Raw genomic sequence first — 71,866 nt, forward strand, 5'->3', positions numbered from 1 at the left:
TTCTACGAACTTGTGCTTTTAACACTTTTTAAAGAGAGTTAAACATGAACAGTGCTAAATTTGAAGCTGGCACGTACAGTACTATACACATTTGTGCGCTGTCCTGTATGTAGAAATATAGGTTGTGTTTGAAGAGCATTTTTGAATTTACTAGCACAAAGTGAAATCTCAATTACAGTGGGAATGATTTAATAGCCCCACAGCAGAGAGGGTTGTCTTTATTCTTCTTTCCCCACCTCACCCAAATGTTACTCAGTTGCCCAATTTACAAAGTAATACCAGGTGAAAGGCTGTTTTCCAAAGACACGTACTATTACGCCTCAATAAAAACAAATCTGCAGCCCCCACAGGGAGAACTGTAGATTGACTGTAGATTAAATGAGATGTGTTTGCACACTCTTGTGACGTTAATTCTCAATGCTTTATTTTCTTATGAACATTTTTTTCTTCTTGTTCGACAGAAAGCAGACAGGGAAATAGATTTGATTATCTGCTGCAACAGACCGAGCGTTTTGCCCACTTTATCCAACCTGCTGCACAGAAAAGTCCAACGTCTCCCTTAAAGATGAAACCCGGGTGCCCTGGATTAAAGAAAGATGAGAAACAGACGCTTCTGTCGGTGGGAGAGTAAGATATATTCCAGGCAATGTGTTTTTGGATTCATGATGCAAATTCTGAGAGATTTCAACTTGGAAAGTGTTCCTCGCGTTCGAAGGCCAAAGAGGCGTTAATGTTGGGATCAAAGTAGAATGGTGGAAGGAAAGCTTTCGTTCCTCCTTGAAGTTTTGGGGCCTTGGCTTTCAGTGATTTGGATATAACTCTTTACTGCTTCATCCATATTTGCAGACTAGGTTAGGAGCAACCACAAATTGGGATCATATGATGGAGTTGCAAAGAGGGCATAGCCCAGTGAGTGGGCAAAGCTGTGGCAAATGTAGTTCAGTGTGGAGAAGTGTGAGGCCACCCACTTTGGAACTGAGAAAGGCAAATCTGAGTGTTTTCGACAAGAGAGATTAGTTGTGCAGGAGCAAAAGAGATTTGAGTTTCCATATATACAAATAACATGATATTACTGCGCTGTTACAAAAGATAATGGAATATGCTAAGAGAAGATGGCATTTATCTTAAAATAGATTGGGATGGAAAAATGAGGAAGTTGTACAGAGCCTTGGTCAAACCTCAGCTGGAGAACTGCCTTTGGTTCTGGGCAACGAACCTCAGGAAAATAATATTGGTCTGGCACCGGAATGCTGTCTGGTCTTAGTGTTAGGTTATGAGAACATAACATGTTCCATAAATTTGGCTTTCATTCCGTTGAGTTTAGAGTATTAAAGAGTGACCAAATTGAGGTGTTTAAAATGATTAGGTGATTTGAGAGGGTAGATACAGAGACTAATTTCTTTTGAGGGAAATCTGGTTCAAGGGGGCACATCTTAAAATTAGAACAAGGTTAGTTAGGATTGAAAGTGAGGGCTATTTCGTTCCACTTGGTGGAAAGGTCTGCCCCAAATGGCAATAGGTGTTACATTTTCTGAATGGATTTTTTTCTTTGTTGGGTGCACTATCAAGTGATATGAAGCAACATCAGGCATGATTTAATGGAATAAACAGATGTCTGAGGTTGCATGGCCGACACCTTTTCTCTGCCTTTTTAAAGTTCAAACAGCATCTTAGTCACCAAGTGTTAAAATATCCTGCATCCGTATAACAGGCGTGGAATTCCTGTCAACCTTGCATTAAAAACACTGATGTTCTTAAATTTGTCACGTGTATGATTGAAGAGTCTGTTGACAACTCTTGGCACAAAAGATTATACATGTGTAATTACCTAATTAAATTAAAAAATACTCATATGCTGTGTAATCTACCAGGGTCTTGGGAGAGTATTTACATAACAGTAGATTTCAAAGTTTATGTTTGGAATCAACTTTAAATTAAAATAATGGCCATCTGCATGAATTGCAATTTTGAATCTTAGTTCAATAACATGCTGTACGTAGGGCATGGTGGCACAGTACTTAGGGCGGCAGTGTGGCAGTGGTTAGCACTGCTGACCCACAGCGCCAGGGACCCAGGTTTGATTCCCGGCTTGGGTCACTGTCTGTATAGAGTTTGCACATTCTCCCCGTGTCTGCATGGGTTTCCTCCGGGTCGTCCGGTTTCATCCCGCAGTCCAAAGATGTGCGGGTTAGGTGAATCGGCCATGCTAAAATGCCCCTTAGTGTCAGGGGAACTAGCGAGGGTAAATGCATGGCATTATGGGGATAGGGTCTGGGTGGGATTGAGGCCGGTGCAGACTCCATGGGCCAAATGGCCTCTTTCTGCACTTTAGGATTCTATGTACTAATCTTCACCACAAAAGTAATGCACACTCTCCAAAATAATTTGCACGGTGCTGTTTATTCTGAAGTGATTGTGGATTTGAAATTGACTGTAGTAACAGCTCTTTTAAAATGGTTTGGAAAGTAATAGTAACCCCTCGCACAAAACAATTCACTTTTAATTCTTAGCTATCGGCATCTTCGTACGGAACAGGAAGAGGATGAAGAGCTACTGTCAGAAAACAGCAAGGCAACCAATGTCTGCACAAGCTTTGAAGAATCCCTATCATGTGTGTAAAGCCATTTTATTCATTATTTCATACATGAGTTAATGTAGCTCAGTTTTCACTCCCTTTTCCCAATTGCTTTCACATTTTCAGTCACTGTTCATCGATGTGCGGTATTCAATTTTGTCAAAATTAGACTTGTGGGACATTTGAGACTGTTGTAATTAAATCTCCAAAAACAGCATCTCCCGTTCTCCTGGTTTAATTGGCTGTATTTATTTGCATAAGGGGTCTTTTTAATGGAACAATCTACTCATGCTGACAGACACCACGGGCCCACTCCAGCCTAACCTGTAATCTGACATCATATTTTCTGACTGGATATTGTGGATATTGAGTATTTTGAGGTCAAATTCAGCATGAATAAAATGCAGGGTAAAGCTGAAAGATCTCCCTCATGCCAATATGACATGTGTTCCATATATCAGCCTTTCACCTTGCTCTTTGTTTTGTTCAGCTTTGCCCTCTCAACCAGTGCTCCCAAGGAACTGAGTTGAAACTGCTCCAACTTATTTTTCATGGGGTCCTAGCAGCCATTTTAACATGTTAGTGTGCGCCACATGGAAAGGAACCATCTGTTTTCATGAGGAATAATTGGATTATCATACAGATTGCGTACATGTAACATGCTCTCCTTTTGGTGTTGAGAATCATGTATAATCAGTTCCTTACCCTATGAAATGGTGAGCTGAATGATCTGTTCTCCCAAATGGCATTTCCCCAATCAAAGAACAAAGAAAAGTACAGCACAAGACAGGCCCTTCCGCCCTCCCAGCCTGTGCCAATCATGATGCCCTTACTAAAATAAAGAAAGAACCTTCTGTCCTTATTTGGGTCTGTATCCCTCTATTCCCTCCCTATTCATTTACCCGTTGAGATGCCTCTTAAATGTTGCCAATGTGCCTGCTTCCGCCACCTCCCCTGGGAGTGCATTCCAGGCACCCACCACTCTGTGAAAAACTTCCCCCACACATCTCCCTTAAATTTTATCCCTCTCACCTTGAACCTACGCCCCCTTGTAATTAACACTTCCACCCTTGGAAAAAAGCTTCTGACTATCCACCCTGCCTATGCCTCTGATAATTTTGAACACCTCTATCAGGTCTGTCCTCAGCCTCTGTCTTTCCAATGAAAACAATCCTAGTTTATTCAACCTCTCCTCATAGCCAACACCCTTGAGACCAGGCAACATCCTGGTGAACCTTCTTTGCACTCTCTCCAAAGCTTCCACGTCCTTCTGGTAGTGTGATGACCAGAACTGCACGCAATGCTCCAAATACTCATAACATATTAAAAATCCCAGTAATGTCCATGCAATGATTTCTTACAAAGCAGTCAAAGCCCAGTAACCTGGTTCCTCACCATCATTCCTTCTCTCTGCCCTCCCAATCTTGCTCATACTTGCCTTAGTGAAGTTTAGGTGCTCTGTTTCACAGTTTATGTTTCTGTATATACTTTGACCTTGTTTTATTGGTCAATTTAGCTGCTATAGAATGGTAGTAGTCGTGGTGAAAATCACCACCTTTGTTTTGGAGCCTGCGTCTGAACGCTGACATTCTTTATGCAAACATTGAGACCCTAATACCAAATAGATTGTGCTGCTTGCTTTTTGTTGTCTCAAGCTATCATGGTGCTTTCGGTTCAATGGTTCCTGAAACATTGATACTTTTCCTTTTGGTCATGGCACTGATTTCATTTCCCCTGAAGCTGTATTCTGTGCAGACTCTTGCAACGGTTGAAGGCTCTAAATGTTTGGGGTCTCTTCCACAGATGTAAAAGGAGGGAAACTCCGCGACTATCAGATCCGTGGACTGAATTGACTGATTTCTTTATATGAGAATGGCATTAATGGTATCCTGACAGATGAAATGGTATGAATACACATTGATTGTAGACATAACAATTGTTTGGTGTAGGCATGTGAGATGGTTAGTTTAAAGGATTTAATAAGATAAATATCTCTGTCGTGTACTGGTTATCACATTCGCCCAACGTGAAAGGTCCCCGGTTCAAAACGGGGCGAGGCATTTATCATATGTATTCAAGAGGCGGCTCGGTAAAGCACTCGGGGTGAATGGGATCAAAGGTTATGCGGGGGGGGGGGGGAAGCAGGATGTGGCTATTGAGTTGGATGATCCGCCATGATCGTAATGAATGGGGGAGCAGGCTCGAAGGGTCAAATGACCTCCTCCTGCTCCTATCTTTGATATTTCGAAATAGGGAACAAGTATCTTCTCCTGGATGTTCGAGGGTGTACCATTCAAAGATTAGCGGAAACCTGGAACGTTTGTTTTCTCCTCCTTCCTGCCAAAATCTAGCTTTTTTATTTTATAACAAACTTGAGGCATGGTTAGTCTGGACATATCAAAACTGAGACTAAGTTTTTTGTGAGATTAGTGTTAAGGGAAATGGAACCAAGGCAGATAAATGGAGTTACGATGTAGATAAGCTCTGATCTAATTAAATTGCAGAACAAAGTTGATGGGCCGAATGGTTTCTTCCAGTACATTTCAGAAATGCTTCAGGACAACACTGATGAAAAAATAGTCTTTGATTCTAAGAGAATTAATTGTTTTACTTTGTTTAACAGGGTCTCGGGAAGACTTTGCAAACTATTGCTCTTCTTGGGTACATGAAACATTATAGAAACATTCCGGGACCTCACATGGTTCTCGTCCCCAAGTCTACACTGCACAACTGGATGCTTGAGTTCAAAAGATGGATACCGAAACTTCGAAGTTTTTGTTTAATAGGTGACGAGGATCAAAGGGTAAGAACTGCGTTTTATGTTCCCAAAAATACTGTAGGAAAATACAGCTGATGCACGGAGTTTAATTTGAAAATGCATTGCACGTTGTGGAAGTAATCCGTGCAGTGCTTGTTGGATCTCCTGCCACATGTTGGCCGACCCCAGTGGGAAAGTACAACTACCCTTGCTGCCCCAGCATCGGAACAAGAAAAAACAGCCAGGATTCTTAAAGCTGGTTGCTATCTCCACATCTGTCATTTACCAAATAGGAATTAAGTAATCCGCAAGCACTTGCTGTCAAAACTTGTGTGTGAAAAAGCTGCAAGGGTGAGGTACCAAAGGACAGACAGCATCTGTTGGGCAAGTCACGAGAGAGTCAGTTCATTCACGGGGGAGCAAGATTCTTTTTACAACTAAACACTGACCCATGAACCATAACGGCAAATTTTGGAATACCTCCCAAAGGGAGGGGAGTCCAACTAGAGGGCATAGGTTTAAGCTGAGAGGGAAGAGATAGGAAAGGGTCCAGAGGGGCAACTTTTTCACTGAGGGTGGTGAGAGTCTGGAACAAGCTGCCAGAGGTAGTAATAGAGGCGGGTACAATTTTGTTTTTTAAAAAGCATTTAGACAGTTAGATGGGTACGGAGGGATATGGGCCAAACGTGGGCAATTGGGATGAGTTCAGGGGTTTTGAAAAAAGAGCAGCATGGACAAGTTGGGCTGAAGGGGCTTTTTCCATGCTGTAAACCTCTATGACCTTGTTTAAGTTGCTGAATAAATAACCACTAGCATTGCAGTTGTGTGAACAAGCACTTTGTGTAATAAAAGTACAATAAATGAAGGACTCATAAAACCTGGGATACAATTTTAATAAATGTAGACTTAACAAATTGAAATTTAGTATTTGGCCATTGTTCAATCTTTAATATGAATCCTGCCTTTCACTGGATTGAATTTACTTTCGTCGACTCTCTCAAAAACATGTTTTCAACATGCATGCGGAGAATGGATCTGTCGCCACTGTTAACGTTAGCCCTCAAGGTTCCTTGAGACTGGCTTTGGAAATCAGCTTTCCTTTGCTCTGTGTAACTAAAATCCGAGATTTGCCACGCAGACAAAGTTTGAGTGTAAATTTGCAAATATGTTCAATTATATTGTAATTTATTGCTCTCTCCTTGCTTTGTAACACTCTGGGCGGGATTTTCCAGCCCCATCAGTGGCAGGGAAAATCGTGTGCTGGGCTGGAACATCTTGAAGTGGTGGCACAGTGGTTAGCACTGCTGCCTCACAGTAAGAGTTTTAACAACACCAGGTTAAAGTCCAACAGGTTTATTTGGTAGCAAATGCCTTTTGCTTTCGGAGCGCTGCTCCTTCGTCAGAAGTCTCACAGTCCAAAGAAGTGCAGGTTCGGTTGATCGGCCATGCTAAATTAACCCTAGTGTCAGGGGGGGTTAACAGGATAAATATGTGGAGTTACGGGAATAGGGCCTGGGTGGGATTGTGGTCAGTGCAGACTCGATGGGCCGAATGGCCTCCTTCTGCACTGTAGGGATTCTATTCTATTCTATTCTATTCTAACTAATACCGTCCCATAGATCCTGTAGTTAAAATCCTGCATCTACAAGCCACAAGATTCCGATGGACTGAGTCCGCTCCAGTAATAGGAGAATTCATCTTCTGGACTACAGAGAGGGAGAGCTGGAGAAAGATCGAGGAGGCCATGAAATAGAAAGAAAGGGAGAGAGGGGGTGAGAGACAGACAGAGCGAGCTCCAGACAGAGAGGGATTCTGTGGTTTGGAGAATAGGGCCTGGGTGGGATTGTGGTCGGTGCAGACTCAATGGGCCGAATGGCCTCTTCCTGCACTGTAGGGATTCTATGGTTTGGAGAGTTGCCAAGAGCCAATTGACCTTTGGCCGCTCTCCACCTTTGCCCGTCCTGCCCTTGACGCTGCTCACTGCTGGCGGGGCTGGAAAATCCCAACGTCAGTGTTTTATTCAGCTAAATTTGTCTGATTAATGCCTGTGATCAGATCTGTTTCTGCTGCATCCCAATTGTATTCTAGAAAAATAAATTTCTGGTGTTTGGAAAACTGAAATGTAACCCACTTCTTACTTTATCAGGCAGCTTTCATCAGAGATCTCCTCCTTCCTGGAGAGTGGGATGTCTGTGTGACGTCGTATGAAATGCTCATCAGGGAGAAATCTGATTTCAAAAAGTTTAATTGGCGATATCTGGTTCGAGATGAAGCCGACAGGATCAAAAATGAGAAATCCAAGGTAAGTTCGTTTCCCCTTCATTTTCTCTGCTCTCTTCCCCATCCCGTCCATTCCCACCAGAGTTAATGGCTACCATTGTCGTCAATGCCAAATTTTCTGCCTCATCTTCAGGTGAATTGGGGAGAAACGCAGGCTTGACTTGTAGCATGGGGGCATGAGCAGGGGGCGACATAGTAGCTCGGTGGTTAGCACTGCTGCCTCACAGCGCCAGCGACCCAGGTTCGATTCCCAGCTTGGGTCATCGTCTGTGTGGAGTTTCCACGTTCTCCCCGTGTTTGCGTGGGTTTCCTCCGGGTGCTCCGGTTTCCCACCACAGTCCAAAACAATTGCTGGTTAGGTGCTTTGGCCGTGCTAAATTCTCAGTGTACCGAAGTGTGGCGACGAGGGGATTTTCAGAGTAACTTCATTGCAGTGTTAATGTAAGCCTACTTGTGCCACTAATAAATAAACTTTAAAACTTTGTAAACCACGTGTCACATTCTCGGTTATATATCATGGAGTGAGGTTATTTTTGAGCAAGGTGCAGTTATGTGTGGGACCAGACAGAAAATGAGGCACAGAAGTTTGCTGCACACTGTTCCCCTGGAGAGGGGAATGCAAAGACGGGGTAAGACGGAGTGGCAAAGAACAGTAAAAAAGAATTCAGTGTGGATGGAAGTGACTGTTCTATGGTGAATGAGATAACGAAGGACAGGAAGATTGGAACAAAAGGTTGGAGGGAAATCCAGGAATAGAGATTTTGAAATGAAGGAAAATGATACATTTTGAGTACTAATGGTTAATATAATTGTTATTTGCTGCTTTCACTGTTCCTTCGCACTTCCATCAAAGCTTTAAGAGCTAAATTAAAAGGGTTATTTATTGTCACAGATGGAATGTGAATCTTGAGGAAAAGAGCGCTTTAATCTCGCAATCCAATGCAGACAAATAATTTTTTAAGTTAAAGTTTATCAGTGTCACAAGTCGGCTGACATTAACACTGTAATGAAGCTACTGTGAAAATCCCCTGGTCGCCACACTCTGGCACCTGTTCGGGTACACTGAGGGAGAATTTAGCACAGCCAATGCACCCCAACCAGCATGTCTTTTGGAATGTGGGAGGAAACCGGAGCACCCGGAGGAAACCCACGCAGACACGGGGAGAACATGTTGACTCCTCACAGTTACCCAAGCCGGGAATCGAACACTGGTCCCTGTTGCTGTGAGGCAGCAGTGCGAACCGCTGTGCCATATTCAACCAAATAACTCCAGAAGTTCAGAAACTTCTGGAAAAGTTCCTGCACCATCAATTATTGAGGCTCGATAGTTAATCTCTGGGTTTTAACACGAGTGGAAGAGTGGAGTGGAAATATTTGAATTGAAAATCAAAGATCAGATCTGCTTATTCAGACCGTAGTGTGCTCTTGTTTTAAAAGCTTTTGAACCAGCTGCCCCTTCCACAACCATTGCTTCGATTTGAAAGAAATACCATTCAATTGTGGACGGCTCTGGAAGTTTCCATATTCCCGTCTTGCAAGTGATAGAGAACCGTTTGTAATCTTGATGAGCTATTATTACACTTGCTTTTTGCTTCCTAATGCAAAGCATTTGGCGCCACTATATCTGAATTCATTGGAGAAATGACAGACACGAATAAACACCTAAAAGATCAGCGAACTTTTAAATGCAGTCTGAATCTACAGTTGTGCCAGTAGTATGATTCGAACTTGTACCCAGTTTGTACAGTCATGTTTTTAAATCTGCTAAACTTACAGCTCCCTGAAATAGTGAGAGAATTCAAAACAACAAATGGATTATTGCTCACGGGTTCACCACTTCAGAACAACCTGCACGAACTCTGGGCTCTGCTCAACTTCCTCCTCCTGGATGTCTTCAATTCGTCTGCAGTAAGTAATGAGAAAGGCAGCTTGACAGTGACTGTACCGTTTGTCTAAGGTTCAATTACAGTGTTTCAACCTATTTCCTTTTGGAAGGCATGAGAGAATGCTGCAAAGTTGTGTCTTTTTCATTTTTGAAGCTAGTGTCAGGGGAAGCTGTCCAACTTGCTGGAGGGTGTTGTGTGACACCATTGTTCCTTGCATTGGGAGCAGCCAGGTCGCTAAATGGCCGCAGTCTGTGTATTAATTTGTTCACCTGCCCACATTTTGTGAGCACTATATTCACCATATGTGTGCCGATGCAGAGTCCAATTGGTGATGTCTGCTCCTCGAACCCTTCAAACTGCTCTTGACCATTCCTGATGCTCAGTGTCACATCTGCCTTACACGGCGAAGCGGATTTAACATGCTTGATGTTTCCTTGAGCAAAACTGTCACCTTGTGTCACAATTCTAAAATTACATTAAAAGCATGTTGGGGTGAGAGCTTCCTTTATCCATATCCATCTCAATCCACAAATTAGCTGTCAGAAGTATTTTAGTATTTCATTTTTGTTTGTTAAAATAAGAAAAGCTATGTTTATAACTGAATGCCTAACTGACCATTCTTCCTGTGTGGGTGTCCTGTAGCTTGTTACAGAGATGGAAGTAGGTTGTCCAAGGGAAAAAATGATATTTTTCCATGTTAAATTGCTCACATGCCGACCAGCTGAAACTGATTTGCAATTGTTATGAGCAGCTGTGCATCTGTTTTATGATATCATTTGTGAACGATCTAATTTGGATGCTACCTTTTTAAATTGCCATTCTTGTCCTTCGAGTGATAAACAATGTAATAATTGAAACCATTGGATGTGGCGTTGATGGAAGTAACACAATATGCTAAAACGTTTGGGGTTGGCATGACTGGAGCCGCTTGTTGTTCTTTGCAGGACTTTGATTCTTGGTTTGACACAAACAACTGCTTCGGGGACCAGAAGCTGGTTGAGCGATTGCACATGGGAAGCTTCTTATCTTATCTGTATTCTGACGCTGGGACGTCATTAAAATGCCAAGTTATTTCGGGCCCATCGCCCTCAGAAATATGATTCCAAAAGTTGCATATTTGTGTAATGAAGTGATGTGCCTTGAGAGTGTTTGGGGCTAATTTGAAGAAACAGCAAGGTTTCTTTTCTTCATTTACTGGGTGTGGATGTCGTTGACTTGACCAGCATTTATTGGCCATCCCAAGTTGCCCTTCAGAAGGTGGTGGTGAGCTGCCTTCTTGAACCACTGCAGTCCCTGAAGTTCTAGGTACATCCACAGTGCTGTTAGGGAAGGAGTTCCAGGTTTTTTGACCCAATGACGGTGAACAAGCAGCGATATGTTTCCAAAGTCAGGATGATGAGTGACTTGGATGGAAACCTCCAGGTGGTGGTGTCCCCAGGTACCTGCTGCTCTTGTCCTTCTAGGTGGCAGTGGCTGAGAGTTTGGAAGGTGCTGCCGAAGGGTCCCTGGTGAACTCCTGGAGTGCATCTTGTAGATGGTACACACGGCTGTCACTGTTCATCGGTGGTGGAGGGAGTGAATGTTTGTGGAAGGGACAGCAATCAAGTGGGCTGCTTTGTCCTGGATGGTGTTGAACTTCATGACTGTTGTTGGAGCTGCACTCATCCAGGCAAATGGAGAGCATTCCATCACACCCCTGACTTATGCTTTGTATCTGGTGGAGAAGATTTGGGGAGTCAGGAGGCGAGTTACTCACCGCAGGATTCCTGACCTTTGACTTGCCCTGGTAGATTTAGAACGGTTAATTTATTGATTAAAAATGTGATGGCAAAAACTGAGGATCTATATTCTACTAAATGTTTATCCTAGCAGTGTTAAATGTTGAGTTACTGCGTGTGAATTACAAATTAATTTGACTTTTATGAAGTGATAAATTTAATGTAGTTGCCACCACTTCTTGCAGACATGACTTACCTGCGATCCACTGGAATTAAGTGGTGGCTCTATTCGTGTAACGAGAATGGTTTCCGCCCAGTCCAACTGCATCCCACTTCGAATGGATTAGAAATGTTAAGGGACACAAAGCTAAATGAACATTTACCAGGTGTTCTTGCATTCAGTAAATAGTGCTTGAAGTAAACATGGCATTTAAGGTGCTGTAATAGGCAACTTAGAAATTGATGACACGAATAGATAATTATTGCCTTTCACTCGATGTAGGCAACTACCAGAGGTGTTTTAATTAGGGTGGACATTTTACCCAGATCTGAATAATTTGAATCACTTCAGATATTACATAATATGGTGAAGGGGGAGAGATTTCTCCAGCTTCATTTACTCTCAATTATTTTTTCTGTCGCCATATATTGAACTCCTCAGTTGACCTTGGTAACAAGGCCCATTAAGCATCCCCACGGGCTGTTCCAATTGCTGATCCCGACCTTGATAAGAGCATTTCAATTGATGCTGGATCTCGAGCAGAACTGCTTACTGATCAGGAAGACTTGCTAAATTAAAGTGTTTTTATCACATTTTGGGAGGTGCAGGGGAAGGGAAATAGAATAATTTTTATTTGCTTCAATGTCTATCCCCTATTTGAGAAGCTGAAATGGGTTGGGGGAGAGGAGGAATGGTAGGTTACAATTACTCGGATTTATCTCCTCTTCTGTTCACACTACAAGCTCCATTTCCTCACCATTCACTCCAAACCTCTGTCTGGTTACTGTCTGTCTGAGGCTTCACCAAACTCTTTGCAATTGTGATATCCTAATTGAGCCTGAACTACATTTCCAACCCCATATTCTCAATATTACCAATACCACCACCATAATATCGCCCGCCCTTGTTCAAACCCTTAATTAGCACTAGGTTTTCCAAAACAGCCTCCCACCTTGCACCACGTGGAAGATTAAATTCATCAGAACTGCTGCTGTCATGAACCAAGTTCTGCCCAATGCTCCATTTGTGCATCGCTGATGGTCAACCTTCAGCTGTTTAGCCCAAAGCACTGGAATTCTTTCCCTAAATCTCTCTGCCTCTCCAGCTCATCCTTATTTAAGACACTGCTTTAAAAACTCCTTGGTCACCTCTCAATGGGTTTTTTGGGAGCTCGGTGTCAAATTTGTCTGATAATAGCCCCTGTGATGATCCTGTAGACATCTTATTATCATAGAATCCCTACAGTGCAGAAGGAGGCCATTTGGCCCATCAAGTCTGCACCAACCCCACATATTTACCCCGCCAATCCCACTGACACCAAAGGTTTATTTAGCATAGCCAATCAACCTAACCCGCACATCTTTGGAATGTGGGGGGAAACCGGAGCAGACATGGGGAGAATGCACAAACTCCACACAGAGAGTGACCCGAGGCCAGAATTGAACCTGGGTCCCTGGCGCTGTGAGACAGGAGTGCCAACCACTGTGCCACCATGCCACCGATGTTAAAGGTGTTGTAGAAATGTACATTGTTGAGGAATGAGGAAAGTGAATTTAAGGTTACTGTATTTCTTTCTCATAAAGGGTTGGATTCCAAGGTCTGATCTGTTCTGTTGCAGAATAAAGCGGTTGACAATCTAATCTGAAGTTGTAGGTGTTTTCATCAAGTCAACATTCAGCCCACACCTGTAGATGTGCTTCAACCCATGGCTTGTTCAGCTGTTTTTGTTGAACCTGTGCTTCAGTCCACAGAACTGTTCAGTGCAGCTTTTGTAACATTGCATTATTTTGCTTGACCGTCTTGGGCATCATCAGTGTGTAAAAAGCATGTATTCTCACCTGAATTAGGTATTGAGACCCTTCCTCCTCCGACATATTAAAGCTGAGGTAGAAAAGAGCCTGCCGCCAAAAAAGGAAGTCAAAATGTATGTCGGCCTGAGCAAAATGCAACGGGAATGGTGAGTGCACAACTTGTGAATCTGAATGTGTTGCATTGTGAAGTACGGCATCATCTTGCAACAACTCATTGAAATTGTGCTGCACTTCAATCAACAATGAGAGCATTTGTAGAACTAAGGGAATAGATTCACCAGTGTGAGCGAGTGTGATTTTACCCAATGCATCAATAATAGGCTGACTCCCTACTATTGATGTGGAGATGCCGGCGTTGGACTGGGGTAAACACAGTAAGAAGTTTAACAACACCAGGTTAAAGTCCAACAGGTTTATTTGGTAGCAAAAGGCACACAAGCTTTCGGAGCTCTGAGCCCCTTCTTCAGGTGAGTGGGAATTCTGTTCACAAACAGAGCTTATAAAGACACAGACTCAATTTACATGAATAATGGTTGGAATGCGAATACTTACAACTAATCAAGTCTTTAAGAAACGAAACAATGTGAGTGGAGTGAGCATCAAGACAGGCTAAAAAGATGTGTATTGTCTCCAGACAAGACAGCCAGTGAGACTCTGCAAGTCCACGCAACTGTGGGAGTAACAAATAGTGTGACATGAACCCAATATCCCGGTTGAGGCCGTCCTCGTGTGTCCGGAACTTGGCTATCAGTTTCTGCTCAGCGACTCTGCGCTGTCGTGTGTCGCGAAGGCCGCCTTGGAGAACGCTTACCCGAATATCAGAGGCCAAATGCCCGTGACCGCTGAAGTGCTCCCCAACAGGAAGAGAACAGTCTTGCCTGGTGATTGTCGAGCGGTGTTCATTCATCCGTTGTCGCAGCGTCTGCATAGTTTCCCCAATGTACCATGCCTCGGGACATCCTTTCTTGCAACGTATCAGGTAGACAACGTTGGCCGAATTGCAAGAGTATGTACCGTGTACCTGGTGGATTGTGTTCTCGCGTGAGATGATGGCATCCGTGTCAATGATCCGGCACGTCTTGCAGAGGTTGCTGTGGCAGGGTTGTGTGGTGTCATGGTCACTGTTCTCCTGAAGGCTGGGTAGTTTGCTGCGGACAATGGTCTGTTTGAGGTTGTGCGGATTGTGCAGAACGGATTACTGCAAAGAAGTGTACTGACAACTCAACAACGAGGAACACTACAGACAGTTACCTGCAGATCCGACCAAAGAACACACCCGTCAACTCAACACTCTGATCAAGACCTTTGATCCGGACCTTCAGAACACCCTCCGTGCTCTCATCCCACGTACTCCCCGCGTTGGAGATCTCTACTGCCTCCCGAAGATACACAAGGCAAACACACCCGGCCCTCCCATCGTATCGGGCAATGGGACCCTGTGCGAGAACCTCTCCGGCTATGTCGAGGGCATCCTGAAACCCATTGTACAAAGAATCCCCAGCTTTTGTCGCGACACGACGGACTTCCTACAGAAACTCGGCACACATGGAGCAGTTGAACCAGGAGCGCTCCTCGTCACAATGGATGTCTCGGCACTCTACACCAGCATCCCCCATGACGATGGCATTGCTGCAACGGCCTCAGTGCTCAGCGCCAACAACTGCCAGTTTCCAGATGCAATTTTACATCTCATCCGCTTCATCCTGGACCACAATATCTTCACCTTCAACAACCAGTTCTTCATCCAGACACACGGAACAGCCATGGGGACCAAATTCGCACCTCAATATGCCAACATCTTCATGCACAGGTTCGAACAAGACTTCTTCACCGCACGGGACCTTCAACCGATGCTATACACTAGATACATCGATGACATTTTCTTCCTTTGGACTCATGGTGAACAATCACTGAAACAACTCTATGATGACATCAACAAGCTCCATCCCACCATCAGGCTCACCATAGACTACTCTCCGGAATCGGTTGCATTCTTGGACACACGCATCTCCATTAAGGACGGTCACCTCAGCACCTCACTGTACCGCAAGCCCACAGATAACCTCACGAGGCTCCACTTCTCCAGCTTCCATCCTAAACACGTTAAAGAAGCCATCCCCTACGGACAAGCCCTCCGTATACACAGGATCTGCTCGGATGAGGAGGATCGCAACAGACACCTCCAGACGCTGGAAGATGCCCTCTTAAGAACAGGATATGGCGCTAGACTCATTGATCAACAGTTCCAACGCGCCACAGCGAAAAACCGCACCGACCTCCTCAGAAGACAAACAAGGAAAACAGTGGACAGAGTACCCTTCGTTGTCCAGTACTTCCCCGGAGCGGAGAAGCTACGGCATCTCCTCCGGAGCCTTCAACATGTCATTGATGAAGACGAACATCTCGCCAAGGCCATCCCCACACCCCCACTTCTTGCCTTCAAACAACCGCACAACCTCAAACAGACCATTGTCCGCAGCAAACTACCCAGCCTTCAGGAGAACAGTGACCATGACACCACACAACCCTGCCACAGCAACCTCTGCAAGACGTGCCGGATCATCGACACGGATGCCATCATCTCACGTGAGAACACAATCCACCAGGTACACGGTACATACTCTTGCAATTCGGCCAACGTTGTCTACCTGATACGCTGCAAGAAAGGATGTCCCGAGGCATGGTACATTGGGGAAACTATGCAGACGCTGCGACAACGGATGAATGAACACCGCTCGACAATCACCAGGCAAGACTGTTCTCTTCCTGTTGGGGAGCACTTCAGCGGTCACGGGCATTCGGCCTCTGATATTCGGGTAAACGTTCTCCAAGGCGGCCTTCGCAACACACGACAGCGCAGAGTCGCTGAGCAGAAACTGATAGCCAAGTTCCGCACACACGAGGACGGCCTCAACCGGGATATTGGGTTCATGTCACACTATTTGTAACTCCCACAGTTGCGTGGACTTGCAGAGTCTCACTGGCTGTCTTGTCTGGAGACAATACACATCTTTTTAGCCTGTCTTGATGCTCTCTCCACTCACACTGTTTCGTTTCTTAAAGACTTGATTAGTTGTAAGTATTCGCATTCCAACCATTATTCATGTAAATTGAGTCTGTGTCTTTATAAGCTCTGTTTGTGAACAGAATTCCCACTCACCTGAAGAAGGGGCTTAGAGCTCCGAAAGTTTGTGTGGCTTTTGCTACCAAATAAACCTGTTGGACTTTAACCTGGTGTTGTTAAACTTCTTACTGTCCCTACTATTGACCATCTTGCTTCCGTCTGATCTGTAAGATTTTTGTGTTTGGAATTCTAACTTCCCTCAATCATTTCCATTATTTTTGCCCGAAACAGAAGATCATCATTGAATTCAGACTAGACCATTGCCATTCAAGTGTGAATATTACAGAGCTTTCAAACTACTTTGCTCTCACTTTTGGGCTTTCTTCTTTCAAACCCCAATGCAGCCCATTATTGATACCCACCTGATCAGGTACTAGTGAGGTGTCCCCTCCAAACTTATTAACCATGTCTATCTAGTTGGTCAAGGAGAAGGCTGCAAAACTCTTCAAAATGAGACTGCACCCGATGTAACACAATGTCATTGCCTCACGATCATGCCAGAATCGATGCCATGAATATAAAATAGTCACTAATACATCGAACACGAATTTAGGAGAAGATTCAAAAAAGAAAGTGGCAGAGTGGTTAGTGTGGAGCTCACTACCACAAGGAGAGGCATGACATTGATGCATTTTAGGGAAGTTTGTTAAACATAGAATGGAAAAAGAAATCAAAAGTGTGAGGAGACTCTTATCATGAACACTGATCTGGAATTGTTGATCTAAATGGCCTGTTTCTGCGTTACAAATACCTAATCCCAGAGTACTTCATATTGCTCGCATCCATATTACATGAAAAGGAATATTCCCATCCCTTCAAACCCTGGTCACCTGGAATGAATTGTACTTTAGATCAAAGAACAAAATGTTGAGTGTGTATTCATCATAAGATATGGGTTTCTATATCTGTGAGGTTTAGATGGAGCACCCTGTTCCCTGGTAGGTGAGAGGGGTTGGAATGTGGATCCCAGACTTTGTCCTAGGCACCTATAGAACAAAGCATTCATTTTAGATTGTAATTGCTTTCAGTTGAGCTACATTAAAAAATGAATTTATCTCCAAGTTGGTGTGATGAGTTTTAATTCTGGCCTTGCTGACAGGTACACCAGGATATTAATGAAGGATATTGACATCCTGAACTCCTCAGGGAAAATGGACAAAATGCGTCTATTGAATAGACTGATGCAACTGCGCAAGTGCTGCAACCACCCCTATCTGTTTGACCGAGCTGAACCTGGCCCACCTTACACCAATGACACTCACCTGGTAGTTAACAGTGGCAAAATGGTGGTACTGGACAAAACTGCTGCCGAAAGTGAAGGAGCAAGGTCAGCCGCAGGCCTGGTCAAGGCTTTTGTTTCCCTTTCTGTCTTTCAATCTTTCTATAGGAAGGAGACATGTAGTGATTTGATAGTTTGGTGGGTACTTGAGTAGCTCGGACGGGGTGGGGGGTGGCCAACATAAGGCATAAGGCCCAAATTAACGATTGCCAGGCTGTAAAGGGAAATTAATTGAAAATATTCCAAAATGTGTTATAAATTAATATGCAATAAACACTGGAATCAGCAATGGTTTTAGTTATAGTCGGACAGGCAAAGAAGCTTCCTGAGATATCCTTGAGGAGATAACCAAACTAAAACACAATGCAAATTAGGTTTTTAGAAAATGATCAACAAATCTGTTATTAGAGTGTAAATATAGTAATAAAGTTCACGCTTTGTGAAATAGATGACATTGTCTCAATGGATTAAGAATTAGCTTAATGTTAAAGTTCCTATTTTGGGAGGATGTAGGTTTGGATTCGGATTCGATTGGAAATTCAAAGAGCATGCCAGTCACTCGAACTCGAATCCATGACCAAATTAGTTGAGACTCTGGAGACGAGGAGGAATTGAACAAAAACTACTGTGCAGTCCGATCCATATAGAAGGAAATCCGGTGGAGTGCAAAATCAAACATCCTAGTATAGAGATTGGCTGTAAACAACCGCCTGCATGGTTATTTGTGCATTTCCGAGTGCGATGTCAGACTTTGTCATGCTCCGGAACACTACTGTACCTGTGCTGCAGACTGATCAAAAATAGAACAGGATTTTTAGTAAATGAAAGGGGTTTGTGATGTTTAGCCTTCGTAAGCATGCAAGGATTTCCACGACGATGTCTGCAAAAGAATTTGAAAATAATCACTGATGACACCATGGCAGCATTTGACCTGTGCAGCAAGGTACATCAGATTGCACGCTGTGATGTTTTGGGTTACAAATCAGCATAGGTTTTAATGAGTTAAAAACTGCTGAAAATACTCAACTAATCTGGTAGCATCAGCGAAGGGTCAACTCTGACTCTTCAGAACTCCCCTCTCCACAGATGCTGCCTGACCTGCTGAGTATTTCCAGAACTTTGCTTCCGTCTATTTAGCTTTTATTTCACAAGTTTTAGTGACTGTTTAAAACAATAGTGTGTCTTGATCTGAAATAGCATCCTGTTTTAGTCATTCTGGCCTGCCACACGCCATCCACTGGGGCAGGGGGCTCCCGAAAACTGGCCGATTGAGCATCAAATATTCTTCATGAGGAGAGTTGGATCACAGGCCTCTGCGATGCTTGATGGGCCCCATCCTCCTTCCGGGGGAATAGTTACAGGAGCCAAATATTCTGAAAATTGGGGGCTGACGTGTTGGGAGAAGGTGAATAGAATAATTACATGGTTTGGGATTGCAGCTATGTTTTGATTAAGGCTTTATTTATGCTGCCCAAACTGCAGCACCGTCTGGAATCCACCTGGAATGTAAACCCTTTGAAATCATTCCCATCAATCAAGGCAGCTAGGTCACATGGACAGTTCACATTGTATGAATTATAAAATTGGAGGGTTTTTTTGGTTGTGTGATTTCATTTATGCCTCCTGTACTATAACTAGTTTACCAGATTACTCTACATCCTGCATGTTACCACTGAAATTTGGTTTCCATTATCCACATCAGTAGATGTAGGTTTTTGAAGCATTTGTGTATCTGCGCTGTGTTCTTGGCTACCGATCAACCAATTACCCTGATGAATGATCTTCTTTTCCACAGGTTCTCGGGTGTTGATCTTCAGCCAAATGACCAGGGTGCTGGATATCTTGGAAGATTATTGCATGTGGAGAAACTACGCGGATTGTAGACTGGATGGACAGACACCGCATGAGGAGAGACAAGTATGTTTCTTGCCCTGTGCTTTCAAAACTGAGTTTGTTTGAGGAAAGTTCCCACCTCTTAAATTGATCTGAGGCTCTATTATCTAAGAATTCTAGACTTAAGGTTACAAATCTGACTCAAGGTTTTCAAACAATAAATATGAATATTCAATTTGAATCTAGCATCTATTTGTATTTTTAAAAATGAAACTTTCCAACAATTAGTCAAAAGATTGGCCCCAATCGTTTGTTCAATTCTGGCTTAACTTTTCTCTCTCATCCCTCCAGGATTCTATTTCTGCTTTCAATAGTCCTGGGAGCTCAAAGTTTATCTTCATGTGAAGCATACGCGCTGGGGGTCTTGGTATAAATCTAGCCACGGCAGATGTAGTAATCCGATACGACTCAGACTGGAACCCTCAGGTAGACCTCCAAGCTATGGTAAGTTACTGAGCGATTAGTTATTTGTGTTCTGAAAGCCACGTACTGTTGAATATATAACTATCGTAGCTGGTTTTAACATCCAAGTGCACTGATCAAGCGACATTTTGTATTTTACTGCCACTGATACCCCCTCAAATCTTCCGTGTGTTGCTCCCATGCTTTCTTTAAAACTCTGCTCGACTGAACTGGTGGAAGTATTTCAGCAAAGGTCTTCAGTTTGCTTCTCTTTATTTGAATGGAGCGTGCGGTTGTTTTCAGAATTGGCGTGGGATGATTTCAGCTGACTGGGCATCTTGTTTCTCCTCACCAATTAACTTCCAAATCCAATTGAGAGTTTGGAAATGAAATCCATTTGAAGTTTCAGTAATGCTGAGGTGTCACTAGAAGGAACTGCCTTCCGTGATTCAGTTTTACACAAAACAACTGATGCACGGATTTTAATAAGTGCTTTGTGATTGCCTCGTGTACCAAGGGCTTATGAATTCGAATCTCACTCATTTGTGAAGTTTGAATTAAAAAGTTTATAGTGAGCTGCAAAAGGGAGCAGAGCTACCCAATTGTTCAGGTGGTTCACTAATATGCTTCAGGGAAGAGCATCTTTCAGTACTTGACTCCAATCCACATACACAGTGGTGATTTTAATTACCCTCCAGTGTGAACTGGCAAGTTTATCACCAGTAAGAAGTTTAACAACAACAGGTTAAAGTCCAACAGGTTTATTTGGGAGCAAAAACCACACACGCTTTCGGAGCTCCAAGCCCCTTCTTCAGGTGAGTGGGAATTCTGTTCACAAACAGGGCATATAAAGACACAGACTCAATTTACATGAATAATGTTTGGAATGCAAATACTTACAACTAATCAACTTTTTAAGAAACAAAACAACGTGAGTGGAAAAAGCCTGTCTTGATGCTCTCTTCACTCACGTTTTTTGTATCTTGAAGACTTGATTCGCTGTAAGTATTTGCATTCCAACCATTATTCATGTAAATTGAGTCTGCGTCTTTATATGCCCTGTTTGTGAACAGAATTCCCACTCACCTGAAGAAGGGGCTTGGAGCTCCGAAAGCTTGTGTGGCTTTTGCTACCAAATAAACCTGTTGGACTTTAACCTGGTGTTGCGAAACTTCTTACTGTGTTTACCCCAGTCCAACGCCGGCATCTCCACATCAAGTTCTCACCAGCCAGTTACTGTATTGCAATCAATGCATCTGAGAAATAATTAAACAGGTCCAGGTGTTTCCTTTGTTTTCCCCTGCTGTAACAATTGTTGATGTTGACTGAGGAATTAGAGAGGGTTAAAACATGCAGGAGATAGCCATCCAGACATCATATCTTTGCGAGCGTATGATCAGCTTGGAGATTTCCAGGAAGTTGATTTATTCCCAATCCCCAATGTTAAGGTTTTAATAATCAGAGTTTTTGTTTGAAATTCTTGGATTTCTTAATTTAGAAACAATGTTTGCTGGAAAATATATGAATGTGCTGTTTTTACAGCTGAATGTAGCGGAATGTTAATTGAAATTGTTACTTGATTGTGTGGATCTGCCATGTAACTTTAATTGTGTTCTTTTTTAGGATGGCGCCCACAGAATTGGTCAAACAAAAGTACTCAGAGTATTCCGATTTATAACTGACAACGCTGTGGAGGAAAGGATAGTGGAACGTGCTGGAATGAAACTTCGACTGGACTCTATTGTAACTCAGCAAGGTGGCTGTTGAAGTTGGTTGTTTTTTGGGTGGGAAATGCTTGGGGAGGGTAGCACAGAGTCTCAGTATATTTCGGTGCTTTGAGGTATTAACTTTAAATGGCATCATTGAAACTTCGGGGTACCATGAGAAGTGTCAATCATTCCCAGCCTTCACTCCAGAATTTTATCTTGCATTCTTTTCTCCGACTGAGTTATGGCACGGATGTTAAGACTTTGTGTTGGGGATTGTGAATGCATTGGATACTCCCTCAGTCACCTGTTCTTTTTCAAATACCGCAGAACATTTTAAAATTAAACTTCAATATTTTCACAGCTAACTTCTGTGATCGCCAATGATTTTAAAATGAATTATCATGACAATAGATTAGGACCTACCAACTGGAACTGTGCCATCTGGCATATGTGTTCCTGATTTTTGGTGAAATGGTCCTAAAAAATGCAAAAATGAACATAAAACCCTCTGCAATCTTCCACAGAGTGCGAACAGCCAGTTAAAGTACGCTGTGCAACAAAGTGGGCTCAATAATTTCCCCTATAGCCCTTGTGTGTCTATTTATTAACATCTGAACCCGTCTCTTGCATTACTAAAGGTTAATTGCCCTCCATACCAGGATGTTGCCTGGTATGGAGGGCATTAGCTATGAGGAGAGGTTGGAGAATCTTGGTTTGTTCTCACTGGAACGACGGAGGTTGAGGGGCGACCTGATAGAAGTCTACAAGATTATGAGGGGCATGGACAGAAGGGATAGTCAGAAGCTTTTTCCCAGGGTGGAAGAATCAATTACTCGGGGGCATAGGTTTAAGGTGTGAGGGGCAAGGTTTAAAGGAGATGTATGAGGCAAATGTTTTACACAGAGGGTGGTGGATGCCTGGAACTCGCTGCCAGGGAAGGCAGTGGAAGCAGGCACGATAGTGAGTTTTAAGGGGCGTCTGGACAAATACATGAATAGGATGGGAATAGAGGGATTTGGTCCCCGGAAGGGTAGGGGGTTTTAGTTCAGTCGGGGCAGCATGGTCAGTGCAGGCTTGGAGGGCCGAAGGGCCTGTTCCTGTGCTGTAATTCTCTTTGTTCTTTACAATTTCTTAGCATCGAGACTGAATTCTTTCAGGAAGGTTAGTCGATCAGAATCTCAATAAGCTGGGGAAAGATGAAATGCTGCAGATGATTCGTCACGGTGCTACCCATGTCTTTGCTTCTAAAGAGAGCGACATTACAGATGAAGATATTGATGCGATATTAGAGAGGGGTGAAAGAAAGGTAAAACTAACATCAGGAACGGGAGTGCCCCTTGCTCTGCCATTCCAATCCTGCAACTTCATGGCTCACCTTTTCAATACTCTTCTTACAATGCTGCTGCAATATTTTCATCGGCACAATAAGTCTCACTTAATCTGCATCTCATAAAGTTCTGCAAACTGAGTATCAAAAGCTAATTGCATTAAATGCATTGTACTGTGATGGTTTTGTGCAGTCTCTTTTACTCCATACCATTGTCATTGTGCCAAGAGGAGATGATTAAACAATTGGATTAAACCCTTAATTTCAGCTTTGGAATTGTTTGTGTTCACAGCAAAATGTTTTTTTTAAAGCCTTTATTGTGGGTTTGACAAAACGATTCAAATTTGTTCATCTGTCTTGGTGAAGTTAGGGCCATTGAATCAATCTTGCTATGCTAATGTAAAGTGTTTAGCTGGCAGCTAATACCCAAGTACAAATGTATATTCTGAATTGGTTGTCATCGGCTTCACACATCAATATCTTTGGTGCTAAACAAATAATTTTGGTGTTTATATACATTGCATCACTGGAACTAGTTTTCGATGTAACAGGAATTCCACTATCTAAAAGCTAAACTAAAGTACCATTATTTGAAATCTCCTTGGTTTTAAATACGATGCTATTGCAACTTCTGAAGGCCTGTGGAATATGAACAATTACTTCGAGTCATTGAGGTTAACAGCATGGCAACAGGCCCTTCGGCCCAACTTGTCCATGCCGCCCTTTCTTTTTTAAAACCCCTAAGCTAATCCCAATTGCCCGCATTTGGCCCATATCCCTCTAAACCCATTGTACCCATGGAACTATCTAGTACTTGTGTGGAGCACAAATCGAGACAAAACTTTGTCATAGAAGCATGGAAGGTAAGACAGGAGGAGTCCATTTGGCCCTTCGAGGCTGCTCCGCCATTCATTGCCATCATGGCTGATTGTCCAACTCCATAGCCTAATCCTGCTTTCTCCCATTAACTTTTTATCCCATTCGTCCCAAGTGCTAGATCTGGTCACCTCTTGAATGCATTCAATGTTTTGGCATCAACTACTTCCCGCGGTAATGAATTCCACAGGGCTCACCATTCTTTGGGTGAAGAAATGTCTCCTCGTTTCGTCCTAAATGGTCTACCCCGAATCCTCAGACTGTGACCCCTAGTTCTGGACACTCCCACCATCAGGAACATCCGCCCTGTCTAGTCCTGTTAGAATTTTATAAGTCCCTATGAGATCCCCCTCTCATTCATCTGACCTCCAGTGAAAACAATCCTAACCTAGTCAATCTCTCCTCATACGTCAGTCCATTTTACCCACTGCACTAAGCTTTGATCTCAGTGAGAAGCCCCACAACACCAGGTTAAAGTCCAACAGGTTTATTTGGTATCACGAGCTTTCGGAGCGCTGCTCCTTCCTCAGGTGAGTCACCTGATTAAGGAGAATCATAGTCATGATGTGTAGATGCCGGTGTTGGAATGGGGCGGGAATGGTAAGAAGTCTCACAACGCCAGGTTAATGTTAATCAGGTGATGAAGGAGCAGCGCTCCGAAAGCTCATGATTCCAAATAAACCTGTTGGACTTTAACCTGGTGCTGTGAGACTTCTTACTGGATAGTATAGTGTCATCTCTTAAAGAAATCAGTTGCCGTTTTAGTTGAATTTTGAAGTTGCCAAAGTGGCACAAGGTGTGTGGCCCCAGAAAATTCAGTCTGCACGGTGGCACAGTGGTGAGCACTGCTGCCTCAGTGCCAGGGACCCAGGTTCGTTTCCCGGCTTGGGTTACTCTCTGGACGGAGTCTCCCTGTGTCTGTGTGAGTTTCCTCCAGGTGCTTCGGTTTCCTCCCACTTTCTGAAAGGTGTGCTGGTTAGGGTGCATTGGCCATGCTAAATTCTGCCTCAGTGTTACTCGAACAGGCGCCAGAGTGTGCCGACTAGGGCATTTTCACAGTAACTTCATTGCAGTGTTAATGTGAACCTACTTATGATACTAATAAATAAACTTTAAAACTTGACAAAAAGCGAACGCTATCGTTTTGCTCAAACTCTGATTAACTATTTTTTAAAACTGCTAATTAATTTTATTTCTTTCGAATGGGAGATCATGGCCAACTCTGAGTAATGCATTTTCTTCCAGTCAGCTGCAACTGATGTATGAGCAAATGTTCCCGCTCGAATTTGGATTCCTATAAATATCCAGAGCAAATGTGTAACTGTTGAGATCATCGTGGCCAAGCCACTGTTGCTAAGCTGGCTACGGGGGTCTCCCTGGGATCACAGTAATTGTACAATAAAGAAAAACGCTTTGAACCTTGCCTTGCGACTCGACCTCCTTGAATGCACTGGGACAAGGGATTTTTCCCTACAACAAATGGCGTAGTCGGCTCAGGATTTGATATCTGACTTCTGACTGGTGGCCACGGTCTGGAAGCCGGGATCAAACTTAAACGAATCTGATAAAAATCCAGAGCAGTCAAAGGCGAGTACAAGTCTCCGTTCAAAGTGAAGTACCTTTAAGGGTTAGGGTTTGTCCGTTTTAAATATTGTTGTCTTGTAGAACTGTATAATCTTGCCTAAGTTTCTTAAATTGAAACAGAATTCTGCACTAAAGAGGTATAGGTCAGAACGACCGCGTGGAAGAAGGTCAGTAACTTTAATAAAAATAGAGGACCAGAGGTAAAGATAACAGGTTTTGGGCTATTTGATAACAGGAAGAAGGAATTAAGACTAATATAAATATAAGAACCGCATGCAGAACTAATTGGTGTAACGAACCCAGGATTGTAAACCGCTGTCTGTGCCAAGGCAATAGGACAAGGGAGTGCTTGACTCAAGGTGCCCTACCCTAAACCGGACGTTAAGAGGAGAAATCTCCCACGCTAAGGTTGGGTTTTGAAGCGGGCGCTAAGAGGCACAGGCACTCAGGGTGCAAGGCACGGACACTGTAAATCGGGTAACAACACAGACTCTGAAGGGACGAACAACCTCAGAGTCGATACAGTTACTAATTATAACAGGGGCTTTGATATCAGATACATATGTGTAAGTGTTGAGGAAGAGGGGACCCGATCCATCCTGACCAAGAGACACGGCGACGGAGAATCCATTCGGGACCTGGGCGGAGTTTGATAACCTTGTTCGTCTGTAGGGAACACCACAGTCCATAGCAGGGTACCAGGGAGCTGAGACTCCCTTGTTGGGGTAACGGATCAATCTTGCTAGTGGAGGTGGTGGCCAAGCGGGAGGCGTTGTACTTAAAGGGGCTGGGGACAGGGGCCGACAAACCCACTAAAGACCAGCACACATCCCAATAAGACAACACAAAAAAGACCAAGCGTGAGGTGTCAGGAATAGTTGGGGGAGCACAGGGGCAGGGACCCACTGGGACCCCACTACGAGACCCTACAGCAAAACAGACGGTGCTGGAGCAGTATCAGTGACAGGAGATAAGAGAGAGAGAGTTGGGGCACTTTTACTGTTGGAACCAGCATATGGGGGTTGCAGGAACTGCGAGACAGAAAAATGACAGACCACGTTATTGAGGGAGAAACTGCAGTTGCTCTCATTTTTAAGTATCTGTTAGCCAGAGAAGCGATTGTTGCAAAGATGAAACGGAACGGGTGGAACGCATCACAAACTTTGGGAGATCAGAGAAAGTGGGTAGACGCAGTTAAACGGGACAAAACAAAAGTAATGGGAGTAATGTTAGTGACGCAGTTAGCTGGACTAATTGAGAAGGTGAATGCCTCCATGGAGGAGAGACACAAAGAAACAGAACAAATTAAGGTATTGCAGGAGAGAGTGAGGGAATTAAAACACAGAAACCACACTGCGGAGATAAAGCAGAGATCAGAGGAAACGGACCCTCGGCGCTCATACGAGTCAGTGCAGAAACATGCAACCGCTCCAGTATCAGAAGGGGACAGAAAAAATTATAATCTAGCGCCAGTCACCAGAGGAGGGACGTTAGCACAACCAAAAGCAACCTATAAACCTTTTACCCCAGGGGAAAGGCAGCAGATTATGGCATCCCTGGGGAAGTTAAAACCCAGAAGCGCAAACCTGGGATTTTGGGGCGAATTAGATTCACTCTGGGTAGGACACCAGTTACATTTAAGGGACATACACCAGCTGGTCAGGGCAGCCTGTCCAGCGGATAAATGGAGGTTGGTGGCAGGAGGGCCAGCGGCCCAAGCAGCACAGGACTATAATGGAGGAAGGTGGACACATGCCGTTGCTACAACGGCTGAGATAGACGACCAGCAGGCACCCTTCACATTATTTAAGACCGAAATCCAACGGGTCTTAGGGAACTCCCCCACTAATTGGAGCAGGATCACAAATACTAAACAAGGACAGGGGGAAAGTGCATCGGAATTTGGAGAGAGATTATTCCAGGTATATAGGGAGTGTTCAGGACAGGACAATGTGGATAGGAGAGACAGGGCTTTTATCCAGGCATTCAAGGACAGGCTATCAGAGGTACACCAAGAAATCCTTAAGATGGGGGTGATAGCATCCCAAGACTATGACGAGCTAGTCGAGTGGGCTAGCGGGGTAAAAGAAGGGAAGGTTGCCCAGACAAAGCCCAGACGAGAGAGAACTGGAACCCCCCATAACGGAGATAAGGGGAGAACCGGGCTCAGCTGCTACACGTGTGGCCAGCCAGGGCATATGGCTGGATTCTGCAGGGGAGCACCATTCAGAGGGAAACCCGAGAATGGCGGGCCCCACTGTGACCACTGCCACAGGGCAGGGCACACCGAGGCAACGTGTTGGGGGAAACATGGGAGACCCCAAGACAACTATAGACCAGCCCCGAGGGCACCAATTCCCGGAATCCACCTGGGTGACGAGAAGGGACCCCAAACCAGGGAGATGGGAGACAGGAGAGGAATAGTGTCGCCACGCCCACAGAAGACAGTGAATCCCGACAGAAGCCGGTGTCCGTCCACCCCACTCATCGACCAACACTGGTCGAAATCTCACAACCCGTAGCTCCCATCCAAAACAGGAAAGAGGGAGAGAGAATATATGGAGAAGCCTTGGTAGGGGGTAGGGAATGCCACATGTTAGTAGATACAGGAGCAGCCATATCAATTACAAACCTACCAAAGAATACACATAACCGGGGTAGGAGGAGAGAGAATACCCGCCAATCTTAGCGAGACCACACTAGTAGAAATCAACCACAAGTATATTCCAATGCAATTTTACGTATGTCAGAATAATGAGGGCACAATCATGGGGAACGATTTAATGAGGGAATACCAGGTGCTGATAGATTGTGGGAAAGGGAAACTAATTTGGCCACAACCTGACAGTAGGAAGACCAGAATAGGGACATTAGCTAGCCACCTGGGGACGGTTGGGGTCGCCACCATTGTGGCCCGAGATTGGGATCAAGAAAAAGAAGGGTTCGGAGCCATCTGCGCTTCCATTCCCGAAGCCTGTGCTCGGACGAAATTAGATACCGGACTAACCGACACAGAACCGATAAAAGTCCCAGGACCGGAACACAAGCCCCACCGACAATACCCTATCAAGAGAGAAGCACAAGGGGCAGTGGTAGAAATAGTCAATGGTTTAATAGAAAAGGGAATCCTCAGGGAAACCACCAGTACCACCAATTCCCCCACATGGCCAGTTATAAAACCTGACGGGAGCTACCGGCTCACCATCGATTACACAGGTTTGAACAAGGTAACACCTAAATTACACCCCATTGTGGCAAACCCCTCGACTATTTTAAACGGATTGGCACAAGACCACAACATTTTCACGGTGCTAGATATAGCAAATGGGTTCTGGTCCCTTCCACTGGACACAGAATCCCAAAACAAATTCGCCTTCACTGTGGGAGAGAAACTGTATACATGGACTCGCCTCCCACAGGGATTTCATAACAGTCCTGCCATATTTCACAGAACAATGAGCGATATCCTGAGTAGGGTGAAATTGCATGAGGACAATACGGTCCTCCAGTATGTGGACGATGTGTTAATAGCGTCCAAAACAGCAGAAAGGCACAAGGCAGCCCTGTATGCAGTACTAGAAGGATTGGCAAAAGCCGGGCTGAAAGTCAGCCCACATAAGGAACAAATTGCAAAATCCCAGGTCCTGCACTTCGGACACCTAATTTCTCAGGGAATTAAAGAAATGCCCGCAGATCGCAAAACCGCCATTAAAGAAATGCCGCGACCAGTTACAGTAAGAGAGGTCCGAAAAGTTTTAGGACTATTCAATTACAGTAGGAGTTTTATCCCTGACTTCGCAAGAATCGCGGAGCCAATTCAGAGACGAGTGAAGGGAGGAAAGCCAGCCTTGGAAAGTATAGAGTGGGGACAAGAGCAAGAGACAGCATATGCAGAGTTGAAAGCTAGGTTAGTTTCAGCCCCAGGGCTGGGACTGCCAGATGGAAGCAAGAAGTTCCACATCGGTGGGGGGGGGGGGCAGAAGGGGTCACGATCGGTCTGGGTAGTGGGGGAGGTGGGTGTTAAGGGGGATAGTTATGTTGTGGTGAAGTCGGCCATTTTCCAAAGCCATATCTTTATTATCTCATCAATATTCACCTCATTAAACATATTCATTTATTGGACTGATTGGCACCATTCATAACGTGCCCACAATGCATTGGGGAACATCCGAATGGATATTTGTTTAAATCCCCCTCTGCACAGCTGAGAGACCTTAAATTTCAAAGCCGACAAAAGATCCTTATTCTGCCCAGCAACAGCACGAAGCTGCATTTTGAACCGGCCTTTGGCCAGAAGATCGGGATATCTGCGAGTCAAGACCTGGAGTGGGTTACATGGCATAACCGGACTGTCAATAAAATATTACAGGAATAAAATGGCCAAGGCAGGCAAAGGAACTTAATAAACTAGGGTAAAAAGAATAAAAGATTAGATTAAATCCCCCTACACACAGCAGGACAAAATGACATTAACACCTAATCTCGCAAGCATAGAATACAGACACAAAAAGTAGAGGTCGATTTAGATAAGGGGACACATCGAGAGGATAATGGGAAACACATACAAACACCGGGGCAAGAACAGGCAGTCCCATTAACACGGACACACACCATACAGATGCAAATTGACAAGTCTCTCAGGGAACTTCCTGACCAGACAGGCCACTTTATAAGTATTGTAAAAATGTATGAGCAAATGTTCCCGCTCGGATTTGGATTCCTATAAATATCCAGAACAAATGTATAACTATTGAGATCAACGTGGCCAAGCACTGTTTCTGAGCTGGCTACGGGGGTCTCCCTGGGTTCCCAGTAATTGTACAATAAAGAAAAACACTTTGAACCTTGCCTTGCGACTCAACTTCCTTGAATGCACTGGGACAAGGGATTTTTCCCTACAACAACTCACACACACCCTCACCAACTCACGTACCCTCACACACACACCCTCACCAACTCACCAACACTCACACACACCCTCACCAACTCACGTACACTCACACACACCCTCACCAACTCACCTACACTCACACACACACCCTCACCAACTCACCTACACTCACACACACACCCTCACCAACTCATGTACACTCACACCCTCACCAACTCATGTACACTCACACACACACCCTCACCAACTCACCTACACTCACACACACACCCTCACCAACTCATGTACACTCACACCCTCACCAACTCATGTACACTCACACACACACCCTCACCAACTCACCTACACTCACACACACACCCTCACCAACTCATGTACACTCACACCCTCACCAACTCATGTACACTCACACACACACCCTCACCAACTCACCTACACACCCTCACCAACTCATGTACACTCACACCCTCACCAACCCATGTACACTCACACACACCCTCACCAACTCACGTACACACACACACCCTCACCAAATCACGCACACTCACGTACACCCTCACCAACTCACGCACACTCACACACACCCTCACCAACTCACGTAGACCCACCCAAATACCCTCACAAACTCACGTACACTCACACACACCCTCACCAACTCACGTACACTCACACACGTACACTCTCCCGCACACACATTTATACAATATTACACACTCACACACTCTCTCACACACACTTACACAAACTCACACTCTCACATCCCTCGTACACCCTCTCAAATGCACATTCAGGAATTTGTATCTACTCACTGTCCCAAACACACACTCTCTCACACACTCTCACACAAACACACACTCACATTCTCTGGTACACACACTAACATACATGCGCACAATCACAAGCTGTCTCTCGTGGACACGCTCACAGACAGGCACACTCTAATCTTCAATCTTCCATGACAAAAACACCCACAAACACAGACACTATCAAGCACTCTCGGACCTGACACAATCCGCACGCCCTCTGCCTCCCTGTGTCACCCTCACACACTCCCACACTCTCGCTCCCTCTGTCACACTCCCTCTCTTTATATACTGCATGCACCGACACCCACAAAAACACACATGCAAACTCACACACTTGCACACTCTCACTTTTCACACACTCTTTCACACAATCCCTCTGTGACATTCACTCCCTCACTCACACTTTCCTCTCACAAACTCACACTTTCACTCAATCCCTCCCTCTGCCCCACAACACAGCTTCTCTCAGGCCATTTCATATCACTGATCCTTCTCTCCCCACCTCTCACCCCTTCTCTTTATCTGAACCCCCTTCTGTCTCTCTCACCCCACCCAATTCTCCCCCTCAGCCCATCTCTATTCTGTGTCCCTCACTCTCTCAGTCCACACGCACAGCTCTCTCTCTCACTCGCATTGCATCTCCCACTCACCTCATTTGTCTTCCTCGACCTCTTACCCACTCTGTATCCATCACTCTCTCCGCCCATTTGTCTGCCTCTCTCTCACCACAGTTCCCTCTTTCTTGTTGGACCTTCTCCTCCATTTCTCTTGCCAATGTCATCACATCTTGTCTAAAGTGTGTGAACCAGAACAGGACACAACACTCCAGCTGATCTAGTTAATGTGAACACAGCACCAGGTCCATTACGATGGAGCTGTCTTCCTCTAAGTTTAAGTTACTATTATGAACATCATTCCTCTCACAATATCTGCTTCCACACAATCTCTTCCACATTCGCAGGTCCTGTCTTTCTCTCTCTGTCTCTCTCTCCACATCTGGACCCATTTCTCTTCCCCCATAAGGTTGTGTATCAGATGTGGGGCCTGTATCAGTTGGTGTCTGTGCATTACTTGTCACAGTTAAATCTGCATATTTACTGCTCTAAGAGATTATGTGTTTGTATCTGCTGCAGGGTCTGAGGGTCTGAGGTTAAATAGTTCCAGATTATTGATTGACATCATTTTACAATCTATGTTCACCCAGAATCCACTTAATTCACATCACTGAATGTCCACAGTTAAATACCACACAGAGAGAGAGACACGGTGACATTTGAAACTTCATTACTGAAACGTCACAGCCCAGTGACAGATATCACTGAAACTATCTGAGATCTAGAGGTGGGACTGATGGTGTTTGAGTGGACAGCATCTTTCCACTTGTTATTAGATGATAAATGTGATCAACAGAATCCAGTGTTTGGAAAGATTTAATTTTATCGAAAGATAATTATCCGTCACTGAACTCAGTGTTGTAATCTGTTTGTTCAAATATTTTTTTAAAATCTTGTTGCTCCCTCGGTGTCCCTGAGGTGATTCTGCAGTGTATATATTAAAGGCTTTGGGAATAGGTAACCTCAGAGTTTAAGACAGAGAGACTGCCAGCAGCTCGAAGGGACACATCACTTCACACTGAAGATGCATCGTCCAATCGACATGGCTCAGAAAATATTCTACCCAATCATTGCCATTATTGGTGTTCCTGGTGAGTGACTCTAATCCTTGAGGTTGTGTAAATATGTGTGTGAGCGGCTCTCTGATTTTGAACTCTGAATGAAAATGCTCCGTGCTGATCTCAGTGTCACTGTTATCCAGACTCCAGGTGAAAGATGTAATTCACTCAAATCAAATTACTTGAAATATCTCTGTGGCTTTAATCCTTTTCATCAACTGACACGACTAACTCTGCACGCAATTCATAACTTCAGGAATCAATGAAGTTATTGTATTTAGTGGAATCTTGTGTAACGTTCGATTGGATTTCAGTTACAGCGATCAACCTGAAATAATATTGAGTGGGAGTAAGAATAAAATTAACCTTTGATTGTGGATCAGTAACCAGAGTGGAATATCTGACACAAGTTAACAAGTATTGCAGGATGTAGTTGTCAGTGTGGAATTATACTCATTGTGTCTTGTTGTTCACCAGAGTGGTATACCTGATTTAAGTATCCATCTATTTCTGGCACTATCTATCCGAGTCGAATTGTATTGTGATTGTAAAAAAGTACTGGAATGAAATAAGTTGGTTTAATTTCAATTATATATATTTTTTGTTGGGTGAGTGAGATCTCCATTCCATGGAGCTGTCTCTGTGTTTAATCTTTGGAATTGCTCGGGAATAGGAAGCGATTGGCTTTGTTCTAATGATGTTTTGTGGTCAGTGTGTGATGTGAAATGCCTCGGTAACTCGGTTATGTATTGAAAAGAAACAGCTTTCAGCTAGTTCCTGATATTTAAACAACCCAATAACAGAGGGGCAATATTCTGTGATTTGTATTTCAAAAATGTTGTGATTTTCTCGCATTTCCATTAATCTATAAATGAACTCCAATCTTTTCTTTTCCGCATTGTTATGGTTATATCTGAACTGTGTTGCTTCTTGAAGCGATTTGTGAATCTGATCACCTGAAGCCCTGAACTCCTCGAAAACACTCAGATACTTGATTTCTACAGAGTGATTGGGAAACATATTGTTCTGATCAGAATGAAGAACCTGACACTGAGCTGTGGTGAATTTAATTTCCAATTCCAATACCCAATTTGCAAGTTTATAATTTATTATTCATGTGTTATTGTGTTGAGTTGTATTCTTCCACTCTGCTCATTCTCATTCTCAGTTTGGATTGGTTTGTAAATTTTGGAACTACAATTTTGCTTCCCGATTCCATGTTGTTGATGTAAATGGTGAAGGAAAGAGATCCCAGCGCTGATCCTTGTGGAAAACCACTTCCCACCTTCCAGCAATCAGAGTAAATCCCTTTAACTCCCACTGCCTGTGTTGTGTCTTAGTAACCAGCTTCTAGTCATTCTGCTGCTGGTCCTCTAACTCCACTTGCTCTGAGATTACTCATGAGTCTGTTCAGTCTTAACTTACTGAAGGCATCTAGAAACGCCATGTGTCGGACACAGATCATATCATTCCTGATAATTGTGAAAATTATTCAATGAAATCTGTCAAGATGATCTTAATTTTGGAACATGTGCTGAATGCTCTTTATCACAGCCTGTGTTACTTGACGTATTTTTTTACTCTTTTGAAGTTAGTTCATTCATTTTTTAATGTTGAGGTTGTGACTGGACAACTGCTCTTTGGATTTAAAAAAAATTTAATTTCTGTTTAAACTCAAGAAAAAAACATAAACCTTCTATTGTTTTCCATTCCAGTGGGTAACTTCTGATGATCAGCTGCTTAAGAAGGCAGACATGACAATTTTCTTTATTAGCTGATGTATCGAAGATAGGAGCAGGGAGGTGATGATGGAGATGTACGAAACACTCATTTGTCTTCAGCTCGAGGACTGTGAGGAGTTCTGGTGGCCTCACTAGACGGAGGATGTGATTGCTCTGGAAGGAACGCAAAGGAGATTCACCAGGCTGTTGCCTGGGCAGCAGTGTTCCTGCAGTGAGGACAGGCTGGTTTGGCTGGGGTTGCTTTCCACAGAACAGTGACGGCGGAGCGTGGACATCATTGAGGTGTTCAAAATTATGAGGGACAAAGATAGGATAGTTAAGAAGAAACTTATTCCCCTGAGCAGAGGGGTCAATGTCCAAGGTGTGTAGACTAAGGTCCGCAGCAGGAGGGTTAGAGGGTTTCTGAGGAAAATAAAACGTTCCTGTGTCATTTCAGAAATGCTGCTGGTCATCCTGCACAGCAAGATCCCACAATCACACTGCAATGTGGGAGCAGCCAGATTTAAAACACAATTGTCGGTGTGAATTGGTGAAAAGATAAAACACATCATCACAGATTCACCCTCAGTAACACAATCGCTGTTTAACAATCCAGCCTCTTGCGAGGAGCAAGGGATTGATTAAGGATAGAAAAATAGAGTATGAAAGTAATCTACCGTGGAACATGACAACTGACTTCAAAAAATATCTATCGGTATGTAAAGAGAAACAGATTGACAAACTAGGACCTTTGCAGTCAGAAATGGGAGATGCTCTAACGGGGACAAAGTAATATCTGAGGAATTAAATTGTACATTGCTTCGATCTTCAGAAAGGAAGACATGAATAATATACCAAAAGTTCTGAGAGGAACAAGTTTTTGAGAGAAGCTGAAGGAAATTTGAATTCGTGGAGAAATGGTTTTGGGGAAAATGATGGGATTGAAGGTGGATAAATCTCCAGGTCCTGATAACCTTCATCCCAGAGTACGTAAGGAAGTCTTCCTGGGAATAGCAGATCCAATGGTGGTTATTTTCCAATTTTATTGGACTCTGGGCTGGTTCCTACAGATTGGAGGGTAGCTAATGCAAGCCCGGTATTCAGACAGGACTGGAGAGAGAAAACAGTGAACTATAGACCAGTGAGCCTAACGTCGGTGCTGGGGATGTTGCAAGAGTCAAATTTCAAGGATTTGATAACTCGGCATTTGGAAGGCAGTGCCATAATCAGACAAAGGCAGCATGGATTTACTAAAGGGAAATCATGATTGGAATATCTTGGAATTGTTTGAGGGTGGAACTAGTAGAGTTGACCGAGGGGAACCAATGGATGGGGTTTTTTAGTCTTCCAGAAGGGTTACTGAATGCATCATCTCCAAATTTGCAGATGGTACAAAGCTGGGTGGGAGGGTGAACTGTGAGGAGGGTGCAGAGAATATTCAGCGTGATTTGGACAGGCTGCGGGTGTGGTCATACACATGGCAGATGCAGTTTAATGTGGATCACTGTGAAGATATCGACTCTGGTAGGAATATTAAGAAGACAAGTTATTATTGAATGGGTGTAAATTGAGGGAGATGGATATTCATCAAAACCTTGGTCTCCTCGTGCATCATTCACTGCACGGACCCAGGCAGGTACAGCAGGCAGTAATGGAGCTAAATGGTCTGTAAGCTTTCAGAGCGAGATGATTCCTATTTAGGGATAGGGATGATTTGCTGCAATTTATAAAGGATTGTTGAGGCCACACCTGGAGATTTTTGTACAGTTTTGGTATCCTGATCTGAGGAAGGATGTCCTTGCTACGGAGCAAGTTCAGTGACGGTTTACCAGGCTGATTCCTGGGATGGCAGGTCTGTCATGTGAGGAGGGATTAGATTGATTAGGATTATATTCAATGGAAATTTGTAGAGTGAGAGGGGACCTCACAGAAACGTATTAAATTCTAACAAAATGAGGCAGGGTCGATTCAGAAAGAATGTTACCAATGGTGGGGGAGTCGAGAACTAGGGGTCATAGTTTTAGGATTAGGAACAAACCTTTTGGAGCTGAGGTGAGGAGAAATTTATTCAGTCAGAGGGTGGTGAATGTGTGGAATTCACTGCCACCGAATGTTGTTCAGGCAAATGCATTCAGAATAGCGAGAGGGAATCTCATAGAAACTCAAAAAATTCAAACAGGATTCGAACGGGTCGATTCAGAAAGAAAGTTACCAATGGTGGGGGAGTCCACAACTCGCTGTCTTAGTTTGATGATAAGGGCAAACCTTTTCAGAACTGAGGGGAGGAGAAATTTCTTCAGTCAGAGGGTGGTGAATGTGTTGAATTCACAGGCGTTCTGTGATTTCAAATATAAATTAAATATAGCTCTTGGGGATAAAGGGATGAAAGGATATGGCATCAGGGTGAATCAAGATATTAAATTTGATGATCAGCCACAATAAAAATGAATGGCGGTGCAGGCTCCTACTCATGCTTCTAGTTTATATGTTTCAGTGACTGGGGGGCTCGGCTGGAATGAAACAGTGGAGGACCCCCTAAACACGTCCTCTCTCCCCCCACCCACCCTCCCTCACCCCCACCCCTCCCCCAAAATTTATCTTCTCACCTCTCCCTTCCTCTCGGCCTTCTCTCTCTCCCTCTCTCTCTTACACCTTCCTCTTTTTCTCTCTCTCCCTCACTGATAACACAATCGAATGAGAGCGTTGGGTGAGAGAGTTTGAAAACCAACAATTGCATCCTGAGAGGAATGAATTGACGCGGCTGCTACAGTTTTATTTAACGATTGATCTCATAAAATTACACACAGTAACTGTATGGAATGAAGCGAATGGAAAAGGCATCCTGAGGGCCCTGAGATTAGGCCTTGAATTGAGGCCTTGTCCCAGAGGATGCAATAAACCTTGGGGACAAAGAACAGGATTCTCCACACCCCAGTGAAACAGAACTGTCCTTTCCTGCCCCAAAATATCCCACACACGGATGGAAGGGGCGAGAGGGAAAAGAAAACCACTGTTCCCCACCATCTGTCCCGTCCGCACACCCCTCATACACCCCACAACAATAAAACAAAACACAAGGGGATTTTAATTTCCATTAATCACAGGATGCAACATTGAAGCAAATGGATGGAGAGAGAGGAAAAGTTGTGGTGACAGAGGCCGAGATATTGAACCCCCTTCCCTACCCACTCCCTCAAAAAATAATAAATCCTCAAAATCGCGCCACTCTGTCTAAAAATGTAAACAGGACACAGGGATTGAGAACAAGCCTTTCCCAAGGTCAGGGGTTGGATTTTTATCCCCTCCACCCTCCAATGTGCTTTATCATCACTGAGCTCATTTGCCTTTTAAGTTGTGTGGTTATCATTTGCAGTTCTGTATATGCTGCAGGTCATTGATGCATAGCACGATCCCATGGGCAGCAATGTTTCCACACCGCCCAACCGAGTCGGCACGTGGCTCACACCTCAACTGGGAAGAAACTGTTCATTTCCTCAGGATACATTTCAAACCAGACTGTCTCAGGACTGGAGTGTTTGAGCATCAACCTTCTGGAAAGATGTGACAGGGACACCAGCAGTCACTGCTCACAGGAAACCCTCTACCCCCAAATCCTGTGACATTTTCCCTCCATCCTCACTCCACAATGTTCAGATATCTCTCCCCCTGTTGAACCTGATCCTCCTATTTCTCTCTCACTCCGTAACATCAGCCCTTCCTCAGCCTGTCCCCCAACTCTCTCACTTCCTCCCTCACAAGCCACAGAATGGAGATACAGAGACACAGATAGAGAGACAGTGTCATGAGACAGAGGTTGATGCCCTTTTAACAAGCCACGCCAAATTCCCCAAAGAGGAATACCTTGCTTTGTAATGTGAGAAAGGTGTGTGGGAAGGTGTGAACTGTTCTTCATTAACATTTAGTGGTTAACTAACAGAAATATCTGACACTCACTTTAAGTGAATCATTCACAATTTAATTATTTAACTAGCAGGGAACTTTAGTTAAAGAAGTAGCATTGTGATTAAAGTAAGATTCTACTGGAAAGCTGTTCAAATAAACACAAGGACATTCATTAACAGAAAAAAAAGAACATAATTTAGTCACTCGCAAAAATGTATCCAACTAGATTTTGTGGCGTTGTAAAAGATTTGGCGTTTGTCTTTCTATTCCGCTGTCTGCGAGTTATTTCTGATTGAGATCGATAGATGGAGAGGTCTATTAAGTGATATTCAAAGCTGGAGAGAGCTGCTCTTTCCCTCTCTAGGCTTTGAGAGGTGGCAGCCCTTCAGTTGAACTGCAGGCAGGCAGTTGATCTCCTGTTTTTATAACTGTGATGACCTCTGAATTTTCCTGCACTAGGATTGATCTGATCTTGTCCACAACAATTAATTAACATTTGATAGCTTCCTGAGAGCTGAGTGTCTTCTTTGGACTGATAGGCTGACCTCAAAATTCAAAAACCTGCAAAGCCTGTTACCATGGCGGCCTTGATACTTGGTCTTTGCTACAAATGTTGCAGTCTGTGTACTCTGTCTGTACCTGCATTTTAAGCCTCCAAGCATTGACACAAGTCCAACTTTAAAGGGACTCAAACCAGCTTTTAAAGGAACCACACTTCACAAACTCAGCTTCCCAACACCAGACATGGAGTGAGAGTTCCGACAATCACCACCACAGCAAACTGTATTCAAATAGAACCCTGTGCTTTTCATTTCACCCTCACATTTATCTCTCTGACTCAGACACATTTTTTATTCCACAATTACTCCCGCCTCAAGGCTTTTTCCGCTGAGGCTAGGGGAGAAAAAAACCAGAGGGCATGGGTTAAGGGTGAAAGGAGAAAAGTTTAAAGGGAATATTAGTGGGAGCTTCTTCACGCAGAGAGTGGTGGGAGTGTGGAATGAGCTGCCGGATAAAGTGGTAAATGCGGGGTCACTTCTAACATTTAAGAAAAACTTGGACGGGTTCATGGATGAGAGGGGTGTGGAGGGATATGGTCCAAGTGCAGGTCAGTGGGACTAGGCATGAAATGGTTCGGCACAGACAAGAAGGGCCAAAAGGCCTGTTTCTGAGCTGTAATTTTCTATGGTTCTATGGTTCTATGGTAAAGAACTTTCATTCCAGGCCAACAAGAATTATTTACAGTGATGAGATTGATTGTTAATCTGACCTCACTGCTGTTAATTTAGAGATTTCTGATATAACTTGTGCACAGGAAGATCCAAAGCACAGAGGCAGTTTCAAAATTCAGTTCAGAGTTTATGATAATAGTTTTCTGTATGTGTGTTTCTTGTTTTAATGTACAATCTGAGTCTGGAATATTTGTCGCACAGTAAGATCCCACAGGCAGCAATGTGATATTGGCCGAATGTCCCCTCAGTCCTCTGCAGAAAGTGATCATGAACTCCCTCAGCCCCATTGTTCAAGGTGAAGCTTTTTTATATTCAAGGCCTTGGAACCTTCTTTCCAGTCAATGAGCTATTTTCAAAGAGGATGATCATTGTTACAAGGTAAGCGTGCACAGCAAGATCCCACAGCAGCTGCACTGTGAAACTAATCGAATGAGACACAGACATTCCCCTGCCCCCATCCCCACACCTGCTGTGAGCCCATTCCCCCAAAGCACCCAACAAAAAGCCCCACACACCTTCCACTCTGTGTGTGTGCATTGTCCCAAGTCTGGAGAATTCCCTTCACTTCCCTGGAAAGATGAAACTCTCTCTTAACACTGAGACAACCTTTAAAGCAAGTTCTGTAGCAAGATCGCACAAGGTGCAGTTCGCAGTGTGGAGTGTGTTTTACACCGTTTAATGGAATGTAACCCTGAAAAGTGTGAGCTGATACACTTTGGAAGGAGTAATTTGGCAACGAAGGACTCAATGAATGTTCGGACGATAGGAAGATCTATGGTAGAATGTGACCTTGGCGTATTTGACCACAGATCTTTGAAAGCAGAAGTGCATGTTAGTAGGGTGGTGAAAATGGCATATGGGACACTTGCCTTTATCAATCGAGGCATAGATTACAAAAGCAGGGAAGTAATGTTGGAATTGTCTCGATCTTTGGTGAGGCCCCAGCTGGAGCACTGTGTGCAGTTCTGATCGCCACATTATAGGAAGGGTGTGATTGTGCTGGATGGGGCTGCAGAGGAGATTCACCAAGATGCTGCCTTGGATGGAAGATCAACGTTATGAAAAGAGGTTGCGTGGGCTTGGGTTATTCACGTTTTAGAGAAGACTGAGGGGCGACCTGATCGAGGTAGCCAAGATTATGAGGGCCATGGACAGAGTGGATAAGGAGCAACTGTTCCCCTGATCTGAAGGGTCAGTCACGAGGGGACATAGGTTCATGGTGTGGACGGAGTTTTGGGGTGGGGGGCGTTGTGAGCAAATAATTATTTACCCAGAGGGTGGTGAGGGTCTGGGATGCGCTGCCTGGGAGGGGGGTGGAGGTGGGTTGCCTCACATCCTTTAAAAGGTATCTGGATGAGCACTTGGCACATCGTAACATCCAGGGCTCTGGGCCAAGTGCTGGCAGATGGGGTTAGGTGGGATTTCAAGTATTTCTAATGTGACAGTGCAGACTCGATGGGCCGAAGGGCCTCTTCTGCTCTGCATGATTCTATTATTCTATAACCTCTTATTCTTGGTTCCCCTCATTCTCTCTCACTCTTTCCTTCCCTCCATTTCTTCCAATCAGACAGAAACATTGAAATGGAGAGAGAGAGAGTTCCACAGAGAAAATCTTTTAAACCTGAATTAAAATGCCAGCCCTGCTCCATCCTGCCCACCCCCTGTCCCCTCTCAGTCTCTGGAAGCCGCTCAACTCCCTCTTTCAGTTTGGGAAGCGGCTGCTGATGCCTTCAGGACACTTTTTAAATCCTCCCAGACTATCTGACAGGGTTTGAGTGGAGCTGCAGCTAGTGACCACAGACTGGAGACTCTCACATCCTGTCTCTCTTTCTCAAATGCTGTCCCTCCATCCCCACCTCTGCTTTGACTTTCCACTCCCCTCAGGCCTCCCTCTGTCTCTGCTCCACTCCCTCCTTCTCTTTTCTCCTCCTGCCACTATCTCTCTCTCTCATTGTAAAGATGGATGTTCTGATCTAGGACCAGGTCTTTGTAACCACACCCACCACCTCTTACTCCATCCCTCCTTCTAACTCACTATTTGTGTCCATATCTCTGCTTCTTTCCCTCTCTTTCATGTGCACTGTATTGAAAGGAGCGATGCAATATTTCTGAGCCACACTGCCAATAACCACAAACCATATCGCTGTGAGGGGGTGGGAAGAACCACCTTATCTGGGGGTCTCCAGTTAGGAGTCAGTGCCCAGCTTCCTGTCTCTGGAGAATAGCCTCAGTCAGAGCCCTGAGATTCCTTATTTACAGAAATCAATCAATAGATCGATTAATTTATTCATAAATAACTACTGGGAGGCTCATTTTAAAAAGTCTACCAAAGGAATGGACACAGCTTGATCCCAGCTTAAAGAGGAGAGTTTATCTCTTTCTGTCACTGAGGGGATATGTATCCAAACTCAGAATTCACATGGCGCTGGGTGGAGGATTACACCAAGCGTGAGGCTGGGGGAATGACATGTCTCCCCCCCCCAACCCCCCCCCCCACTTTGTCCTCTCTGGGTACGGTCACAGTGCTGCCCATGGGATCATGCTGTGCTTAAAATCCCCACAAAAAAAGCTGGAAAGGGAGAGATTCTGGAGGGAGGTGAACAGGAATGGGGAGAAAGCATGGAGAGAGCAATACTGGGGTGAGATAGAGAGATATGGGGAGAAACAGGAGGAGAGAGAGAACAATTGGAGAGCGATAGGGAGATATGGGGGAAAGTTATAATGTGAATGAAGAATGGAAACGCACTGGATAAGAGAGAAATCCAGATAGAGGGGAATAAAGCTGGTCGGAGAGAAGAAGAGATTAGGAAGAGATAGATTGGCTGAGGCAGATAGGGAAGCAAAGGAGAAGGCATAGAGAGAGGGAGAGAAGAAAGGAAAAAAGAGACAGACAGAGGATATAATTGGTAAATTAGAAGCAGAAAAGCTGCGGGGGAGAGTCAGAATGGGGAGGAAATTTGGAAAAGGGAAGTTAAATAGAAAATCCTGCATTGACTTCCAACTCCATCAGCTGTCCAGTCCAGAGACGTGTTCAATCCGGGGTGGGCTCTGATAATTGGATGCAGGAAGGGATTGCAGATTCGATCTCTGTCCACTTTGGGTCTAATTGGGAAACCCGTCCAGCCTGAATTAATCCTGGAAAACAGATCAGATGAGAAATGCAATCTCTGTGAAATATTTGAATGATGAGAATTTGCAGATTTGCTCCATCAAAGTGAGAGATGTGTAATTCACAGCTTCCTGTCCCCCAGTCCCTACTTAACCAGCGGTGTTACATTGGCTACTTTCCAATCTGCAATGTTAATCTCTAACACAACTCCTCCAACAACACCGCCACCCCGGGAACCCCATTGGATTGATGCTGAAATCCTCTCCTTACTGTCGGTTCACACATGGAGAATGTTCACTCACTCATTTCCCGCCTCTTGTCCCTTTTTCACTGACAGTTAATTTACTGGGAATTGTGATCCTGAGTCGGGGAAAGTGTGGCCTCTCCACCTGCACCACTCGCTACCTGGTGGCCATGGCAGCGGCCGATCTGCTGTTCATCATCATTAACCCCATTCTCACCAAGATAAATGGTTATTATTTCCCGCTGAGTTTCCTGTTCCTCACCTCTGTGTGTTGTGTTAAAGATGCCCTGCTGTCTGCAGCCACAGACTGGTCAGTCTGGTTCACCGTCACTTTCTCCTTTGATCGATTTGTGGCCATTCGCTGCCAGAAACTGAAAACTAAATATTGCACCGGGAAAACTGCGGCTGTGGTTCTGGCAACAACTGGCATCCTGCTCTCTGTGAGAAACATCCCCTGGTACTTTATATATGAACCTCGGTGGATAAGGGACAATGTCCAGTGGGGCTGTCGGACAAAGACAAGCTATTTCACTGATCCTGGCTGGGTTGGATTTTCCTGGTTTGATCGGGTTTTAACCCCATTGCTCCCATTCGGTTTAATCCTGGTGATTAACGCTCTGACAATCAGACACATTTTGGTGACCAGTCGAGTCCGGAAGGGACTGAGGGCTCAGAGTCAGGGAGAGAATCGCAGAGACCCCGAGATGGAGAGCAGAAGGAAGTCAATGATTTTACTTTTCAGCATTTCCGGGACTTTCGTTCTCCTCTGGGCCGTGTACATTATATTTTTTATCTATGCGAAAGTGAAAGGATTTATTTCCGTCACTGTTCCTGAATACGCATTTCAACAAATCGGAATGATGCTGCGGGATGTAAATTGCTGCACAAACTCATTTATTTACGTGGTGACTCAATCCAAGTTCAGGGAGCAGATCAGGATCGCGGTGAAATATCCACTCACATCAATTATTCAATTAATGAAGAAACAAAACTGACTGACAGCCAATCACAGAGCAGGATCACTAAATCACCGTCTCAGCCAATCACAGAGTGGGATCACTAAATCACCGCCTCAGCCGATCACAGAGCGGGATCACTAAATCACCGCCTCAGCCGATCACAGAGCGGGATCACTAAATCACTGCCTCAGACAATCACAGAGCGGGATCACTAAATCACCGCCTCAGCCAATCACAGAGCGGGATCCCTAAATTACTGCCTCAGCCAATCACAGAGCGGGATCACTGAATCACCACTACAGCCAATCACAGAGCGGGATCACTAAATCACCGCGTCAGCCAATCACAGAGCGGGATCACTAAATCACCGCCTCAGCCAATCAGGGACTGGATTGCGAACTGACCGCCTCAGCCAATCGGACCCCAGAACGACTACTGCCCGAATCAGCCAATCAGAATTGCCGCTCACTTCCTGACAGCCAAGTCCACCAATGACTGGTTTCTGCACTTTGACTGAGAGCGGATGAGCCAATCAGAGGCTGAGCTTTCTGACTGACAGCCGTGTCAGCCAATCAGAACACCAGCAGCTAACAGCCCCGCCCCCAGAGCAAATCCGGGAGTGACAGACACTTCAACCAATCAGGAAGCTGGTGTCAGTGTGTGAGGGTCAGTGTCCAAGTGTGTGTCACTGTGTGTGTGAGGGTCACTGTGTGTGTGTCACTGTGTGTATCACTGTGTGTGTCAGTGTGTGTGAGTGTCAGTGTGTGTGAGGGTCAGTGTCCATGTGTGTGTCAGTGTGTGTCTGTGTGTGTCACTGTGTGTGAGTGTGTATCAGTGTGTGAGGGTCAGTGTCCGTGTGTGTCAGTGTGCATCACTGTGTGTGTGTTTGTGTCAGTGTGTATCACTGTGTGTATGTCTGTGTGTGTCACTGTGTGTGTGTATCAGTCTGTGAGGGTCAGTGACCAAGTGTGTGTCAGTGTGCATCACTGTGTGTGTGTGTGTCAGTGTGTATCACTGTGTGTGTGTCTGTGTGTGTCACTGTGTGTGTGTGTCTATCAGTGTGTGACGGTCAGTGTCCATGTGTGTGTCAGTGTGCATCACTGTGTGTGTGTGTGGGGGGGGGGGGGTCAGTGTGTATCACTGTGTGTGAGTGGGTCAGTGTGTGTCACTGTGTGTGTGTGTGTCAGTGTGTATCACTGTGTGTGTGTCAGTGTGTATCACTGTGTGAGTGTATCAGTGTGAGGGTCAGTGTCCATGTGTGTGTCAGTGTGCATCACTGTGTGTGTGTGTGGGCCAGTGTGTATTACTGTGTGTGTGTGTCACTGTGTGTGTGTCAGTGTGTGTCGCTGTGTGTCAGTGTGTGTCACTGTGTGCGTGTCAGTGTGAGTCACTGTGTGTGTGTCGCTGTGCGTCACTGTGTGTGTGTGTGTCATGTTTGTCACTGTGTGTGTGTCAGTGCGTGTCACTGTGTGTGTTTGTGTCAGTGTGCATCACTGTGTGTGTGTGGGTCAGTGTTTCCCACTGTGTGTGTGGTTTTGTGTGTCGCTGTGTGTGTGTGTGTGTCAGTGTGTGTCACTGTGTGTGTGTCAGTGTGTATCACTGTGTGTGTGTCTGTGTGTGTCACCGTGTGTGTATCAGTGTGTGTGAGGGTCCATGTCCATGTGTGTGTCAGTGTGCATCACTGTGTTTGTGTGTGTCAGTGTTTATCACTGTGTGTGTGGGTCAGTGTGTGTCACTGTGTGTGTGTGTGTGTGTGAGTGTGTATCTGTGTGTGTGTTGTGTGTGTCAGTGAGTATCTCTGTGTGTACATGTGTCTGTGTGTATCACTGTGTGTGTGTCACTGTGTGTCAGTGTGTGTGTGGGTCACTGTGCATCACTGTGTGTGTGTGTGTGGGTCAGTGTGTATCACTGTGTGTGTTGGTGTCAGTGTGTATCACTGTGTGTGTGTCAGTGTGTGTGTGTGGGTCAGTTTGTGTCACTGTATTTGTGTGGGTTAGTTTGCATCACTGTGTGTGTGTGTGTAGGTGTGTATCAGTGTGTGTGTGGGTCAGTGTGCGTCACTGTGTGTGTGTTTGTGTGTGTCAGTGTGTATCACTGTGTGTGTGTCAGTGTGTGTCAATGTGTGTGTGGGCCAGTGTGTATTACTGTGTGTGTGTGTCACTGTGTGTGTGTCAGTGTGTGTCGCTGTGTGTCAGTGTGTGTCACTGTGTGCGTGTCAGTGTGAGTCACTGTGTGTGTGTCACTGTGCGTCACTGTGTGTGTGTGTGTGTCATGTTTGTCACTGTGTGTGTGTCAGTGCGTGTCACTGTGTGTGTTTGTGTCAGTGTGCATCACTGTGTGTGTGGGGGTCAGTGTTTCCCACTGTGTGTGTGGGTCAGTGTGTCGCTGTGTGTGTGTGTGTGTCAGTGTGTGTCACTGTGTGTGTGTCAGTGTGTATCACTGTGTGTGTGTCTGTGTGTGTCACCGTGTGTGTATCAGTGTGTGTGAGGGTCCATGTCCATGTGTGTGTCAGTGTGCATCACTGTGTTTGTGTGTGTCAGTGTTTATCACTGTGTGTGTGGGTCAGTGTGTGTCACTGTGTGTGTGTGTGTGTGTGTGTGAGTGTGTATCTGTGTGTGTGTTGTGTGTGTCAGTGAGTATCTCTGTGTGTACATGTGTCTGTGTGTATCACTGTGTGTGTGTCACTGTGTGTCAGTGTGTGTGTGGGTCACTGTGCATCACTGTGTGTGTGTGTGGGTCAGTGTGTATCACTGTGTGTGTTGGTGTCAGTGTGTATCACTGTGTGTGTGTCAGTGTGTGTGTGTGGGTCAGTTTGTGTCACTGTATTTGTGTGGGTTAGTTTGCATCACTGTGTGTGTGTGTGTGTGTAGGTGTGTATCAGTGTGTGTGTGGGTCAGTGTGCATCACTGTGTGTGTGTTTGTGTGTGTCAGTGTGTATCACTGTGTGTGTATCAGTGTGTGTCAATGTGTGTGTGGGTCAGTGTGTATCACTGTGTGTGTGTCAGCGTGTATCACTGTGTGTGTGTCAGTGTGTGTCAATGTGTGTGTGTGGGTCAGTTTGTATCAGTGTTTGTGTGGGTCAGGGTGCATCACTGTGTGTGTGTGTCAGTGTGTGTCACTGTGTGTGTGGGTCAGTGTGTATCACTGTGCGTGTCAGTGTGTGTCAATGTGTGTGTGTTTGTGTGTGTCAGTGTGTATCACTGTGTGTGTATGTGTCAGTGTGTATCACTGTGTGTGTGTCAGTGTGTGTGTGTGGGTCAGTTTGTGTCACTGTGTTTGTGTGGGTCAGTGTGCATCACTGTTGTGTGTGTGTGTGTGGAGGTGTGTATCAGTGTGTGTGTGTGTGTGTGTGGGTCAGTGTGTATCACTGTGTGTGTGTTTGTGTGTGTCAGTATGTATCACAGTGTGCGTGTCAGTGTGTGTCAATGTGAGTGTGTGTGTCAGTGTGTATCACTGTGAATGTATGAGTCAGTGTGTATCAGTGTGTTTGTGTCAGTGTGTGTGTGTGGGTCAGTTTGTGTCACTGTGTTTGTGTGGGTCAGTGCGCATCACTGTGTGTGTGTGTGTGTGTAGGTGTGTGTCAGTGTGTGTGTGTGTGTGTGTGTGTGGGACAGTGTGTATCACTGTGTGTGTGTTTGTGTGTGTCAGTGTGTATCACTGTGTGCGTGTCAGTGTGTGTCAATGTGTGTGCGTGTCAGTGGGTTTCAATGGGTGTGTGTCAGTGTGCATCACTGTGTGTGTGTCAGCGTGTATCACTGTGTGTGTGTCAGTGTGTGCCAATGTTTGTGTGGGGTTCAGTTTGTGTCAGTGTTTGTGTGGGTCAGTGTGCATCACTGTGTGTGTGCGTCAGTGTGTGTCACTGTGTGTGTGGGTCAGTGTGTATCACTGTGCGTGTCAGTGTGTGTCAATGTGTGTGTGTTTGTGTGTGTCAGTGTGTTTCACTGTGTGTGTATGTGTCAGTGTGTATCACTGTGTGTGTGTCAGTGTGTGTGTGTGGGTCAGTTTGTGTCACTGTGTTTGTGTGTGTCAGTGTGCATCACTGTTGTGTGTGTGTAGGTGTGTGTGTCAGTGTGTATCACTGTGTGTGTGTGTTTGTGTGTGTCAGTGTGTATCACTGTGTGCGTGTCAATGTGTGTGTGCGTCAGTGTGTATCACTGAGTGTGTTTGTGTCAGTGTCTGTCACTGTGTGTGTGTGTGTATCAGTGTGTGTGAGTGTCAGTGTCCATGTGTGTGTCAGTGTGTGTCACTGTGTGTGTGAGTGTGTGTGTCAGTGTGCATCACTGTGTGTGTGTGTGGGTCAGTGTGTATCACTGTGTATGTGTGGGTCAATGTGTGACACTGTGTGTGTGTGTGTCAGTGTGTATCACTGTGTGTGTGTCAGTGTGTGTCACTGTGTGTGTCAGTGTGTGCCACTGTGTGTGTGTGTCAATGTGTGCCACTGTATGTGTGTGTCAGTTTGTGTCGCGGTTTGTGTCAGGGTGTGTCACTGTGTGTGCGTCACTGTGTGTGTGTCACTGTGTGTGTGTCAGTTTGTTTCACTGTTGCTGTGTCAGTGTGTCTCACTGTGTGTGTGTCAGTGTGTATCACGGTATGTGTGTGCCAGTTTGTGTCACTGTGTGTGTCAGTGTTTGTCACTGTGTGTGTGTCACTGTGTGTATGTCAATGTGTGTCACTGTGTGTTTGTATCAGTGTGTGAGGGTCAGTGTGTTTCACTGTGTTTGTGTGTCACTCTGTCTCACTGTGTGTGTGTGTGTCAGTGTGTATCACTGAGTGCGTGTCAGTGTGTGTCTGTGTCAGTGTGTATCACTGTGTGCGTATGTGTCAGTGTGTATCACTGTGTGTGTGTCAGTGTGAGTGTGTGGGTCAGTTTGTGTCACTGTGTTTGTGTGGGTCAGTGTGCATCACTGTTGTGTGTGTGTGTGTGTGTAGGTGTGTATCAGTGTGTGTGTGTGTGTGGGTCAGTGTGTATCACTGTGTGTGTGTTTGTGTGTGTCATTGTGTATCACTGTGTGCGTGTCAGTGTGTGTCAATGTGTGTGCGTGTCAGTGTGTTTTAATGGGTGTGTGTCACTGTGCATCACTGTGTGTGTCAGCGTGTATCACTGTGTGTGTGTCAGTGTGTGTCAATGTGTGTGTATGGGTCAGTTTGTGTCAGTGTTTGTGTGGGTCAGTGTGCATCACTGTGTGTGTGTGTCAGTGTGTGTCACTGTGTGTGTGGGTCAGTGTGTGTCACTGTGTGTGTGGGTCAGTGTGTATCACTGTGTGTGTGTCAGTGTGTATCACTGTGTGTGTGTTTGAGTGTGTCAGTGTGCATCACTGTGTGTGAATGTGTCAGTGTGTATCACTGTGTGTGTGTCAGTGTCTGTGTGTGGGGCAGTTTGTGTCACTGTGTTTGTGTGGGTCAGTGTGCATCACTGTTGTGTGTGTGTGTGTAGGTGTGTATCAGTGTGTGTGTGTGTGTGGGTCAGTGTGTATCACTGTGTGTGTGTGTTTGTGTGTGTCAGTGTGTATCACAGTGTGCGTGTCAGTGCGTGTCAATGTGTGTGTGTGTGTCAGTGTGTATCATTGTGTATGTATGTGTCAATGTGTATCACTGTGTGTGTGTCAGTGTGTGTGTGTGTGTCAGTGTGTATCACTGTGTGTGTGGGTCAGTGTGTATCACTGTGCGTGTCAGTGTGTGTCAATGTGTGTGTGTGTGTCAGTGTGTTTCAATGGGTGTGTGTCAGTGTGCATCACTGTGTGTGTGTCAGCGTGTATCACTGTGTGTGCATGTCAGTGTGTGTCACTGTGTATTTGTGTGTGTCAATGTGTATCACTGGGTGTGTGTGTGTCAGTGTGTATCACTGTGTGTATGAAGTGTGTGTGTGTGTGTGGGTCAGTTTGTGTCACTGTATTTGTGTGGGTCAGTGTGCATCACTGTGTGTGTGTGTGTAGGTGTATATCAGTGTGTGTGTGGGTCAGTGTGTATTACTGTGTGTGTGTTTGTGTGTGTCAGCGTGTATCACTGTGTGTGTGTCAGTGTGTGTCAATGTGTGTGTGTGTCAGTGTGTATCACTGTGTGTGTGTCAGCGTGTATCACTGTGTGTGTGTCAGTGTGTGTGTGTGGGTCAGTTTGTGTCACTGTGTTTGTGTGGGTCAGTGTGAATCACGGTTGTGTGTGTGTGGAGGTGTGTATCAGTGTGTGTGTGTGGGTCAGTGTGTATCACTGTGTGTGTGTTTGTGTGTGTCAGTGAGTATCACAGTGTGCGTGTCAGTGTGTGTCAATGTGAGTGTGTGTGTCAGTGTGTATCACTGTGAATGTATGTGTCAGTGTGTATCACTGTGTGTGTGTCAGTGTGTGTGGGTGCGTCAGTTTGTGTCACTGTGTTTGTGTGGGTCAGTGTGCATCACTGTGTGTGTGTCAGCGTGTATCACTGTGTGTGTGTCAGTGTGTGTCAATGTTTGTGTGGGGTTCAGTTTGTGTCAGTGTTTGTGTGGGTCAGTGTGCATCACTGTGTGTGTGCGTCAGTGTGTGTCACTGTGTGTGTGGGTCAGTCTGTATCACTGTGCGTGTCAGTGTGTGTAAATGTGTGTGTGTTTGTGTGTGTCAGTGTGTTTCACTGTGTGTGTATGTGTCAGTGTGTATCACTGTGTGTGTCAGTGTGTGCCACTGTGTGTGTGTGTCAATGTGTGTCACTGTATGTGTGTGTCAGTTTGTGTCGCAGTTTGTGTCAGGGTGTGTCACTGTGTGTGTGTCACTGTGTGTGTGTCACTGTGTGTGTGTCAGTGTGTTTCACTGTTGCTGTGTCAGTGTGTCTCACTGTGTGTGTGTCAGTGTGTATCACGGTATGTGTGTGCCAGTTTGTGTCACTGTGTGTGTCAGTGTTTGTCACTGTGTGTGTGTCACTGTGTGTGTGTCAATGTGTGTCACTGTGTGTGTGTATCAGCGTGTGAGGGTCAGTGTGTTTCACTGTGTTTGTGTGTCACTCTGTCTCACTGTGTGCGTATGTGTCAGTGTGTATCACTGTGTGTGTGTCAGTGTGAGTGTGTGGGTCAGTTTGTGTCACTGTGTTTGTGTGGGTCAGTGTGCATCACTGTTGTGTGTGTGTGTAGGTGTGTATCAGTGTGTGTGTGTGTGTGTGTGGGTCAGTGTGTATCACTGTGTGTGTGTTTGTGTGTGTCATTGTGTATCACTGTGTGCGTGTCAGTGTGTGTCAATGTGTGTGCGTGTCAGTGTGTTTCAATGGGTGTGTGTCACTGTGCATCACTGTGTGTGTCAGCGTGTATAACTGTGTGTGTGTCAGTGTGTGTCAATGTGTGTGTGTGGGTCAGTTTGTGTCAGTGTTTGTGTGGGTCAGTGTGAATCACTGTGTGTGTGTGTCAGTGTGTGTCACTGTGTGTGTGGGTCAGTGTGTGTCACTGTGTGTGTGGGTCAGTGTGTATCACTGTGTGTGTGTCAGTGTGTATCACTGTGTGTGTGTTTGTGTGTGTCAGTGTGCATCACTGTGTGTGTATGTGTCAGTGTGTATCACTGTGTGTGTGTCAGTGTCTGTGTGTGGGTCAGTTTGTGTCACTGTGTTTGTGTGGGTCAGTGTGCATCACTGTTGTGTGTGTGTGTGTAGGTGTGTATCAGTGTGTGTGTGTGTGTGGGTCAGTGTGTATCACTGTGTGTGTGTTTGTGTGTGTCAATGTGTATCACAGTGTGCGTGTCAGTGTGTGTCAATGTGTGTGTGTGTGTCAGTGTGTATCACTGTGTATGTATGTGTCAGTGTGTATCACTGTGTGTGTGTCAGTGTGTGTGTGTGGGTCAGTTTGTGTCACTGTGTTTGTGTGGGTCAGTGTGCATCACTGTTGTGTGTGTTTGTGTGTAGGTGTGTATCAGTGTGTGTGTGTGGGTCAGTGTGTATCACTGTGTGTGTGTTTGTGTGATTCAGAGTGTATCACTGTGTGTGTGTTAGTGTGTGTCAATGTGTGTGTGTGTCAGTGTGTATCACTGTGTGTGTGTCAGCGTGTATCACTGTGTGTGTGTCAGTGTGTGTGTGTGGGTCAGTTAGTGTCACTGTGTTTGTGTGGGTCAGTGTGAATCACGGTTGTGTGTGTGTGGAGGTGTGTATCAGTGTGTGTGTGTGGGTCAGTGAGTATCACTGTGTGTGTGTTTGTGTGTGTCAGTGAGTATCACAGTGTGCGTGTCAGTGTGTGTCAATGTGAGTGTGTGTGTCAGTGTGTCTCACTGTGTGTGTGTCAGTGTGTATCACTGTGTGTGTGGGTCAGTGTGTATCACTGTGTGTGTGTCAGTGTGTGTCAATTTGTGTGTGTGTCAGTGTGTTTCAATCTGTGTGTGTGTCAGTGTGCACCTCTGTGTGTGTGTTTGGTCAGTGTGTATCACTGTGTGTGTGTGTGTGGGTCAGTATGTGTCACTGTGTGTGTCTGGGTCAGTGTGTGTCACTGTGTATGTGTGTATGTGTCCGTGTGTATCAGTGTGTTTGTGTGTGTGTCAGTATGTATCACTATGTGTGTGTCAGTGTGTGTCGCTATGTGTGTAAGTGTGTGTCACTGTGTGTGTGTCAGTGTGTGTCACTGTGTGTGTCACTGTGCGTCACTGTGTGTGTGTCCGTGTGTCTCACTGTGTTCGTGTGTGTGTGTCAGTGTGTATCACTGTGTGTGTGTGCCAGTATGTATCACGGTGTGTGTGTCTGTGTGTGTGTCAGTGTGTGAAGGTCAGTGTCCATGTGTGTGTCAGTGTGCATCAATGTGTGTGTGTGTGGGTCAGTGTGTATCACTGTGTCTGTGTGGGTCAGTGTGTGTCACTGTGTGTGTGTATGTGTCAGTGTGTATCACTGTGTGTGTGTCAGTGTGTGTCGCTATGTGTGTCAGTGTGTGTCACTGTGTGTGTGTGTCAGTGTGTGTCACTGTGTGTGTGTCAGTGTGTGTCACTGTGTGTATGTCACTGTGCGTCACTGTGTGTGTGTGGGTCAGTGTGTATCACTGCGTGTGTGCCAGTGTGTGTCAATGCGTGTGTGTGTGACAGTGTGTTTCACTGTGTGCGTGTGGGTCAGTTTGCATCACTGTGTGTGTGTGGGTCAGTGTGTATAACTGTGTGTGTGTGGGTCAGTGTGCATTACTATGTGTGTGTGTGTGTGTGTGTGTGTGTGGGTCAGTGTGCATCACTGTGTGTGTGTGTGGGTCAGTGTGCATCACTGTGTGTGTGTGTGTCAGTGAGTATCACTGTGTATGTGCCAGTGTGTATCGCTGTGTGTGTGTGTCACTGTGTGTGTGCGTGTCAGTGTGTGCCACTGTGTGTGTGTGTGTGTCAGTGTGTATCACTGTGTGTGTGTGTCACTGTGGGTGTGTGTGTCAGTGTGTGCCACTGTGTGTGTGTGTGTGTCAGTGTGTATCACTGTGTGTGTGTGTCACTGTGGGTGTGTGTGTGTCAGTGTGTGCCACTGTGTGTGTGTGTGTGTGTGTGTCAGTGTGTATCACTGTCTGTGGGGGTCAGTGTGTATCACTGTGTGTGTGACAGTGTGTGTCAATGTGTGTGTGTGTCAGTGTGTTTCAATGTGTGTGTGTGTCAGTGTGCACCACTGTGTGTGTGTTTGGTCAGTGTGTATCACTGTGCGTGTGTGGGTCATCATAGAATCATAGAAACCCTACAGTACAGAAAGAGGCCATTCGGCCCATCGAGTCTGCACCGACCACAATCCCACCCAGGCCCTACCCCCACATCCCTACATATTTTACCCTCTAATCTACGCATCCCAGGACACTAAGGGGCAATTTTAGCATGGCCAATCAACCTAACCCGCATATCTTTGGACTGTGGGAGGAAACCGGAGCACCCGGAGGAAACCCACGCAGACACGAGGAGAATGTGCAAACTCCACACAGACAGTGACCCGAGCCGGGATTCGAACCCAGGTCCCTGGAGCTGTGAAGCAGCAGTGCTAACCACTGTGCTACCGTGCCGCCAGTGTGTGTCAGTGTGTGTCACTGTGTGTGTGTGGGTCAGTGTGTGTCACTGTGGGTGTCTGTATGTGTCTGTGTGTATCACTGTGTGTGTGTGTGTCAGTGTGTATCACTGTGTGTATGGGTCAGTGTGTATCACTGTGTGTGTGGGTCAGTGTGTGTCAATGTGTGTGTGTGTCAGTGTGTTTCAATCTGTGTGTGTGTCAGTGTGCACCTCTGTGTGTGTATCAGTGTGTCTCACAGTGTGTGTGTGTGTGGGTCAGTGTGTTTCACTGTGTGTGTGTCAGTGTGTCTCACTGTGTCTGTGTGTGTGTCAGTGTGTCTCACTGTGTGTGTGTGTGGGTCAGTGTGTATCACTGTGTGTATGTGTGTCAGTGTGTCTCACTGTGTGTGTGTGTGGGTCAGTGTGTATCACTGTGTGCGGGGGGCAGTGTGTATCAGTGTGTGTGTCTGTAAGTGTGCATCACTCTGTGTGTGTGTGTCAGTGTGTATCACTGTGTGTGTGTCAGTGTGTATCACGGTGTGTGTGTCTGTTTGTGTATCAGTGTGTGAAGGTCAGTGTCCATGTGTGTGTCAGTGTGTATCACTGTGTGTGTGTGGGTCAGTGTGTGTCACTGTGTGTGTGTGTATGTGTCAGTGTGTATCACTGTATGTGTGTGTCAGTGTGTATCACTGTGTGTGTGTCAGTGTGTGTCGCCATGTGTGCCAATGTGTGTCACTGTGTGTGTGTCAGTGTGTGTCACTGTGTGTGTGTCAGTGTGTTTCACTGTGTGTGTGTCAATGTGTCTCTCTGTGTCTGTGTGTGTGTCAGTGTGCATCACTGTGTGTGTGTGTGTAAGTGTGCATCACTGTGTGTGTGTGTGGCAGTGTGTATCACTGTGTGTGTGTGTCAGTGTGTCTCACTGTGTGTGTGTCAGTGTGTATCACTGTGTGTGTGTTTCAGTGTGTATCACTGTGTGTGTGGGTCAGTGTGTATCACTGTGTGTGTGTCAGTGTGTGTCAATGTGTGTGTGTGTCAGTGTGTTTCAATCTGTGTGTGTGTCAGTGTGCAGCTCTGTGTGTGTGTTTGGTCTGTGTGTATCACTGTGTGTGTGTGTGTGTGGGTCAGTATGTGTCACTGTGTGTGTGTGAGTCAGTGTGTGTCACTGTGTATGTATGTATGTGTCCGTGTGTATCAGTGTGTGTGTGTGTGTCAGTGTGTATCACTGTGTGTGTCAGTGTGTGTCGCTATGTGTGTCAGTGTGTGTCAATGTCTGTGTGTCAGTGTGTGTCACTGTGTGTGTGTGTCAGTGTGTTTCACTGTGTGTGTGTCAATGTGTCTCTCTGTGTCTGTGTGTGTGTCAGTGTGTATCATTGTGTGTGTGGGTAAGAGTGTATCACTGTGTGCAGTTGGCAGTGTGTATCAGTTTGTGCGTGTGTGTGTCAGTGTGCATCACTGTGTGTGTGTGTAAGTGTGCATCACTGTGTGTGTGTGTGGCAGTGTGTATCACTGTGTGTGTGTCAGTGTGTCTCACTGTGTGTGTGTCAGTGTGTATCACTGTGTGTGTGTGTCAGTGTGTATCACTGTGTGTGTGGGTCAGTGTGTATCACTGTGTGTGTGTCAGTGTGTGTCAATGTGTGTGTGTGTCAGTGTGTTTCAATCTGTGTGTGTGTCAGTGTGCAGCTCTGTGTGTGTGTTTGGTCTGTGTGTATCACTGTGTGTGTGTGTGTGTGGGTCAGTATGTGTCACTGTGTGTGTGTGAGTCAGTGTGTGTCACTGTGTATGTATGTATGTGTCCGTGTGTATCAGTGTGTGTGTGTGTGTGTGTGTGTCAGTGTGTATCACTGTGTGTGTCAGTGTGTGTCGCTATGTGTGTCAGTGTGTGTCACTGTCTGTGTGTCAGTGTGTGTCACTGTGTGTGTGTGTCAGTGTGTATCACTGTGTGTGTGTCAGTGTGTTTCACTGTGTGTGTGTCAATGTGTCTCTCTGTGTCTGTGTGTGTGTCAGTGTGTATCATTGTGTGTGTGGGTAAGTGTGTATCACTGTGTGCAGGTGGCAGTGTGTATCAGTTTGTGCGTGTGTGTGTGTGTCAGTGTGCATCACTGTGTGTGTGTAAGTGTGCATCTCTGTTTGTGTGTGTGTCAGTGTGTATCACTGTGTATGTGTGTCAGTGTGTCTCACTGTGGTTGTGTGTCAGTGTGTATCACTGTGTGTGTGGGTCAGTGTGTATCACTGTGTGTGGGTCAGTGTGTATCACTGTGTGTATGTGTGTCAGTGTGTCTCACTGTGTGTGTGTGTGGGACAGTGTGTATCACTGTGTGCGGGGGGCAGTGTGTATCAGTGTGTGTGTCTGTAAGTGTGCATCACTGTGTGTGTGTGTGTCCGTGTGTATCACTGTGTGTGTGTCTGTAAGTGTGCATCACGGTGTGTGTGTCTGTTTGTGTATCAGTGTGTGAAGGTCAGTGTCCATGTGTGGGTCAGTGTGTATCACCGTGTGTGTGTGGGTCAGTGTGTGTCACTGTGTGTGTGTGTATGTGTCAGTGTGTATCACTGTGTGTGTGTGTCAGTGTGTATCACTGTGTGTGTGTCAGTGTGTGTCGCCATGTGTGTCAGTGTGTGTCACTGTGTGTGTGTCAGTGTGTGTCACTGTGTGTGTGTGTCAGTGTGTTTCACTGTGTGTGTGTCAATGTGTCTCTCTGTGTCTGTGTGTGTGTCAGTGTGTATCACTGTGTGTGTGGGTAAGTGTGTATCACTGTGTGCAGGTGGCAGTGTGTATCAGTTTGTGCGTGTGTGTGTGTGTCAGTGTGCATCAGTGTGTGTGTGTGCAAATGTGCATCACTGTGTGTGTGTGTGTCAGTGTGTATCACTGTGTGTGTGTGTCAGTGTGTCTCACTGTGTGTGTGTGTCAGTGTGTATCACTGTGTGTGTGTGTCAGTGTGTATCACTGTGTGTGTGGGTCAGTGTGTACCACTGTGTGTGTGTCAGTGTGTTTCAATCTGTGTGTGTGTCAGTGTGCAGCTTTTTGTGTGTGTTTGGTCTGTGTGTATCACTGTGTGTGTGTGTGTGTGTGGGTCAGTATGTGTCACTGTGTGTGTGTGAGTCAGTGTGTGTCACTGTGTATGTGTGTATGTGTCCGTGAGTATCAGTGTGTGTGTGTGTGTCAGTGTGTATCACTGTGTGTGCCAGTGTGTGTCGCTATGTGTGTCAGTGGTTGTCACTGTGTGTGTGTCAGTGTGTGTCACTGTGTGTCACTGTGTGTGTGTCAGTGTGTCTCACTGTGTTTGTGTGTGTGTGTCAGCGTGTATCACTGTGTGTGTGTGTCAGTGTGTATCACGGTGTGTGTGTCTGTGTGTGTATCAGTGTGTGAAGGTCAGTGTCCATGTGTGTGTCAGTGTGCATCACTGTGTTTGTGTGTGGGTCAGTGTGTATCACTGTGTCTGTGTGGGTCAGTGTGTGTCACTGTGTGTGTGTGTATGTGTCAGTGTGTATCACTGTGTGTGTGTGTCAGTGTGTGTGTGTCAGTGTGTGTCACTGTGTGTGTGTCAGTGTGTGTCACTGTGTGTATGTCACTGTGCGTCACTGTGTGTGTGTGGGTCAGTGTGTATCACTGCGTGTGTGCCAGTGTGTGTCAATGCGTGTGTGTGTGACAGTGTGTTTCACTGTGTGCGTGTGGGTCAGTTTGCATCACTGTGTGCGTGTGGGTCAGTGTGTATAACTGTGTGTGTGTGGGTCAGTGTGTATTACTGTGTGTGTGAGTGTGTGTGTCAGTGTGCATCACTGTGTGTGTGTGTGTGGGTCAGTGTGCATCACTGTGTGTGTGTGTGGGGGTCAGTGTGCATCACTGTGTGTCAGTGTGTATGTGTGTGTCAGTGTGTGTCACTGTGTGTGTGTGTATCAGTGTGTGTGAGTGTCAGTGTCCATGTGTGTGTCAGTGTGTGTCACTGTGTGTGTGTGTGTGTCAGTGTGCATCAATGTGTGTGTGTGTGTGTGTGGGTCAGTGTGCATCACTGTTGTGTGTGTGTGTAGGTGTGTATCAGTGTGTGTGTGTGTGTGTGTGTGGGTCAGTGTGTATCACTGTGTGTGTGTTTGTGTGTGTCATTGTGTATCACTGTGTGCGTGTCAGTGTGTGTCAATGTGTGTGCGTGTCAGTGTGTTTAAATGGGTGTGTGTCAGTGTGCATCACTGTGTGTGTGTGGGTCAATGTGTGACACTGTGTGTGTGTGTCAGTGTGTATCACTGTGTGTGTGTCAGTGTGTGTCACTGTGTGTGTCAGTGTGTGCCACTGTGTGTGTGTGTGTCAATGTGTGTAACTGTATGTGTGTGTCAGTTTGTGTCGCAGTTTGTGTCAGGGTGTGTCACTGTGTGTGTGTCGCTGTGTGTGTGTGTCACTGTGTGTGTGTCAGTGTGTTTCACTGTTTGTGTGTCAGTGTGTCTCACTGTGTGTGTGTGTCAGTATGTATCACGGTATGTGTGTGCCAGTTTGTGTCACTGTGTGTGTCAGTGTTTGTCACTGTGTGTGTGTCACTGTGTGTGTGTCAATGTGTGTCACTGTGTGTGTGTGTGTGTATCAGTGTGTGAGGGTCAGTGTGTTTCACTGTGTGTGTCAGTGTGTCTCACTGTGTGTGTGTCAGTGTGCATCACTGTGTGCGTGTCAGTGTGTGTCTGTGTCAGTGTGTATCACTGTGTGCGTATGTGTCAGTGTGTATCACTGTGTGTGTGTCAGTGTGAGTGTGTGGGTCAGTTTGTGTCACTGTGTTTGTGTGGTTCAGTGTGCATCACTGTTGTGTGTGTGTGTGTGTGTGTGTGTGTAGGTGGGTATCAGTGTGTGTGTGTGTGTGTGTGTGTCAGTGTGTATCACTGTGTGTGTGTTTGTGTGTGTCAGTGTGTGCCACTGTGTGTGTGTCAGTGTGTGTCACTGTATGTGTGTGTCAGTTTGTGTCGCAGTTTGTGTGAGGGTCTGTCACTGTGTGTGTGTCAGTGTGTTTCACTGTTTGTGTGTCAGTGTGTCTCACTGTGTGTGTGTCAGTGCGTATCACTGTATGTGTGTGCCAGTTTGTGTCGCTGTGTGTGTCAGTGTGTGTCACTGTGTGTGTGTCACTGTGTGTGTGTCAATGTGTGTCACTGTGTGTGTGTGTCACTGTGTGTGTGTCAGTGTGTTTCACTGTGTGTGTGTGTCAGTGTGTTTAAGTGTATGTGTGTGTCAGTGTGTATCACTGTGTGTGTGTCAGTGTGTATCACTGTGTATGTGTGGGTCAATGTGTGAGACTGTGTGTGTGTCTGTGTGTGTCACTGTGTCTGTGTGTGTATCAGTGTGTGAGGGTCAGTGTCCATGTGTTTGTCAGTGTGCATCACTGTGTGTGTGTGTTTGGGGGTCAGTGTGTGTCAATGTGTGTGTGTGTCATTGTGTACCACTGTGTGTGTGTGGGTCAGTGTGTCTCACTGTGTGCGGGGGACAGTGTGCATCAATGTGTGTGTGTCAGTGTGTGTGTGTGTGTGTCAGTGTGTATCACTGTGTGTGTGTGTCACTGTGTTTGTGTGTGTCAGTGTGTATCACTGTGTGTGTGTGTCACTGTGTGTGTGTGTCAGTGTGTGTCCCTATGTGTGTGTGGGTCGTTGTGTAACACTGTGTGTGTCAGTGTGCATCACTGTGTGTGTGTGGGCCAGTGTGTATTACTGTGCGTGTGTGTGTGTGTGGCACTGTGTATCACTGTGTGTCAGTGCGCATCACTGTGTGTGTGTGTGTCACTGTGTATCACTGTGTGTCAGTGTGCATCACTGTGTGTGTGTGTGTCAGTGTGTATCACTGTGTGTGGGGGAGTCAGTGTTAATCACTGTGTGTGTGGGTCAGTGTGTATCACTGTGTGCGAGTGTGTGTGCGTGTGTTTGTGTGTGTCACTGTGTATCAATGTGAGTCAGTGTGCATCACTGTGTGTGTGTGTCACTGTGTGTGTGTCAGTGTGTGCCACTGTGTGTGTGTGTGTGTGTGTGTCAGTGTGGATCACTGTATGTGTGGGTCAGTGTGTATCACTGTGTGTGTGTCAGTGTGTGTCACTGTGTGTGTCAGTGTGTGCCACTGTGTGTGTTTGTCAGTGTGTGTCACTGTATGTGTGTGTCAGTTTGTGTCGCAGTTTGTGTCAGTGTGTGTCACTGTGTGTGTTTGTCATTGTGTGTCACTGTATGTGTGTGCCAGTTTGTGTCGCTGTGTGTGTCACTGTGTGTCACTGTGTGTGTGTCACTGTGTGTGTGTCAATGTGTGTCACTGTGTGTGTGTGTGTGTCACTGTGTGTGTGTGTCAGTGTGTTTCACTGTGTGTGTGTGTCAGTGTGTTTAACTGTATGTGTGTGTCAATGCGTATCACTGTGTGTGTGTCAGTGTGTATCACTGAGTATGTGTGGGTCAATGTGTGACACTGTGTGTGTCTGTGTGTGTCACTGTGTCTGTGTGTGTATCAGTGTGTGAGGGTCAGTGTCCATGTGTTTGTCAGTGTGCGTCACTGTGTGTGTGTGTGTGTCGGTCAGTGTGTATCACTGTGTGTGTGTGGGTCAGTGTGTATCACTGTGTGTGTATATCAGTGTGTTTGGGTCAGTGTCCATGTGTGTGTCAGTGTGCATCACTGTGTGTTTGTGTGTGTCAGTGTGTATCACTGTGTGTGTGTGGGTCAGTGTGTGTCACTGTGTGTGTGTGTGTGTGTCACTGTGCGTGTGTGTTAGTGTGTGTCACTGTGTGTGTGTCAGTGTGTGTCACTGTGTGTGTGTCAGTGTGTGCTACTGTGTGTGTGTCGCTATGCGTCACTGTGTGTGTGTGTGTGTGTGTGTCAGTGTGTGTCAATGAGTGTGTGTCAGTGTGTGTCCCTGTGTGTGTGTGTCAGTGTGCATCACTGTGTGTGTGTGGGTCAGTGTGTGCCACTGTGTGTGTGTGGGTCACTGTCTACCACTGTGTGTGTGTCAGTGTGTGTCGCTGTGTGTCAGTGTGAGTCACTGTGTGTGTGTGTCATTGTGTGTCGCTGTGTGTGTCAGTGTGTGTCACGGTGTGTGACAGTGTGTGTCACTGTGTGTGTGTCACTGTGCGTCACTGTATGTGTGTGTCACTGTGGGTGTGTCAGTGTGTGTCACTGTGTGTGTGTCAGTGCGTTTCACTGTGTGTGTGTGTGTCAGTGTGTCTCACTCTGTGTGTGTCAGTGTGTATCACTGTGTGTGTGTGCGTCAGTGTGTTTCACTGAGTGTGTGTGTGTCAGTGTGTGTCACTGGGTGTGTGAGTATCAGTGTGTGTGATGGTCAGTGTCCATGTGTGTGTCAGTGTGTGTCACTGTGTGTGTGAGTGTGTGTGTCAGTGTGTGTCACTGTGTGTGCATGTGTCAGTGTGTATCACTGTGTGTGGGTCAGTGTGTATCACTGTGTATGTGTGGGTCAATGTGTGACACTGTGTGTGTGTGTCAGTGTGTATCACTGTGTGTGTCAGTGTGTGTCACTGTGTGTGCATGTGTCAGTGTGTATCGCTGTGTGTGTCAGTGTGTGTCACCGTGTGTGTCAGTGTGTGCCACTGTGTGTGTGTGTCAGTGTGTGTCACTGTATGTGTGTGTCAGTTTGTGTCGCAGTTTGTGTGAGGGTGTGTCACTGTGTGTGTGTCAGTGTGTTTCACTGTTTGTGTGTCAGTGTGTCTCACTGTGTGTGTGTCAGTGTGTATCACTGTATGTGTGTGCCAGTTTGTGTCGCTGTGTGTGTGTCACTGTGTGTGTGTCAATGTGTGTCACTGTGTGTGTGTGTCACTGTGTGTGTGTGTCAGTGTGTTTCACTGTGTGTGTGTGTGTCAGTGTGTTTAACTGTATGTGTGTGTCAGTGTGTATCACTGTGTGTGTGTCAGTGTGTATCACTGTGTATGTGTGGGTCAATGTGTGACACTGTGTGTGTGTCTGTGTGTGTCACTGTGTCTGTGTGTGTATCAGTGTGTGAGGGTCAGTGTCCATGTGTGTGTCAATGTGTGTCACTGTGTGTGTGTGTGGGTCAGTGTGTATCACTGTGTATGTGTGGGTCAATGTGTGACACTGTGTGTGTGTCAGTGTGTATCACTGTGTCTGTCAGTGTGTGTCACTGTCTGTGCATGTGTCAGTGTGTATCACTGTGCGTGTGTCAGTGTGTGTGTGTCACTGTGTGTGTCAGTGTGTTGCACTGTTTGTGTGTCAGTGTGTCTCACTGTGTGTGTGTGTCAGTGTGTATCACTGTATGTGTGTGACAGTTTGTGTCGCTGTGTGTGTAAGTGTGTCTCACTGTGTGTGTGTGTGTGGGTCAGTGAGTATCATTGTGAGCGGGGGGCAGTGTGTATCAGTGTGTGTGTTTGTAAGTGTGCATCACTGTGTGTCTGTGTGTGTGTCAGTGTGTATCACTGTGTGTGTGTCAGTGTGTATCACTGCGTGTGTGTGGGTCAGTGTGTGTCACTGTGTGTGTGTGTGTATGTGTCAGTGTGTATCACTGTGTGTGTGTCAGTGTGTATCACTGTGTGTGTGTCAGTGTGTGTCGCCATGTGTGTCAGTGTGTGTCACTGTGTGTGTGTCAGTGTGTGTCACTGTGTGTGTGTCAGTGTATTTCACTGTGCGTGTGTCAGTGTGTCTCTCTGTGTCTGTGTATGTGTGTCAGTGTGTATCACTGTGTGTGTGTGTGTCTGTGTGTATCACTGTGTGCAGGTGGCAGTGTGTATCAGTTTGTGTGTGTGTGTGTGTGTCAGTGTGCATCACTGTGTGTGTGTGTGTAAGTGTGCATCACTGTGTGTGTGTGTCAGTGTGTATCACTGTGTGTGTGTGTCAGTGTGTCTCACTGTGTGTGTGTCAGTGTGTATCACTGTGTGTGTGGGTCAGTGTGTATCACTGTGTGTGTGTCAGTGTGTGTCAATGTGTGTGTGTGTCAGTGTGTTTCAATCTGTGTGTGTCAGTGTGCACCTCTGTGTGTGTGTTTGGTCAGTGTGTATCACTGTGTGTGTGTGTGTGTGGGTCAGTATGTGTCACTGTGTGTGTCTGGGTCAGTGTGTGTCACTGTGTATGTGTGTATGTGTCCGTGTGTATCAGTGTGTGTGTGTGTGTCAGTGTGTATCACTATGTGTGTGTCAGTGTGTGTCGCTATGTGTGTAAGTGTGTGTCACTGTGTGTGTGTCAGTGTGTGTCACTGTGTGTGTCACCGTGCGTCACTGTGTGTGTGTCAGTGTGTCTCACTGTGTTCGTGTGTGTGTCAGTGTGTATCACTGTGTGTGTCAGTGTGTGTCACTGTGTGTGTGTGTCAGTGTGTGTCACTGTGTGTGTGTCAGTGTGTGTCACTGTGTGTATGTCACTGTGCGTCACTGTGTGTGTGGGGGTCAGTGTGTATCACTGCGTGTGTGCCAGTGCGTGTCAATGCGTGTGTGTGTGACAGTGTGTTTCACTGTGTGCGTGTGGGTCCGCTGGATCACTGTGTGTGTGTGGGTCAGTGTGTATAACTGTGTGTGTGTGGGTCAGAGTGTATTACTGTGTGTGTGTGTGTGTGGGTCAGTGTGCATCACTGTGTGTGTGTGTGGGTCAGTGTGCATCACTGTGTGTGTGTGTGTGGGTCAGTGTGCATCACTGTGTGTCAGTGTGTATCACTGTGAGTGTGTGTGTGTCAGTGAGTATCACTGTGTGTGTGCCAGTGTGTATCGCTGTGTGTGTGTGTCACTGTGTGTGTGCGTGTCAGTGTGTGCCACTGTGTGTGTGTGTGTGTCAGTGTGTATCACTGTGTGTGTGTGTCACTGTGGGTGTGTGTGTGTCAGTGTGTGCCAATGTGTGTGTGTGTGTCAGTGTGTATAACTGTGTGTGTGTGGGTCAGTGTGCATTACTGTGTGATTGTGTGTGTGTGTGTGTGTGTGTGTGTGTGGGTCAGTGTGCATCACTGTGTGTGTGTGTGGGTCAGTGTGCATCACTGTGTGTGTGTGTGTGTGTCAGTGTGTATCACTGTCTGTGGAGGTCAGTGTGTATCACTGTGTGTGTGACAGTGTGTGTCAATGTGTGTGTGTCAGTGTGTTTCAATGTGTGTGTGTGTCAGTGTGCACCACTGTGTGTGTGTTTGGTCAGTGTGTATCACTGTGCGTGTGTGGGTCAGTGTGTGTCACTGTGTGTGTGTGGGTCAGTGTGTGTCACTGTGGGTGTCTGTATGTGTCTGTGTGTATCACTGTGTGTGTGTGTGTCAGTGTGTATCACTGTGTGTGTGGGTCAGTGTGTATCACTGTGTGTGTGTCAGTGTGTGTCAATGTGTGTGTGTGTCAGTGTGTTTCAATCTGTGTGTGTGTCAGTGTGCACCTCTGTGTGTGTGTGTCAGTGTGTCTCACTGTGTGTGTGTGTTGGTCAGTGTGTATCACTGTGTGTATGTGTGTCAGTGTGTCTCACTGTGTGTGTGTGTGGGTCAGTGTGTATCACTGTGTGCGGGGGCAGTGTGTATCAGTGTGTGTGTCTGTAAGTGCATCACTGTGTGTGTGTGTGTGTCAGTGTGTATCACTGTGTGTGTGTCAGTGTGTATCACGGTGTGTGTGTCTGTTTGTGTATCAGTGTGTGAAGGTCAGTGTCCATGTGTGTGTCAGTGTGTATCACCGTGTGTGTGTGGGTCAGTGTGTGTCACTGTGTGTGTATGTGTCAGTGTGTATCACTGTGTGTGTGTGTGTGTCAGTGTGTATCATTGTGAGTGTGTGCCAGTATGTATCACGGTGTCAGTGTCTGTGCGTGTATCAGTGTGTGAAGGTCAGTGTCCGTGTGTGTCAGTGTGCATCCATTTGTGTGTGTGTGGGTCAGTGTGTATCACTGTGTCTGTGTGGGTCAGTGTGTGTCACTGTGTGTGTGTCTATGTGTCAGTGTGTATCACTGTGTGTGTGTCAGTGTGTGTCGCTATGTGTGTCAGTGTGTGTCACTGTGTGTGTGTGTCAGTGTGTGTCACTGTGTGTGTGTCAGTGTGTGTCACTGTGTGTATGTCACTGTGCGTCACTGTGTGTGTGTGTGGGTCAGTGTGTATCACTGCGTGTGTGCCAGTGTGTGTCAATGCGTGTGTGTGTGACAGTGTGTTTCACTGTGTGCGTGTGGGTCAGTTTGCATCACTGTGTGTGTGTGTGGGTCAGTGTGTATAACTGTGTGTGTGTGGGTCAGTGTGCATTACTGTGTGTGTGTGTGTGTGTGTGTGGGTCAGTGTGCATCACTGTGTGTGTGTGTGGGTCAGTGTGCATCACTGTGTGTGTGTGTGTGTGTCAGTGTGTATCACTGTGTGTGGAGGTCAGTGTGTATCACTGTGTGTGTGTCAGTGTGTGTCAATGTGTGTGTGTGTCAGTGTGTTTCAATCTGTGTGTGTGTCAGTGTGCACCTCTGTGTGTGTGTGTCAGTGTGTCTCACTGTGTGTGTGTGTTGGTCAGTGTGTATCACTGTGTGTATGTGTGTCAGTGTGTCTCACTGTGTGTGTGTGTGGGTCAGTGTGTATCACTGTGTGCGGGGGCAGTGTGTATCAGTGTGTGTGTCTGTAAGTGCATCACTGTGTGTGTGTGTGTCAGTGTGTATCACTGTGTGTGTGTCAGTGTGTATCACGGTGTGTGTGTCTGTTTGTGTATCAGTGTGTGAAGGTCAGTGTCCATGTGTGTGTCAGTGTGTATCACCGTGTGTGTGTGGGTCAGTGTGTGTCACTGTGTGTGTATGTGTCAGTGTGTATCACTGTGTGTGTGTGTGTGTCAGTGTGTATCATTGTGAGTGTGTGCCAGTATGTATCACGGTGTCAGTGTCTGTGCGTGTATCAGTGTGTGAAGGTCAGTGTCCGTGTGTGTCAGTGTGCATCCATTTGTGTGTGTGTGGGTCAGTGTGTATCACTGTGTCTGTGTGGGTCAGTGTGTGTCACTGTGTGTGTGTCTATGTGTCAGTGTGTATCACTGTGTGTGTGTCAGTGTGTGTCGCTATGTGTGTCAGTGTGTGTCACTGTGTGTGTATGTCAGTGTGTGTCACTGTGTGTGTGTCAGTGTGTGTCACTGTGTGTATGTCACTGTGCGTTACTGTGTGTGTGTGTGGGTCAGTGTGTATCACTGCGTGTGTGCCAGTGTGTGTCAATGCGTGTGTGTGTGACAGTGTGTTTCACTGTGTGCGTGTGGGTCAGTTTGCATCACTGTGTGTGTGTGTGGGTCAGTGTGTATAACTGTGTGTGTGTGGGTCAGTGTGCATTACTGTGTGTGTGTGTGTGTGTGTGTGTGGGTCAGTGTGCATCACTGTGTGTGTGTGTGGGTCAGTGTGCATCACTGTGTGTGTGTGTGTGTGTCAGTGTGTATCACTGTCTGTGGAGGTCAGTGTGTATCACTGTGTGTGTGACAGTGTGTGTCAATGTGTGTGTGTCAGTGTGTTTCAATGTGTGTGTGTGTCAGTGTGCACCACTGTGTGTGTGTTTGGTCAGTGTGTATCACTGTGCGTGTGTGGGTCAGTGTGTGTCACTGTGTGTGTGTGGGTCAGTGTGTGTCACTGTGGGTGTCTGTATGTGTCTGTGTGTATCACTGTGTGTGTGTGTGTCAGTGTGTATCACTGTGTGTGTGGGTCAGTGTGTATCACTGTGTGTGTGTCAGTGTGTGTCAATGTGTATGTGTGTCAGTGTGTTTCAATCTGTGTGTGTGTCAGTGTGCACCTCTGTGTGTGTGTGTCAGTGTGTCTCACTGTGTGTGTGTGTTGGTCAGTGTGTATCACTGTGTGTATGTGTGTCAGTGTGTCTCACTGTGTGTGTGTGTGGGTCAGTGTGTATCACTGTTTGCGGGGGCAGTGTGTATCAGTGTGTGTGTCTGTAAGTGTGCATCACTGTGTGTGTGTGTGTGTGTCAGTGTGTATCACTGTGTGTGTGTCAGTGTGTATCACGGTGTGTGTGTCTGTTTGTGTATCAGTGTGTGAAGGTCAGTGTCCATGTGTGTGTCAGTGTGTATCACCGTGTGTGTGTGGGTCAGTGTGTGTCACTGTGTGTGTATGTGTCAGTGTGTATCACTGTGTGTGTGTGTGTGTCAGTGTGTATCATTGTGAGTGTGTGCCAGTATGTATCACGGTGTATGTGTCTGTGCGTGTATCAGTGTGTGAAGGTCAGTGTCCGTGTGTGTCAGTGTGCATCCATTTGTGTGTGTGTGGGTCAGTGTGTATCACTGTGTCTGTGTGGGTCAGTGTGTGTCACTGTGTGTGTGTGTATGTGTCAGTGTGTATCACTGTGTGTGTGTCAGTGTGTGTCGCTATCTGTGTCAGTGTGTGTCACTGTGTGTGTGTGTGTCAGTGTGTGTCACTGTGTGTGTGTCAGTGTGTGTCACTGTGTGTATGTCACTGTGCGTCACTGTGTGTGTGTGGGTCAGTGTGTATCACTGCGTGTGTGCCAGTGTGTGTCAATGCGTGTGTGTGTGACAGTGTGTTTCACTGTGTGCGTGTGGGTCAGTTTGCATCACTGTGTGTGTGTGTGGGTCAGTGTGTATAACTGTGTGTGTGTGGGTCAGTGTGCATTACTGTGTGTGTGTGTGTGTGTGTGTGTGTGTGGGTCAGTGTGCATCACTGTGTGTGTGTGTGGGTCAGTGTGCATCACTGTGTGTGTGTGTGGGTCAGTGTGCATCACTGTGTGTCAGTGTGTATCACTGTGAGTGTGTGTGTGTCAGTGAGTATCACTGTGTGTGTGCCAGTGTGTATCGCTGTGTGTGTGTGTGTCGCTGTGTGTGTGCGTGTCAGTGTGTGCCACTGTGTGTGTGTCAGTGTGTATCACTGTGTGTGTGTGTCACTGTGTGTGTGTGTGTGTCAGTGTGTGCCACTATGTGTGTGTGTGTGTGTGTGTGTGTGTGTGTGTCAGTGTGTATCACTGTCTGTGGGGGTCAGTGTGTATCACTGTGTGTGTGACAGTGTGTGTCAATGTGTGTGTGTGTCAGTGTGTTTCAATGTGTGTGTGTGTGTCAGTGTGCACCACTGTGTGTGTGTTTGGTCAGTGTGTATCACTGTGCGTGTGTGGGTCATCATAGAATCATAGAAACCCTACAGTACAGAAAGAGGCCATTCGGCCCATCGAGTCTGCACCGACCGCAATCCCACCCAGGCCCTATCCCCACATCCCTACATATTTTACCCTCTAATCTACGCATCCCAGGACACTAAGGGGCAGTTTTAGCATGGCCAATCAACTTAAACCGCATATCTTTGGACTGTGGGAGGAAACCGGAGCACCCGGAGGAAACCCACGCAGACACGAGGAGAATGTGCAAACTCCACACAGACAGTGACCCGAGCCGGGATTCGAACCCAGGTCCCTGGAGCTGTGAAGCAGCAGTGCTAACCACTGTGCTACCGTGCCGCCAGTGTGTGTCAGTGTGTGTCACTGTGTGTGTGTGGGTCAGTGTGTGTCACTGTGGGTGTCTGTATGTGTCTGTGTGTATCACTGTGTGTGTGTGTGTGTCAGTGTGTATCACTGCGTGTGTGGGTCAGTGTGTATCACTGTGTGTGTGGGTCAGTGTGTGTCAATGTGTGTGTGTGTCAGTGTGTTTCAATCTGTGTGTGTGTCAGTGTGCACCTCTGTGTGTGTGTCAGTGTGTCTCACAGTGTGTGTGTGTGTGGGTCAGTGTGTTTCACTGTGTGTGTGTCAGTGTGTCTCACTGTGTCTGTGTGTGTGTCAGTGTGTCTCACTGTGTGTGTGTGTGGGTCAGTGTGTATCACTGTGTGTATGTGTGTCAGTGTGTCTCACTGTGTGTGTGTGTGTGTCAGTGTGTGTCACTGTGTGTGTGTGGGTCAGTGTGTGTCACTGTGGGTGTCTGTATGTGTCTGTGTGTATCACTGTGTGTGTGTGTGTGTCAGTGTGTATCACTGTGTGTGTGGGTCAGTGTGTATCACTGTGTGTGTGGGTCAGTGTGTGTCAATGTGTGCGTGTGTGTCAGTGTGTTTCAATCTGGGTGTGTGTCAGTGTGCACCTCTGTGTGTGTGTCAGTGTGTCTCACAGTGTGTGTGTGTTGGTCAGTGTGTATCACTGTGTGTATGTGTGTCAGTGTGTCTCACTGTGTGTGTGTGTGGGTCAGTGTGTATCACTGTGTGCGGGGGCAGTGTGTATCAGTGTGTGTGTCTGTAAGTGCATCACTGTGTGTGTGTGTGTGTCAGTGTGTATCACTGTGTGTGTGTCAGTGTGTATCACGGTGTGTGTGTCTGTTTGTGTATCAGTGTGTGAAGGTCAGTGTCCATGTGTGTGTCAGTGTGTATCACCGTGTGTGTGTGGGTCAGTGTGTGTCACTGTGTGTGTATGTGTCAGTGTGTATCACTGTGTGTGTGTGTGTGTCAGTGTGTATCATTGTGAGTGTGTGCCAGTATGTATCACGGTGTCAGTGTCTGTGCGTGTATCAGTGTGTGAAGGTCAGTGTCCGTGTGTGTCAGTGTGCATCCATTTGTGTGTGTGTGGGTCAGTGTGTATCACTGTGTCTGTGTGGGTCAGTGTGTGTCACTGTGTGTGTGTCTATGTGTCAGTGTGTATCACTGTGTGTGTGTCAGTGTGTGTCGCTATGTGTGTCAGTGTGTGTCACTGTGTGTGTGTGTCAGTGTGTGTCACTGTGTGTGTGTCAGTGTGTGTCACTGTGTGTATGTCACTGTGCGTCACTGTGTGTGTGTGTGGGTCAGTGTGTATCACTGCGTGTGTGCCAGTGTGTGTCAATGACGTGTGTGTGTGACAGTGTGTTTCACTGTGTGCGTGTGGGTCAGTTTGCATCACTGTGTGTGTGTGTGGGTCAGTGTGTATAACTGTGTGTGTGTGGGTCAGTGTGCATTACTGTGTGTGTGTGTGTGTGTGTGTGTGTGGGTCAGTGTGCATCACTGTGTGTGTGTGTGGGTCAGTGTGCATCACTGTGTGTGTGTGTGTGTGTCAGTGTGTATCACTGTGTGTGGAGGTCAGTGTGTATCACTGTGTGTGTGTCAGTGTGTGTCAATGTGTGTGTGTGTCAGTGTGTTTCAATCTGTGTGTGTGTCAGTGTGCACCTCTGTGTGTGTGTGTCAGTGTGTCTCACTGTGTGTGTGTGTTGGTCAGTGTGTATCACTGTGTGTATGTGTGTCAGTGTGTCTCACTGTATGTGTGTGTGGGTCAGTGTGTATCACTGTGTGCGGGGGCAGTGTGTATCAGTGTGTGTGTCTGTAAGTGCATCACTGTGTGTGTGTGTGTCAGTGTGTATCACTGTGTGTGTGTCAGTGTGTATCACGGTGTGTGTGTCTGTTTGTGTATCAGTGTGTGAAGGTCAGTGTCCATGTGTGTGTCAGTGTGTATCACCGTGTGTGTGTGGGTCAGTGTGTGTCACTGTGTGTGTATGTGTCAGTGTGTATCACTGTGTGTGTGTGTGTGTCAGTGTGTATCATTGTGAGTGTGTGCCAGTATGTATCACGGTGTCAGTGTCTGTGCGTGTATCAGTGTGTGAAGGTCAGTGTCCGTGTGTGTCAGTGTGCATCCATTTGTGTGTGTGTGGGTCAGTGTGTATCACTGTGTCTGTGTGGGTCAGTGTGTGTCACTGTGTGTGTGTCTATGTGTCAGTGTGTATCACTGTGTGTGTGTCAGTGTGTGTCGCTATGTGTGTCAGTGTGTGTCACTGTGTGTGTGTGTCAGTGTGTGTCACTGTGTGTGTGTCAGTGTGTGTCACTGTGTGTATGTCACTGTGCGTCACTGTGTGTGTGTGTGGGTCAGTGTGTATCACTGCGTGTGTGCCAGTGTGTGTCAATGCGTGTGTGTGTGACAGTGTGTTTCACTGTGTGCGTGTGGGTCAGTTTGCATCACTGTGTGTGTGTGTGGGTCAGTGTGTATAACTGTGTGTGTGTGGGTCAGTGTGCATTACTGTGTGTGTGTGTGTGTGTGTGTGTGGGTCAGTGTGCATCACTGTGTGTGTGTGTGGGTCAGTGTGCATCACTGTGTATGTGTGTGTGTGTCAGTGTGTATCACTGTCTGTGGAGGTCTGTGTGTATCACTGTGTGTGTGACAGTGTGTGTCAATGTGTGTGTGTCAGTGTGTTTCAATGTGTGTGTGTGTCAGTGTGCACCACTGTGTGTGTGTTTGGTCAGTGTGTATCACTGTGCGTGTGTGGGTCAGTGTGTGTCACTGTGTGTGTGTGGGTCAGTGTGTGTCACTGTGGGTGTCTGTATGTGTCTGTGTGTATCACTGTGTGTGTGTGTGTCAGTGTGTATCACTGTGTGTGTGGGTCAGTGTGTATCACTGTGTGTGTGTCAGTGTGTGTCAATGTGTATGTGTGTCAGTGTGTTTCAATCTGTGTGTGTGTCAGTGTGCACCTCTGTGTGTGTGTGTCAGTGTGTCTCACTGTGTGTGTGTGTTGGTCAGTGTGTATCACTGTGTGTATGTGTGTCAGTGTGTCTCACTGTGTGTGTGTGTGGGTCAGTGTGTATCACTGTTTGCGGGGGCAGTGTGTATCAGTGTGTGTGTCTGTAAGTGTGCATCACTGTGTGTGTGTGTGTGTGTCAGTGTGTATCACTGTGTGTGTGTCAGTGTGTATCACGGTGTGTGTGTCTGTTTGTGTATCAGTGTGTGAAGGTCAGTGTCCATGTGTGTGTCAGTGTGTATCACCGTGTGTGTGTGGGTCAGTGTGTGTCACTGTGTGTGTATGTGTCAGTGTGTATCACTGTGTGTGTGTGTGTGTCAGTGTGTATCATTGTGAGTGTGTGCCAGTATGTATCACGGTGTCTGTGTCTGTGCGTGTATCAGTGTGTGAAGGTCAGTGTCCGTGTGTGTCAGTGTGCATCCATTTGTGTGTGTGTGGGTCAGTGTGTATCACTGTGTCTGTGTGGGTCAGTGTGTGTCACTGTGTGTGTGTGTATGTGTCAGTGTGTATCACTGTGTGTGTGTCAGTGTGTGTCGCTATCTGTGTCAGTGTGTGTCACTGTGTGTGTGTGTGTCAGTGTGTGTCACTGTGTGTGTGTCAGTGTGTGTCACTGTGTGTATGTCACTGTGCGTCACTGTGTGTGTGTGGGTCAGTGTGTATCACTG

The 71,866-nt window shown here is 46.1% G+C and overlaps 1 pseudogene; it reads left to right on the forward strand.

The window, feature by feature from the left end:
- The first annotated feature begins 461 nt into the window (after positions 1-461).
- Positions 462-22,961, forward strand: LOC144487307 (SWI/SNF-related matrix-associated actin-dependent regulator of chromatin subfamily A member 5-like; annotated as a pseudogene).
- The last annotated feature ends 48,905 nt before the right edge of the window (positions 22,962-71,866 follow it).

This window comes from Mustelus asterias, unplaced genomic scaffold (assembly GCF_964213995.1).
Source record: "Mustelus asterias unplaced genomic scaffold, sMusAst1.hap1.1 HAP1_SCAFFOLD_728, whole genome shotgun sequence".
Lineage (NCBI taxonomy): Eukaryota > Metazoa > Chordata > Chondrichthyes > Carcharhiniformes > Triakidae > Mustelus > Mustelus asterias.